Raw genomic sequence first — 67,769 nt, forward strand, 5'->3', positions numbered from 1 at the left:
AAGACGTATACGATGAATCATATTATAACGGTGCATTTGTTCAAGGTAGCCGCATAAGACCAACGCCTTATTTACGCACAGGCACGATTTTGGTTTCGACATCAGAGCACTCAACCAATGGCTGATGCCGTTTTTTTGAATAGGTGCTTCTTTTCTTTCTTTGATTTGATATTGTTCTATCTCTATGCTGTATTCTTTACTCAGGAAATAGCCTCATTCCGCTACTTTTAATAGCATAATGACGTTTTTAGAAGCTAGTGATGTCATTTGAAAATTCTATCCCCTGTTGAACATATTTTGACCATATGTAGAAATAAATTGAAAATATATTTTATGGAAAACCGATACTTTTTTCTCTGATTTTGAAATAAGAAGGATGTACACAATAACATTATTATGGATTGGATAGTGTATTTTACTGAAAACTAAAGTTAGTTATAAGGTTTCATAATTTAGAATTTCAAAATTGGGAAAGAAATTTCCCAAAGCAAAAAAGTGAAGGGAACAAAATTTAGTTTATTTTTGTGGTATAATGAGTTTCCGTCTACTTTTCAACTTTCGAAACTGTGATCTAGCAAAAAAATAATTTTTGCTATTTTGTGAGATCCAACCACCAAAAGAAACTCATAAATCACAAAAATTGTCAACTACTTAACTTATTTATAATGGGAGCATCTAAAATTAACTCGTCTCCATTATTTTTCAGTCAAAACACTATCTGTTACTAAGGAAACACTCATTACACACATTTTGAACGTAATATTTTTGTGAGACAATTTTGCGCAAAAATAAACTTTCGATATGTGAGCATTCATTGATACCATTAAAACGGCTCTGGTTGAATCATGCTGTAAATCGCTAATATTAATGGTATTTTTGTCTCGATACTCCGTCCAATACATTTACTCTTAGGTTCCAAATAAACGCCCCCCCCCCCCCCGCTTGTTAATTTTTCGAAAATTTTCCAACCCCCCTGGACCTTATTAGGACCCCCCCCGTTTATTAATCTCTAAGAATATTTTCACCTGTCAAAGAGAAGGCTCCTTATTTTGCTCTAAATAGCCTGGTTTTAGCCTAATTTTACCTTATTTTTGTGTTTCAGAAGTACAATTTCCAACCCCCCCGGCAATTAGGTCCCCCCCGTTTATTAAAATGTAGAAAATTTTCCAATCCCCCCCCCCCCCTTTATTTGAACCCCCCGTTTATTTGGAACCTAAGAGTACGTTGAATTATAGTCAATGGCCGAACAACTACATACATACATATCCATCGCATACATACATATCTAAAATTTCAAAAGTATAAAAATGAGGATTTGAGGAGAATTATGAAACACATACCAAAGATTAAAAGTTCTAATCGAAGTCGCTATAGTCTAAAAATTATTTTGCAGTAACAGGGTGCACTGGTGGTTTTAAGGACCTGATTCTGACATTAAAAATCACGCTAGTTAATCCATGGAAATTAGCAATTCGAAAAAAGACAGACAAACAACAGACACAAAAGCAATCATCAATTTTTATGCAACATCTCTTAAATCATCAATTTAAAAAACTGGAAATCTATTTTTATTGATGAAAATAATTTTTTGCATCAAGTGAAATAGTTTAGTGAACGATAATTATGAATAGCAGGGTTATGGCGCCATCATGGAATTTCCAATCAACGGAAACTTCAGCTTGATGCCAGCAGTGTGATGTGACGCCTGCACCAATAAAATATTGATGAAATATCACAGGAAATGATATGCTCTGCATTGAATTCATTGAAGCCACATGTTGACGTGACTAAAAACAAAATGGTTAGACCAGCTGTGATATTCATTGAAAATAGTAAAGTGATTGAACTATTTGAGGATGATTTTCATCGCAAATAAATGCAACTGACTATGGACCTCTTTTTAGGCAGATTGTAGTTTTCACAAGCTTTGGTTGAGCTCGAATTACCAAACAGGTGAAATATCCCCTTTGTCCCCAAAAGTCTCAACCCAGTCCCAAAAGTTCCAACCTAAAAGCAATTTTGGTTGGTAAATTGTCAAAAAAAAAACACAATATATATTTCTTCAAATTTTTAGTCTAAATTCTACTATCAGGGGATCAATAAATCAATTCCATTTTTGGTCATCAGTGTTTTACGCACATGCATGTGTGTAAGGTCGTTAGTACATTTCAATCTTTCCGTAACATAACATATATTTCCTTAGGACCCTGTTAAATAAATTGTCAAAATTTATAGTGTCCGTGTAACATCGTTAAGACATCATTAATTAAATAATTTGCTAATACCTTTTATCCTTGCTTTAATTAATGGGTCGTAAAACTAAGATAACATCGTTCCTTTTTGCATAAAATGACCTGGATTTGCTTGATCCTGGAAAATCTGAGTAACTTTAATAATCATTTTATTATGTCGTATTAATTTAGAATTTGTCGTTAATTTTCTTAATGAATCCATTAAATGGTTATTAATGGTTGATACACTACATACATTTCCCTGGAATTAATTCGCCAATTTCCCCCAATAATTTTGTGCTGATTCAGCAGGTTTTGAATCACTATTTGTTTCATGAATCTTTACGAATCAAATATCTGTCGATAGTTTATATACCAATAAGTTATTGTCTGCATTAAATCAACGTTATTTCTAATCAGTAAATAAGATTCTAGATTATTCTGAAAACAAAGAACTCAACAGCCCCTAGGAATCACAATTAATTTTCAAAATAATTCGAATTAGATTTCGTGAACAAAGGAAAAAATTACAATGACGTCAGCATCATTTCAACCTCTGCATTTCTGGAAGTTGATCAATATTTTCAAAATAATAATATGAAAGAACAATAGCTCTATTATTTTCTCCTCTTTTTTTGCCATTGGATCAATATTTTTATGCTGATGGAATGACACCTGACACATTTTATAGAAGCACTGTCATTTTTTAGTTCTTCCAATGATAAGGTCATTAGCTTTCAATATCAACAACGCAGCCATTTGCAGGAAACTTTAATTTAGATTGACCTGATTGCTCAGGTCTATTGTCAAAGAAACGGAGGATATTTAGGGGATTTTCCCATTGGGATTCTACCTTCGAGTAACATTTAAACTCATTGAATCAATGAGACAGGGGTCTTTTATTTTCTGATTTTCAGCTGCAGTAGCCATCTGTAATAACCATCTTATGGGCAAAGAAGGAACTTGGGAGTACATGAAACATATTACAACCCCTTCTCACAGACCCACTGGAATCCTTTCCCACTGGAGAAATTGGCCAAAATATCGTCCCCGGTGGAAAGTTGTAATACAATTTTTGTCCCCACTTGAAAATAAACAAATAAATCAATCCTTACTGCAAAATATCATGCTCTTTTTCCCATCCCCACTGGATTGAAAGAATTGAAATCCCCAGCCATAAGAAATATGGGAATATCAATCCCAATTGAATTTCAGTCCTGTTCAGTCCGTTATTTTTATCCCCACCGGCTGAAAAAATTCCACCGGGTCTGTGAGAAGGGCATGTCATATTGGATGATAATTAAATTAATGCATGATCTTCCATATCTAATTCAAATCCAACATCACGTATTTGCAACGGATAATTGCCAGACCGGAACATGCTGAATGTAGGATGAGGAAAGATTTTACATGCTCAAAACTATTAAGTAGGATTACTCTACATTAATCCAAATAAATTGTTGTTTTGTTTTCTGGATTTTAGCATGCGATGATATTAATGAATAGAATATGAAAGATGATCATGCATACACACGTGGCGGTATTTAAAAAAACTTAGATGTACTTCTAAAATATATTAATCCAAATCATTATTAAATTCTGTGAACTTCAGCTATCTGACTACTTTTTGGTTTTTAATCTGGTTAAATCCAGGGGAAGGGGGTTTACCAACTGACGGTATGTGCGGCGAAAAAATTTGCTTTTAGAATCACACCCTTACGATACAGAAAAAAATCGGTGAAATTCATATCCTTACAGTGCATTTTTTCAACCCGTTGGTCAATTTGCCTGACTGCCCCCCCCCTCGGGGTTAAATGACTTAAATTACAATTGGGTTCAAAAACTATCGTAAATGACTTTAAAAATACCTTCTACTACATAATTGACGATGGGATTTAAATAAGTTGCTTAGATTTAAAAAGGAGGGAGGTTTGGAATAAAAATTTCCTAGCTAGAAGATCTTGAAAAGGGAAAAACACCCAAGAATGAGGAACTTAAGGGCAGGACACTTTTTTAATATGAAGAGGACCCAGATACCAATAGTGATTGAAGAAGTAAAAGGAATATTGATTTACTGACATAGGTATTCAATTAAGTCGAGGGTCTACGACAATCAATTCATTGGATAAATCCAGGTTTGATAATATAGGATATGATTCACCATACTCTAGGTTTACAAAATAAGGATTTTTTTCTAAACCCACACATAATTGATAACAGTTTCCTTGTTGCTTACAGACACTCCTTTAAGTGATGTTCTAAAATTGATTACTGGTCATAATTTGATATAGCGTTTGTGAAAGTTCTGGATTTGATTTAATTTCTTTTGCATAACGGTTCTGAGTTTTTAATTAACCAACCAAACCGCTCAATACAATAACAAAGATGACTTTTGGCAACAAACTCATAAACATATACCGTTAGACAATGTTCTATTTTCGTATAAGCAGATAGGGTGGATTTATGATAAGTTTCGATTTTTAATTTCCTTTAAAACTTGGAGACCTTTGATTCCCTTGGCCTCTGTTTATGTTTTTGTCCGAACTTCAAAGACAAGGTGGGGTCTTTGAATGTAAAACTCTTATGAAATTAGTTGCTTGTTTATGCCAATGGGAGCACTATTGGAAACTTAATTTAAAAAATGTGATTTCGAGCTGGCTTGTTTTTTATTGTTGCAAAGTGAACTACCGTTGACGCCATCTGATGGATTTCATTAATGGATGTTATCTCATGAATTAAATACCCAATTATTGTTGCAACTGTTTTATGTTTAAGATTCAATCCATCATAAGGGGAGGGGGAGGTCAGCTTTAATTACCAAATGATACAACAATTTTGTAGATATGACTTACTTGTTACTCTAGATAAATTTCTCTTTAAGTACAATTCCAAAGTCAAACCTCTGAGAGAATTTTGATATAAGTTCCACATTGGGTCTTAACAAATCAAAAAATTTGGCTTGAATGGGCGATAAACTTTACCTTTTCCAAGTTTTATGAGCAACATTTTTTGGAAACCCACGAATTCAGCTGAAAGTTTTTTAAGGTTTTTGTTATTTAGGTTGCGTAAATTCCAAATAATTTCCGACTATTTATTTATTATTGGTGAACATTGAGTCCGTTTAAGACAGGCAATAAAATTGAAAAAAAAAATCACGTTTTAAAGTGCAGAAAATAGTTTTGCTGAAACTCACTGCAGCAGTTAGTCATCTTACCCATTCTGAACTTTCTCTTACTCGTTATATTCGTGCATTTTTATCAAATTTCTTTTCAAGATTCCCACAAAAATTTGATTACGGTAGGAGTTATTTCAATTCTGGATAAAGGAAGGAAATAGCACTATCGAAATGTTCCAGTGATTAAAATCTGATCATTTGACAAATTTAATGATGTCTAAACATGAAAAATGATGAATGATCAGCACATTAGCTTTCCAGGGTCCTTTGTAATATTTTCAAATTCTCCATTATTCTTATTGTGCTTAATTGACTTCTTTCTGGCACCTCATTTTTATCACTCTGTCATAGGCTACTCTGCTATTAGGCTACGAAAATGAACTTGATTCAGACAGTGGATGTTAAGAAATTGAGATAGATCACTGGAGCTGTTAGATGGGACTTAGATTGGGTTTTAGATCGTTAATAGAAAAACCAAGAACCAGTATGGAAACGTTTTTTTAATGCTCTACTCTTAACTCTAGTCTAAAAAGAAAAAATGTCAAACCAGTTCCAAGAATATGCCATGGAGCAACGGAGCAACTTTAGATTTTGAGGCCCAGCTAAAATCCTTTGCACAATATATATGTGCTAGTTGAGTTTTTTTTGTTTTGTGCTTGAAATGTGTTGAATTTCCCACGGATCCATGACTTAATTTGTTTATCTTTTTCTACCATCCATATTATCTTATCCTTCCATCGATTTTTACTTCCGAAGGTGGGTTGATTTTAAGTTGTTTTAGGGTTACCTCTGGTGATGTCATTAAATTAAAATTAGCTAATCAAACCAGTTGAAGAATCATGTCGTTCGAAATCGTTTATACTTAAAATCTTTTAGGATTTTTAGTAGGTAAATTAATTAGATTTCGATAGAAATTTTTATCCCACTGTGTAAAAAAGTTACACCGAGGCTTTGAGACAGGGGTGTTTTTGAGTGTGTCCGGTCCTTATTCGCGATCACTACTTCTTAACCAGATAGAAGGCCAAATAAACCAGTCGCTGAAATTTCACATAGACACTGCGATTCTGTAAGAGAGGGCCGTCTTTTCTGACTTTTTATCTTTTCCAACCAGAAATTGACTTTATCTTTCTTTCTCACTGATCAAATGGGTGGGTTGGTTTGTCAGTTGGGTTGTCCTAGGTGATGTCATTTCGATTTTCTTGATAGCAAGTAAACTTAGCACGGATCATTAATACCGTCATCGTTTTATAACGTTTGAAAATTCTCACGTTTTTTCGTTCCCATGGAGATTAAGTACCACTTGCAAGCTTTCTTTCCTTTGGATAAGCTGGGAGATATCTTTGATTCTATTTTCTGTCGTTCTATCAATTTTAAGTCACTTTTACAAATTTTCCCAGCCCTCGGCTCAATCCTTTATCGGGGAGCTTGAATGAATCACAGCTATTCTCTGTGTTGACATTTGCCTTGTTTATCTCTAACTTTACTGAATCGATTCTAATGGTTAATTTGGCTGATTTAAAGTCGAAGCATTTGATACTTTCGTTATCTTCAGGTCAATTCACTTTGATTCAAACCTTTATAATCAGGGGTGTAATTCTAGAATAGAACATTTTCTCCCTTCAGATGGAATGTCGAATAAAATATTCTCCATAATTCGAGTCTTTCTTCAATTTCAAAAAAACTTACTTTGAAGATCGAATTATAGAGATTCAATTGAAATTCGAAATTTGATGCATACAGACAGGAAGACAATTTGTCGGGAATCTAGCAGTTGTAGGATACTTTTAGCCAAAAAACCAAAAATCTAGAAAAGTTCTTGATACTTCATTCTAGTGCTATATTACTGTGTTCCGTTTTGAAAAGCGCGGGCGAATTAATATTTTCATTATTCATTATGAAAAAACACGAATGGAAAATAAGATTGCTCAATTTTGAATTAGCTTCGGAAAGGTAATTAATATTTTTGACAATTATTGGTCAAATAATAAATCTTGTATCTTTTAAACGGAAACGAATTGATTTTTTTTTTTACCAAATATGTCTTTTTAGAAGGCTTCAAAAATATTTTGATAACACATTCCAGTCACACTGGCTCGCTTAGTTTATCTTGCGTAAGTTTATAACCTAATCATTGCTCGAACAGAGATCAACCTCCGTGGTACTATATTTGCAAAGTTACGGGTATGTCTGAGCCGAAATAAAAAAATGACTCTTAGAGACAGAAGAAAAGGACGTTTTGGGGACAAACAGAATTTATCCCAAATTTTGGGGGATTTTCAAGGTGTGAAATAGGCACCCTTAACGCCCTTAACTTCGCCACATTCCCGATGACCTTTGCCATGCAAGTGAGAATCTCGTCGTAGCGGATGTAGCATTATTTACTGAACGACCATTTCGAGCTGTCATACGTATGAAACCATATGATATTCTAAAATACACTTTCTGACTACGAATTCTTTTTCTTTTGAGCTTTTGAATATTCAAAAAAATTAACATCGGACTTCCTAATGGTCCGGTATATCCTGGATATGAAATTGAAAAATGAAAAGACTAATTTGCATTTCTTTGCATTTTCACGTATGTATCCATGACAAAGGAAGAATGTTTAAGAATACGTGTGGGTGTTTTGGGGGAGTTGAAAAGAAGGATTGAAAATTTGGCGATATTTTTTAGAACACTCAGTCAAAATTTGTCAAAAAAGGACACCATTTATAGCCCTCCAGTATTTATACCCAGACTAGTTTTTGTCACTCTTTTGGTCCAAGAAAGGTTAAAGGGATAATCAAATGGTTTGTAATTCATCAATTAAAAATTACATTAATTTTCAGTAAAAGAGTTGACATCATTATATTTTAATCTCTCGAAGCTCAAACCAACCTCTTCCTGGTCTGCTTCAATGTGCTTCAAATCATGGTCATTAAATTTTCATTAAAATAACAATAGTATCAGCAGCTCTTAAACAGTAGGCGAACAAACTGGTGGTTTTTTTACAGCTGGCCATGCTACTCTATTTCCTTGTTGATGAGAAAGTGCAACTAACTTACAATTAGCAAGTTTCGTGTCCAGGATTGTTTTCTGCAACTGATTATATTGGAAGAAGTGATACAGGGGTGATCCACTATCAGAACAAAAACAAATTACGGGGTTCCTTCAAAGTATGATATCACCATTGTGGTCAGATCTTTTCATAAATTATGTCTCTAGCAATACGCTCACCTTGTTTTTAGAATAATGCTTTAACCATAGCAATTGACTCCCGTAGGAGTGAATAAGAAGTTTACTCTATTTAAAAAGGTAACACTTGAGGACTCGATGGATTTAATCATATTTATAATACTTTTAAAATTTTAAAACCAGGCAGTTGTTGCCCTCTTAATTTATGAAAATGCATATTGTCACTAAAGTAAGGGTGAATTTTAAAACCACTGTAATTTGAAATTTTGGATAATAGTGGAAAAATTTTGACTGTGAAATTTTGGCCGGGATAGTGGCACATTTGAGTCCCAGTAATATTCTTTAGGTGTTGACTCTCGGTCCTTAATTTTCTTAGCAAAAAAATAAAAGGTAGACATTAAACAGATACATACAGATCTTTTTGTATCTCTCCTTTCATGTGACCTTACCTTAAGTCGATCGCATTATAACTGTGATTGTTGAAGGTCTTGAAATTTTACTGGACAAAATACATCACGCAATTATTTTGTATAGTAAATGCAAGATCATCAATTTTCGCGAAAAACAATTTTGAAAAACTTGAATATTTAAGCAAAAAATTTAAAGGATGCGTTTAGAATTTAATGGGAAAGGAAGCGGCTTGCAAACACTCAAAACTATAAGCAAATATTGATCTCAGGAATATCTTTTGTCACGTTTTTCAACAATAAGATGACCTTACATCTGTTAAATTTTGTTATTTTTCCACTTGGCGATTGGTTCCGTCCTATTTATCATCGATCCTCGGTAGTAAAATGTTCCGCCTCTTTTGTAAAAAAGAAGGTTTTCCCAGAACTTACCCTACTACAATACAATACAATAAATTACAGTAATAGTGGCATGCCATAAACAAACTTCGAGAGCTACTCCAAGGACTTATTAGGGATCGAACTTTGGCAAAATATATGCTGAGAGTGTGCAAGTGATAAAGGCCTCTTTTATTAACTCCTGAAGTCTCTCAAACAAAAAGCTACAAATAAACACACAATTAGAATTTCTAAACTAAATTCCCTTAGCTACGAAATTCTGAAATTTCCAGTTTTTGGCTCTGATACCCGTTACTGATTGAAAGCCTAATACCCTTGGTGGATAGGAAAAAGGAAGCAGCTTCAATGGTAGACTAGAGCCTACTTCTGACCGAGCAAGTAATCAGTGCCATCGAGTCTATCAAAAAGCTATAAGAGTAACCCCCGGGCTACATCGGTGGAGGCCATTGAGTTTCAAACCCGAAGGGCTAGAGGGCGAGACTCCTGGATGGGGAGATGAAGCCACTTATTTCCCATCCAGAACGCCCATTCATAGTTTTTACACCAATGGCTCATTGAAACTAAAATCTATCGCTAGATTTCAAAAAATGTTGTCCTCCAAAACAAAGGAACTGCTAGATACAATCCGCCGTCTTGATTGCGGCGCGTTTTGGATGTGAAATAAATGGCTTCAATTTCTCTTGCCTGAGAAGGGTTAAAGTTTCGCCTCTACCCCTACGGGCTTGAAACTCAATGGTGAAGGCTAGTATTTTCCCTTTATCTTGACATTCTTTCTAACTACTAAATGAGCTGCTGATGTCATCTATTGTGTTGTTTCAAAATACTCATTACATTTTCCTGAATTGCTATTGTCTTTTATTTTTATTTCCAATTTCGCTTATTTTAGAGCACAAGCAATATTCATTTCCGAGATCCATTAATAGTTTTGAAAATTACAAATAACAAATTTCTTTTCAAATAACAAAAGCTTGAGTGGTCATTAAAAAATTTAGCGAATATGTAATAAAAAAATTGAAATTGATTCGCTAGGTAATTACCATGCTTATGATGCAAGAGCAATTGAGCTTAGGCACGAAAAATATTTTTAGTTGATCCCTTACAAATCAAAGATTGGAAAAATTATTGATTTCATGTAATTTTAAAATTTAGTGAGACAGGTCTTGAAGGTTTGAAGCTCATCAAAATTATGAGAAAATTTTTTGCATGTAAAATACAAATTGTATTTTGAAATATTTTCTAAATTGGAATTAATTGAACGTTAGGATAATGGAATAATTACCTTAACCCTTTAAGTACCAATGACGAGTATACTAGACATGGGCTATTGCCCGGTTTGAGTTAGAAATCGTCATCTTTGCCACAGTGATCTTTCATTGGAGCTTTTGTAAAATCGGGATTATTTTGGCTAATATCCCTTGTATTTCCTTAAGTAGTGCTCATAAGGAGATGAAATTTGGTATATAAAGTTTCCTTATACCAATGTAAAAGTTTTTTGATACCTCAAACTTTTCCCCAGTTATTGGGCACTTTCGTTTTCGAGAGATCCCTCAATCCCGTCCTCATCCCGGTTGAGATCCCTCTAAATCGGAATCAAGATAATTCCGGATAGGAAAGTGCTAGTGACTTGAAATTTTCACATAGGGTATATTTGTCTTGAAAATTTGGCTAAAACAAGGACATTTTAATCCGATTAATCCAATCAAAGATCGCCGTGTGCTCTAACTCATAGGAATTGGATTCGGTTCCATGGTCAAACAAAAAAAAATCAAAAGTGAGTCTTTCCCGTGAGATTTTAAGTCAAAAAGTCAAAAAAATACAAAAATTGGACAAAAATCCACTTTTTAAAGATTTTGACCGTTTTTTGACCATTTTTGGTCAACGAGTGATTCAAGCACTTCCAAAATTGGCCCTGCTTTACTTGATTCTGTCCTCTAGCAAATTGATTTGAAGTTTTACTACTTTGGCACCTTTCTTTCATTCAGGCAGGTCCGCGAAGCAACTTAGAGACTCTAAGCTATCCAACGAGCTATGAACAAGCTTCTAACTCCTTCTAGATCCGGAGATATAAGCCTTTAAAGTTTTAACTAGCGATTTTCTTTAAAAAATTAGAAAACAAATTACCGTGGTACTTAAAGGGTTAAGAAAAAGATTGATTCTAAACCATCGTCTAAACCATCATGAATCATGATGTGCAAGTTTTCGTCGCTTTGCAACTTCCACTGCCATTTTCTAGCGGAAAGAGACCAGGACTATTAGTTTAAAATTGAACTTTGGAAATTTAGTCAGTTTTCTTACTTAACAAAAGCTATCTCCCGTACCTTTAGCAAAATCTTTATATTCAGCCGGCTACCATTTAACCATAACCATAGAGTGAGGGAAACCTAAGTCCTGGAATTGGAATCTTAGCCGACGCAGTAACATACTGAGCGCTTGTTCATTGTGCAGTATACAGTCATCTAATTACTCTAATGAGTTTCAATTCGGACAAAAGTCTTGACAATCAGAGAATTGACCTCAATCTTAAGTGGTTTTAATGAAGATGTTTTACCAGATGATAATTTTCTATTGCAACATTTAATATCATCATCATCAACTATTATTAGATTGCCAAAGTGCAAGGTTGATATTAGTAGGAATATTGGTCTTCAGAGATAATTAACATCCACTTGCCTTGATTTCCAATACGTTGTAACCATATTTCAACTCCAGAGTAAAAACAAAATGATCTCTCGTTTGAGGAACGTCCATTTTTTCGATAATCTTATATATATCCTTGTAATTGTTATTACTACATCGTTGCTCAGTAATTTCCAACAAGCTTTTACCTTTGATAAGTTTTTCTTCCAAGAAAGATATTGCACATCCTTCATTATGTTTGTGGTTTTGTAAACAAAAGGACAAACATGTTCTTTGTTGAAATGTTGCCAGAATTAAAAGAAAGTTGCCAGCAAATCATGTTTGCTCATCTTCAAAAAACGTGCATTTTGTAGAGAAGGGGAGTATAGATTTCTTAAAAGTCATTTTTTCCTTGTAGATATTGTTGGATAAATAAATGATTTTGAGAAAAGGAAAACTTTGATGGGTTTGATGCATCACGAAACCATTAATCACATATAATTATAAGATATAAAAAGGATTCAATCTTGATCAATTCTATATTAACTTACTAGAAACACACCTGCATGATGTCTAAGGACCTTCAACTCCTTCAACCTTTAACCTCCTGATTGTTAAAAAAAAATCTAAAAGAACCAAAAAGCCACTTCTGACGTGAGGAAAGAAGATGAAAATATCTATCAAAATACAAATCTATCGTTTCCCAGCTCAAAAACGTCATTGGAGATTTGGGATGCAAATTTTGGCATTCAATTTCCAATGAGGATAAAATCATAGAGCACTTTCTCATTGGGATTAAAATTTCAAGGTATTTTACAGTTGGTGGGGGCTCCACCGGGCTTGTGGCATTACTTTTAATTTTTTCATCATCGTGGCATTAATTGACACATTAATCTATTTAGACCTTTGCACTTTAGCTACTGTGAGTTCCCTTATTCTTCCTGTAAAATTTCTTCCAGCTTGCTATTAAAGGCGATAAAAATTGCAATTAATATCTATTAGCGCCATAAAATAGCGTAATTTTCTACTTTTAATTTGCTCGTTGCCAACCTCAAATTATATTTTTATATTTCTTTAACGACCCTAGGTTTGCTTAAAAATAAGGATTCGTTTATTAAGCAAGTAGATTTCATTGTCATGAGGAGTCAGGACTGTACTAAATACTGAGAAGGATTCTTTTGGTCAAATAATTTTTGGTCAGTTGAAATCACTAGTTGATTTTATTTATGAATGGACTAAATAAAAAATGACTTGTTCGTTGGGTATCGTATACCCATATACCTACGGATATTCGGATACAGCTTATTCAAGCATATATAATGTTAAGCCTCAGTGTGATTTGCTGTTTGAAATGCTGACAGAAACTTATTCACTACCTATCGGAGGCTAGGATAGGAAGGAGATTCAAACCCACACTGTTTTTTCTTCAATTTTTGCGTTTTGGATGAAAAATCTTTTTTGATGATGAACTTTCGCTTGCTTTCTGTGTGTTCTTGGTGTTTTACTTCTTTTTGGTTCATTAGGTCAAAATAATTTTTGCTCACGGATGTATTGTTGTTGACTCTAACAAAGTCCAACAAATATTCTTCCAGCTTCCAGATTGGCTGGGATTTTTTTTCATTTTTTTATCTACAAGAAAAATCTATAATTGTGATATTGAATAATATATGGTCACATAGTGAAATCGAAGAAAAAATGAAGAAAAAGTTACATGTATATCTGCTGCTCTAACTATTTCTCAATTGTTTTAAACAACTGTTTCGAATTTATCACTCCGCCTTGAAGATCCTCCCATTTTCACGATTTATCCACAAGGCAGATTTGAAATGTCGACTTATTTTTTCAACAAAACAATCAAAAGTTTCAAAACATCTGATTGTCTCTATGTTGAAACAATAACACACAATCCAATCTATTCAATCGAAAATTTACAAAATGTATTTAATTATACACTATAATGACGTAGATGACATAATGAAATAATTAATGACTCTAACCAATCACAATACACTCTATTGTTTTAAATGAAAGAGTACAGTTTAAAAGGAACTTAGCTTGATGATCATTAATCAATTCAGTTCAAGATCGAAAGCACTAACAGTCATTAGTAGAATAAACGATATCACAAATCGATTTTCTAGGAACGACAAAGTAGCATTTTTATTACCTTAGTTTAAATTCATAAAAATTATGGTTTGGTCAGCTCCAGATATGGATTTACCAAGAGGATTGACAGCATCTCCAGAAATGAACGGATCAAGCTATCACACCATGAGCAGTAAGACAGCACCTTCGTTAATCTCGCACTACGAAGCAGCTTTCTCCACACCATATCGTCCACAAGGATTAAATAACAACAATACACCACCACCCCTTTCATCACCATCTTACCTTCGAAATGATGCTAACAGATACGGTGGCACGGGAACCCCAACAACAGACTCTCTCGAACAATCTGCATTCAGTCACATCTCATCGCCAGATACGACAGCTAATTCACCACCAATGACAGAACCAACTTACAGCACAACAGCAGGAAGCACGTTCGACACCTCCGTGCAATCCTACCTTGCCAACACGTCTTTAGCTAACCCACCATCAACCTCAGCAATGTCATTTTACAACACTCCCACCTCTCTACTATCCAACCAACACTTATCCACAGATTACTCACAATTTGGATATGCTTCTCCTTCAAACTATTTCTACAGCTCTGGTTACCCATCCATCGGATCTGGGTACAATACTTATCCAGGAATGACCAACACTGGGCCTTTACCAGGTAAGCCTCACTAGTTAGCTTCATTGTACCACATTTTATCAAACTTTCACAAGTCTTGCATAAAAACTCTCTCCTGTAATCATAATCCGAAAAACCACAACCAAGGCTTTTTAGACTCTAAAAATAATTTTTATCCAGTTCTATCCCTACTTCAGTATTTTTGTTTTTAGTTTCGAAATCTTAATGATGTGAATTTTTCTTCTATTTTTCAGCTGGTCCATGGATATGCCGAGATATCGATACCAAACGAAAACGAATGACTTATTCACGAAAACAACTTTTAGAATTGGAAAAAGAATTTCATTTCAGTCAATTCTTAAAGAAAGAACGAAGATCAGACTTGGCAAAACAACTCAGTTTAACCGAACGACAAATCAAAATCTGGTTCCAAAATCGCCGTATGAAACATAAGAAAGAATGTAACAAAAAGAAAACAGGTGCCGTTCAACAACAACAACATCAACAACAACCTCAACATCAACAACAACAAAAAGACATTATTCCAACTGCTAATATTAAAGAAGAAATTAAAGAAGAACATCAACATCATCTTTTACCACACCATAATCCCCACCATAATAAAATCCAACAAATTAATTTGAACAATCTTCCAGTGTTACCTAACATGGCACATGTATGAAAATAGGATTTCATTGGTTAAGATGAATAAGACAGAGAATGTGTTTTGGAGATACAAGGTGGATTGATGAACTCGGAAAGTTATGAGGACCGACACGAAATACAATGTAAGAACCTTAGAGAGGACATACTACAAAGACGCAAAATGATTATTCGCGATATTCTTTATGACTTCCAAATGAGGATGAGTTTTAGAAGTTTCTGGGAGTAGTTAATCTCTTACTTTAACGGAGGGTTCGTTTCTGCTAATGAAATTCTTTTTTATTTGATTTTTTACACACATATCCTTGAACTTGTCAAAGGTAATGAGTGAAAAGATCACGTCCTAACTCGCTTCATTTGGCGAATAGAAGGGCGGAAATTTTTATCATGCCAATATCAGTAGAAACGGACCCTCGTGAACACAAAAGAATTTTTTTCCTATTTAAGGCTGGACCTACAATATCACATCCAAATTCTTTTTTTTGTTTTATTCAGTTCAGATTAAAAAAATGTTACTGTATTTTTTTGATATTTTGAATCTTTTTTTTATTTTGAAAGAATATTTTTAGTTTTAGTTTTGCAATATGTAAATACTTTTTAGCGCGCATGCGTAGAATCATACAAACCATACAGAAAAAGAATATTTTTTTAAATCTTTTTGAAAAGATTTCCCAATAAACCTAACTGGTTTTCGGGTGACTTGGGAATCTTTTTTTTGTACATAGGGAAAATAGAGATATATCAAATATTGGATGAAAATATTATTATTACCTTTTTTTAAATGAAGAAAAAAAATACAGGAAAGTTAAAAATCAATTATTAATTTGATGACTATGTATTGTGAAATTTTATAAACTTTAACCCTAGACTTTTTTATCCTCTAAATGCTACAGTCTTAAATTTTCACATCCACGCCTATATAGCAACCCCGTAGCAACCCCAGCTAAAAATGTAACTTCTCTTTTTTCAACAGGATTACCTCTGCCAAAAATCTTCAAAGAACATATTAAGGCAAAAATAAAAAGAAAAGGAACGTATAGTTTCGTGGAAAAAGAGACCCATAGTGAGGGGTTCCTCGGGTCCCTCCCTCTATTAAAAGAATTTTTCGTATTTTTGAACCTAAATGTAACTTGCAATGTTGAAAGTAGTAAGACACCAGAGTGGTATATAATTTCCTCTCACGCTCACCATAAGGAATGTGCTCTCTCTCTCTCTGCTGCCTAATGAATGCCTCCGCCTCTGCCTGTTTTTGACTATATTTACCTTTGGTAGGTATTTAAAAGCATGATTTCTAATCCCCCGGAAATTATCCCCTCCCCGTTTATTTCAACCCCTGGTTTATTATGCACCTGGGACCGAGACTTGCGAAACACCAGATTGGTTAAAACAAAGTGAAAAGTGAAAAGTGGAAAGTGGATGTTTTTACTTACTATTACTATCCCGGTACTTATTTCAATTTCAGAATTTACCATCGCCCAGTAAAGAGCAGGAATTGGTCATATTATTTCAAAGATACGTTCTTCTAAGAAACGGAATAAAGAGATTCTATTTCGCCCAAGTTCGTGTCCCTTGATGATAAAAAAAGAAAATGAAAAGCACCCTTTTTGCTGAAATTGATAGGCCTATAAAAATAGAATAGTTGCAAAAAAGAATTTGAGAGTTCAAGAGGCATGCTATCCACATAATTCTTAAAGGCGCATTGGGTCGTTCTGACCACTTTCGATAGTTTGTCATCAATTAATAGATTCAGCACTTTCTGATACTAAATTTCTCCACACTGCACACAAATTGAAAATCTATTGTTTTGAGAGGTGATTTCGGAAACCGCTAATGGTAGATTGACGTAGAAAGTTCTCTGATTAGAAAAGATTTAAGCTTTCGACTATATAATGTTTTTAGTGAAGGACTGATTTTTTCGGTTTCTTAGTTATCAGGGAAGATCAACATGGCTGTTTTCTTACTTTTTGACCACACCCTTATCACCTCTATATCATTTCCATTTTCATCAGTGGTGGTAAGGTTTAAAATAGAATGCATACTTATGGATAAAAAAGTCAATGTCCGCTACCAGATTCTGGCGATAGTTTGACTCTCTATCATTGTTACATGTAAAACCTATTTGTTTTTGGGCGTTACCACAAAGAAAGTTAACGTAGACATGGGCTATGTAGGAGGGCGAAGCCCTCCTGTATTGCCCAGTTTGAGTTAGAAATCGTCATTTTTGGTCTAACTCGTAGGAATTGGATTGGGCTTCATGGTCGAGCAAAAAAAAAATCAAAAGTGAGTCTTTTCAGTGAGATTTTAAGCTAAAAAGTCAAAAAAATCAACTTTTTTAAGATTTTGATCGTTTTTTTACCACTTTTGGTCAACGAGTGAGCCAAGAACCTCCAAATTTGGCCCTGATTTACTTGATTCTGTCCTCCAGCGAATTAATTTGAAGTTTTACCACTGGGCAACCATCTCATCATCCAGGCAGGTCCGCAAAAATGGACCGTGGCACGCCGTGGCACTTAAAGGGTTAATTGGGCTTTGAAAAGTTGATTTAGCTTCCGTGAGAAAGAAATGTGCTCCAGAAAAGCAGGGTAGGATTTCAACCAAATAATTTTTTTCACCATAGCTTAATTTTTGTATATCCAATATCTAAATCCCAAATCCTCTCGCGCTAACTTTCTTTCTTAAATCGACCATTACACCCCTGTCTCTTTCCATATTAGCTTATTAATTCTTGAGTCTCAAGAAAGTACACTGGGATGAATAAGTGTCTACTTTTAAGAAAACCCGCTTTTTCCCACCAAAAAAGTTTAACTCGTTTTTTTTCGGATCTTTGCATCGAACAATAGGAAGCAATGATTTTCTGTAAAAATGCAAGTATCAATTTTATCTTTTTCAGCAGTAAAATGTTATATTTCCTAATCGACAAATCAAATTTTCTAAGAATGGTCTTAATGAATAAATTGATTGTCTGGTGATACCAGCTGATTGGTAATAATTGATTTGGTTAAAAATAGTAAATTATAACTAGACCTTTGGAGTCTGTCTGCCTTGACTGCTGTTATGTCGCCATTGTGTTTAGAGATTTTTGTAAACAAAAAGTGCCTTCATGTTGAGAATTTAAGTATCACCGACTCTTTTGGAAAAAGACCAAGTCCATTAGTGAACGACGCCAGATAGAGAGAGAAAATAGAGATTAAGCAATTATAAGGACGACGTTGTCAACCGTTTCACTTCAACTCCGTAGAAAAACGGAAATTCAAGCCTTCAGAAAAAGTAGTTGTTTTCCTGAGAATTTTTTTCATTGATTAGCAATGTTCAGTTTGACCAATTATCAATAGAGGGGAAATAGAAGAAATAGTGGCACCATTTTCGACACAACGTCTCTCTTTTGTTGGCTAATCCGTTATTAATCTATCAGGATTAATCATTTTTTGAAACCCTGTTTCCTTTGTCGTTGAAACATTTCAACATATAGCATTAAATACACAATTATCGGCACTCGCTCCAAAAGAGTTTCAGAATTTAGATCGAATTTTACTATACCGTGAAAATCATATCCCGACCTGTGACGACCAATCGCGGTTCTATTCAGCGCGCAATCAACGCAGAAAAAAGTAACCATGATGACAATCCAAGATCTTGGATTAAGTTCAAAGTTAATAATTTTTTTCGTGTCCCTGAAAACACAACTAAAAAATGTCATCAACGCTTTTTAAAAAGAATCAGCAATAGAGAATCATAACAAAAAAATCTGTCTATTATTTCGATTACATTTAAGTAACCATAATTGATATTTTAGTGATTACTATTGTACATTTGGGAATCATGTAGAAGATTTCTCTTGAAAGAAGCTCATTTCAATCACACTTGGAGTTTTCTGAGGAATTCGTCAATAGTAAACATCCTACCAATACAGTCTACTGGACATTAATATGGTAATATTTACTCTTCATCTTTGCGATTCTTTCTATAGTGATTAGATTGACACATGCGCGATCAAATTCCTACACTTGGTCTTCAGAGGTTGATATTGTCTTTGAAAACTCAGCCTCTGATACTCAGGGCAATTTTACTACGGTCGGGTGAAGTCAAAAGTCTGAAAATAGCAAGTTTATATGTGTGTTTGCGACGGAGACGGTAAGGTTCTAATTTCTCTACATCCTGATTAAATGAGGACCTCATTTTTGCAGGTCAGAAGTGTGGGTTTTCTAAAAATCGTTTCAGGTGCTCCACCGTCCCTAAAAGTGCAAATACATAAACTCGCTAATGTTTATTTGGCGCCATGTTTACCCTGGCTAATCTGTACCCAGTTCTCTTTTCCCTTAACTTGGTGGTTGTATTGAAAGCATGAATGTTTCTGTTTTTAACATCACGATTGGCACTAACAGAGGTCCAAAATATATTTATTTTTCATTGATTAGAAATATTCAGTTAGACCAATTATCAATAGAGGGGAAATAGAAGAAATAGTGGCACCATTTTCGACACTACCTCTCTCTTTTGTTGGCTAATACGCTATTCATTTATCGGGATTAATACCTTGTTTCCTTTGTCGTTTCGAAACATTTCAACATCTCTCCACTATTTATAGGTCTTTATAGTTAAATTAAAAGCTTTGAAACTGATGCTTTTCTAGCTATACCAGATGCCTGATCAAATTTCTTTTGGAGTCCTTATGACCATTAGATCATTTTAGTGATGTTTTAAAGCTTTGCGTTGTGTTTGTGGTAATTAATGAACTAAACAGTTCAGAGTCCAGAGTGCTATTTGTTCTTCCCTTGGAAAAGAGTGAAAAATCAAGCGTGAGTGAGTAAGTGTAACACCAACACCTTCTGTAGGTAAAATTCAAGAAGATATAATGATTCTTTGCACTTGCAAAGATCAAAAGCAACATTTAGCTCTATACGTATTTTCGATATTCAATTTTATGGTGTCATTTTCCGGATTTGGTAAAAACGTCTGCCAAAATCAAAAAAAGCACCAAAAAGTAAGCGAATGTGGTGGCAAGGTGTATTAAACATTGGTCACCATTCTCATTAAAAAATTAATTTAGTCCCAATTATAATCAATTTGATAGTATGTCAATATCTCTTTTTGTTTTCATCATTCACCTGTTAATTAATTTTGTGTCGATGCTGACCATATTTATAAATCTATTTACGTAAATTGGGATGCATAAATATGTTTTTTTGTTGATCGAAATTTAATTACAGTTTTTCATTATCTGTCATCAATAAGTTAAGAACATTCGAAGGCTTTGTGGTCGAAAATACTCACAAAATGGTCAAAATAAGAACATGCTAAGAACATTTTTAGGCTTGAACCTCAAAAAGTTAAGAACATTCGACGGCTTCAAAAATTTTGGATGTTCTAATAAAAAATACGTGCAGTATGTAACTTATTTTGCACATAATTCAATAACCAGAAGGCAAATCTGTTTTAAAATAACGGTATTTTTCGGTAAGAAATCCAGCGCAAAAAATTATAACTGTGACAAAAAATGTTTATTTTTGTTTTAATGTTTTTTTTTCTTCCGATAAACCAAATTTTTGCATAACATAACAATTTTTTCTATGTACTGTACAGTTACAAAACTTAGCCATACGGAACACCGCGGGACACAGCGTCCATCTGACGTAGAAAAGATAAAATGTTTTGTTAGTCGAAATTAAAAACGGCTCCAAAATACTCGTTTTTGCATCTTTGTTATTTCCTAAAAAACTTATTTAGAACTAAATCCAAGCCACAATGAGAATATTTTAGCAAACTAAGACGACTAATTCAGACATAGAAGAAATAAAAGCAAAAAGTGTAATAGAGGGAACAATTTTAGTTGAACTAAATCCTGTAACAATAATAGTATTACCATACTAGCAAGTAGCATGTTGCTATGAATGCCCTGCCAACCAATTCATAATCGAGAATGAACGTTTGAAGGCCGCATTCCACCAGATCATTTTATTGGAACGCTATCCAAGAAGCGCACAGCTAGAGATTTCTATTCGCTGAGCGCTTGTCTCGCTCCTTTGGAACCATTGCGAGCAGCACAATATCGAAAATATTTTTACACAAAAAAAAACAACACAAAAATGAAATGTTTTTCTTCTCTCTGATTGGCTGATAAAAGAGTAGCCCGGGGTCCACTTAAAACTTTTTGATAGACTGGATGGCGCGATTAAGTGGCCCGGTAGTATATGGTAATATGCTTTTGCTTAGGCGAAACAGTCCGCCAGATTTTTGTTGTTTTTGGAAGGTAAAAACAGTACGAAGCAATGTTTTATTTGAGAATAAGGGATTGCAAATATGTTATTGATGTTTGTTTTTCATTTTTAATTACATCTTTCAACTCTAAGTAGTTTTTTTGTTATTTGGATTTTAAACATTCTTTTTCAACTGTCCATGTTTTACTTTGTAAGAACAAAGAACAAAATCAATACAAGTTGCAACAAAATATAGATAAAAATATAAAAAAGAAGCAACTAATGTGCTATATTTTGCGTCCTTTTTCGATCGGAAGAAAAACATGAACTTTTTTCTGGCGAGCAACTTACTGCCTGGTCAAGATTAGTTCCTTTAGTTCTCTGAAAAATTGGGTTTTTTGTTACCACGCCAAAAAACGTGTAATTTTCATTTTACTGTTTTACAGTTTCAGAGGAGATCTTTACCTGCATTTTTACTTTAAATTGAGAATTTCTTAATGTTATTGGTTGCTAGGTAACAGTCTTTTTTGCACCAAATTTCTTTCGAAATGTATTTTTAGGGCTGATCGTCTTATCTTAAAATTCTTTCTAGATCTCTAATGTCTCATTAACAAACTGTTAAAAGGTTCTTTATATGAAGGCGTTCAGCCAATTTTAATTTGAAATTATTATGTATTGCTTTTCATGAAAAGGGAAAAGTATTTGTCCAAGAGTCCAAGAAGTCGAAAAACAAGCATCAATTTTTACAAAAACAAAAAAGGAGCGGGTGCGATTATAAGTGAGTCATTTCCAGATTGACCCATTTCTATAGTATTGACGGCGCTAGGGGGGCCAAAAAATTGCAAAATTGAAAAAATAAATAGCCAGAATATGAGTACGTACGCAAAACAGTTCCAGCTCAATATTTACTTTTTGTGTGGAGACAATTAAGCGTAATTACAAAATTAAAGAATTTTAACTTTTAAAGCCACAGACAGTAGCAATATCATGGCGACTTTACTCAAAGGGGACAGAGTGAAAAAAACACACACGTAATAATGCTTAAAAACTTTGGTGTCACCACCACAACTTTCTTGCTGCGGTAAATTGTTGACACTGTGGTGTCTAGTCTAATATCCAATATTCACTTCTTCTGTGTTTGACCAGAGTTTTGTGTATTTTATAAAAACTGGATAAAAGTCTTGCATATGTGATGTATTAATTCAAAAAAGACAAAATTTGACATGCTTGAATCCGGGGAAGGGGGGCACTTGAAAGATTTTTGTCTACTATAAGTAATATTGATAGAAGAAGCCACATTGGATTTGTAATTATTAGGCACATTAAGAATAAATGTTCAGAAACGCCTACAAAAACCACTGTATAAAAATGTTGCAGTTTGATCACCTTGAAGCCAGGTCAATATATTTAAACGTGGTTGAAAAGTCTTTCTTGTGCATTTCAGTCCGTGTCTATATATCATGTCTATGTCTATTTAAGCTTCAGCTGTAATATTTCATTGCGAGCCATTTCATATTTTTTCTCAAAAGCTACAATGAATGAAGCTCAAAATATATTGATAATTTTAGGTATCTGAACATTTGTTGAAATTTAAAGTTCGAGCGAGAATTGTGATTTCAGCACCTCAACTTTTTTTTCATTGAGTATATCGATTTCGGATTTTCCTCTTATACCTTTTGGCTTTAGCAAAATTTCACCCTCGTAATCTCCGTAGACTGGATTCGTTTATGATGCGTGTAATACAGTAGTATGACGTTATTGCCCCACAGGCGGCTTTTGTTGCTTCACGTAGCGGGCTTGTTCGTCAGAAAAATATCAGAAACTCAAATAACTTTTCTCCTTAATTCAATCAACCTTTATGATCCTTTTCGCTTTAATCCACCCGAGATACTTCGTTCCTCAATCCACCATAAGTTGACGTTTCTGGCACGTGTTCGAGCTAGAGAGATTCCTCTCAGGTAAGTTATGTCTCAAAAACATGAAAATTACCATAATTTTTGGAGACAGAAAAAGGAGCAAACCAATGATTTAATAAGAAGAGCACCATGATGAAGTTTCCCTGTAGGGGTGTTACCTAATTGTTTACGCCCTCATTTTCGCGAAAAACCGTAAAAACCAAAAATTGCTGACGTCAGCAAAACTTGTTTTTTAAATAACTCCAGTTTGGCTAATGGTAGAAATATGAAATTTGGACCAAAGCTGTATATCATTAAAAGGATGTCATTTTGCAAAGAGAAGTTTCTGAAATTTTGCTGTCGTCAGCAGAAATAAGCAAAATACGAAATTTTGAATCGCAGACCTCTATAAATGTACTTCTTATAAGAAACTGTTTTCGCTAGAGGATGAGCCGAAGCCTACTTTATGATAATGATGTGCAACTTTAGTTGACATGTCTATTTAGAAAAATAGGTCGGTATTCGGACCTTAGGTCGATATCAGCGTAAATGACGGTTTTTTAAGACTCATTTTAGTTCGTCCATTTCCAAGGATTCTTTTGCGTATTTTGTATTCAGTTTCCAAGGGGTATCGACACATTTCTAAGAACCTTTTTTTTGGCTTGAAAAGGTTTGTCCGCCCCCCCCCCCTGTATGGAAATAATGGAACAGCCCAATACTAGTGATATTTGAACGTTGGATAGAGAAACTCTTCAAAAACACATGTGTGAGAGGTGTGAGGCGAGAAGAGCTCTTGACAAGTAGGTTATTTGATAATTTCTTGCAAATAGCAGGTTCTTCAAAGTGTTGATGGGGCCCATGATGTGCGCGTACACGTTTTTTATAAGGAATCTTAGCTTGGCTCCGAGCCTGGAGTTCCTTATTTTTCCAGAGAGTTTCAGCGTCAAAGTTCCTGATCTAGTTCCTGTCTTAGCTGTTAAGTTTGGATTTGCTATGTGTGTAACTTCTGTATAAGCATTTTTTGTCTTTTTGACATATTGGATAGCATTTCAGCAATATTTTTGCATCTTTTTATATTTAGCTTAGGCTGTTGTAAATGTGTGCAAGTTCAAATCGAACTCTTGCTGTTCCTTAACTTGATTTTTTATTCTCAGCTTGAACAGTTCCTTAACAATTTCTTATTTTTCAGACCATTTTTAGGCTCAAGTTCCTTATAAACGTATTCCTTATAAAAAAACGTGTAGTTTTACATCAAGTGATGGAGACATCATATCCATTATAATATAAATTGTCGGGCTTTACTATACAAATTTGGCAAGTCAGGCAAAGATTTCATTACCAAACGGCTCAGTTTCAACTTCAGAATTGCCATCTCAGGAAAAGGAAAGAATATAGTATCAAAATTTTCAAAGATGAAATCAGGTATTTATATTTGTTAGTATCATTTCTCCTTTTAAAGTATATTCGTACACATTATTTACAGGCAACCGAGTTTCTGAGACTCAAGCCCTGGAAATTGATCAAAAACTAGTTAAAGTTTTCCGCTGCCAAGTAACTCTGGGCCCTATGCTTTGCAGCTCTTAGCCAAAAAATTAGGTTGCTTATAAAAGATGTGTACTTTTTTACGAACTATTCTCCTTATAAGAGCCCCCCCCCCGTCGACCCTCAATTCACGTATTCACGCACAAAATTTTGTCAATTCACGTATTCACGCTCGAACAAAACCATTTTCACATTCATGCGCCAATTTTGCTTTTATATCTTTGGTTAAAACGATTGTGACCTCATTGGGTTAAATATATGACCTTTTATGGTTTCTTTAAGCAGTTTGACCTATTCTCATGCCAAACATTTTCACCAATATGAAGTTTTCTGCAGTTTTTTGACCTAATTCTCGATAGCGTCGACCTTTTAAGGCATCTTTTACAGCCTTTTGAGCTTTAATAAAGTAATTTTTAGGTCTGTCGCGCCAAAGTTACAAAGAACTACCCCTCTTGCGTAGGGTGGGCTTTTGGTGTGGGATTTGATTCCTCGCAGACCCGTAAGAAGTCTCTTTTTATTTCGAATCGAGGTTGTACCACGACTTTCATTCCTTTTATGACTGAAAAACGGCCTTAATACGCTATTGTTAGTCAAGTATGCCTTGTTTGGTCGTACACAATTTTTTGAAAATCTTTGATTTTATTTAACACTGACTATTTGTTGTCAAAAATCTGGTACGGTGAGCGACGTACCTGTCGTACCCGGTGCGGTGTTCCAAGAATTTCGCCAAAGAGAAAACCTTTAAGATTTAGAATGCCTAGATTGCTTTAAAACGCATCATGTGTATCATTATCTATGAGAATTATTTTTTAATTGTTCGATGCTGCATGCATACAAGATGTTTTAGAACTACCCTGAACTACCTACTTTGCAAATTATTAAAGGAGCAAAAATCCTCGAAAACTTCACAGTTTTAGGTATCGAGGTCTGAGATATATTTTTAGAGTTTCCTTGTGTTTTAGTCAATGATTTGCTTTTCACGTTCACGCTAAAAATCTCGATTCACGAATTCACAATGGAAAAATCTTATTTTCACGTTCGCGCACGTTCATGTATTCGCGTGCTAAAAAAGTCCAATTCACGTATTCACGTCAGAAAAAAGGCTCATTCATGTGTCACGCCAGCCTCTGGGCGAGCCCCGTAAAGCAAAGTGAAGGACCTGATGCTACATTTGAAAAATTATTGATGATATCTTTTATTTTTTAATGGTGCACGGAATCAAGCTATCATTTTCTAGGAATGCTCCTGTTTTGAATGCGTCCAGCTGTCTTCGAGCAAAAATCATTAACATAGAGTCTTGGACTAATATCCGAATGGTTGAAAGGAATACCGTCCTTTGAAGAAGATCTACGACTCAAGGTATCGTGTCAAACAAGTTATTCATATCACTAAAAATCACGGATTGGTCAGTAACACGATTAATAAAAACATTCAAAAGTGAATCCCCTAAGTATGATGACTTTGTCCATTGAACATTTTCACGTCACTACACACGTGAAACAACTTATGGGTTATGGGTCAACTTCAGTACACCGGCTATGTCACAGCCCCACTGGAAAAAGTGGCAAAAAATTTGTCAAATGTTTGAAAATTGCACTCCAAAACCATCCACAATGGATTTTTTGACCTTTGAACAATAGAATTTCTATCCCCATTGGGATTTCAATAGGAATTTTTATCCCCAAAAGAGTTGTTAAAGAGAACATTCCCATGGTCAGCGTTTTATTTCACTAGCAGAAAAAGAAGCTGGTATCCTCCCGCAGAAAGTTTATCTTGTAACTTTAATTATATCAAAACTTTGCTGCCAGAAAAAAAAACGTAAAAAATAAAGAAGACGAAGATACTTTACGTATTTGGGTAAGTAGTTACACCCGGGCTGCCCGTCAAAGAGCTGTACGCGAAGACACTACCATGGCAAAAACTGGTACTTTGCCTCACTTTTGTGGTTCTGCAGATTTAATCGAGACAGCACGATAAATTCGACACAATCTGGGGAATTTGATTCATCAAGTGATGAGCAAGCTGGGGATACTAGAGAGAACAATTAAATTTTTGCTGGTGCTACCCAGCTAGAAAAAGCTCCTTATTTTTAGTTGGAAGATCCATCAAAATGAACAACAAACTTTTATTGTGAATATTTTTGTAAATCTCTGATTTTTAACAATGTGTACAGAGGAGTCACCCACACAATACGTACGCACAAAAATTCTCAAATTTTGATACCTCCCCCCTCCTTATACGCAGAAAACAATAGAAATGCGTAATTTCTCTAATTTAATACGACCAAAAAAATAATTATTTTGGAGGTGTCGCACTAATAATAGGAGGATATAAATTGCTCTGAATCTGGAATCTTTTTATCGTACTAATAATTAGAGGAAAAACTTTGTAAAGGCGCGCTAAATTGGAGGAAAAATAAAAAAGACAATTTTCACTCTCAAGGATAATCAACAAGTGAAGCTTTCAAAGCCATTTTGCGAAAATGTTGGGTTGAACACGTATCTAAAGTCATCGAGAAAATGCCTGAACCCTCATCAAAACCCGACTTCAAGCTTCCACCACCAAGCAAACAAGATATTGTAGACTGGGTTGAGAAAGCACACAAAGTTCTGTCAAACGACAAAGAGATGGTAGCCAGATCATTTGAAGTATGTGGCATCACAACAACTGATCCAAGCAAAGTGAGAAGTGGAGAATTCTACGAACAATGCATGGGTAATGCTAAAACTATCTTAGATTTAGAGGACGATGCCACTGAAAAAGACGATGACGATGACGACCCTTTTGAATTGTAAATAATATTTTTGAAAATTTGAAAAATTTGAAAGAACAAAACTAATCCTGAAAAAATCAGTTCGTACTATAATTAGAGGAAAATTTGAACTTTACCGTATTAAATTAGAGGAAAATCAAAAGTAGGTAAATGGGTGCTCGCACTAATAATTAGCGGATTTAAATTAGTTCAAAATGACGAAAATAATTTCCTCGCATTAATTAGAGGACGTATTAAATTAGAGAAATTACGGTAAACAATAGAACCCCCTTCCCCTTCGTATCATATGGGTAGCCTTATTAGTATTTCACAACGTGAAATATTTTGCAACGGTTGTTTTGATATTTCGTTTAAATGGTGGTAAAAATAATTGGAATTGAAAAAAAGGTCGGTATTAGTCGGTATCGGTATTTTTTTTAACGGTCGGTATTTGGTACTCCTATACCCCCGTACGCCCTCCCCACTTATAGATATCTGTTCGGGCTATAGTTACTCTACTGTATAAAAAATTGATCTCGATGTAGCCCTTGTAGTCTTTATAGGTATCTGTTCAACTTCCTCCATTGAAAAAGCTTCTTCTAAAAAAGTTTATGCCTACAAATCTCTTTTGCTTCTTAAAATATTGCTAAAAGTGCGAAATCCGATCAAAGTGAAAAAACCGTATTTTTGCGTCTGAAAAGTTTTAATGTCTTAAATATTTTAGAGTTTCAAGTTTTACATTTGAGATATCGGACAAAAGCTCAAATTAAAAAAAAATGCGTCAAGTGATTAGTACGGATCACAAAGAGTTCATTCAACTTGGTGTAATAAAACAATCAAAAGCTGAAAAAATATTTTATTTCAAGGCCCACTCCTAAACTATTATGTCGGTACTTTAACGGTGATTAGAATTATAAATGGCAATAAAAATGGTTCTAAGAATTTTCCCGATTTTACACATCGAATGGTACTTTTTATCTTTGAACCTTTGTAACTTTAATCATAAAAGGTTTTGATAAAATAGAAAAATAAAACCGTGTTAAAATGTTCAAAAAAAGCCTAAATTAATGAATAATTGATGGCCAAAGATACCTAAAGACCTTTTTACTGATACTTGTCGGCTCAGTTGTAATAAAGGACTAACAGGGATAAGAAAAAAAACGGACCAAACACAGAGTCACATATCCTTTGTTACTTTCTATACCAAAATGTCAGTAACCATCCAAGTCGTAAGCGCTATTGTGCATGGTATTGTTATCATTCTACAAATCTTCATACATAATGTGATTCGAAAAGCACGCATTCATAATAATCAATATTATCTTATACGGATTCTGTCAGTAATGGATAAAGGCTTTTCTGTAAACGCTTTCTTGTATGTTGTCCTTCTACTGTTCCAAGTTGAAAGAAGTCAAATAAGCAGTATCTTTGGTTTTGGTGGATACCTTTTCCATGCACTTTGGATGAAAACTGTTCTTCTACTCGCACTTGATCGATACATTGCCGTCAAATATTGTTTATACTACCAGTTTTATGTTACTAAACGAAGAATTAACATGGTGGTAGGTTCTTTGGTTGTCTTAACAATACTTGTACTCTCTGGCTGCTATTTTTTAGACCAATCAAGTGGCATTACGTCATTTTCGTGGCATTCGACGTACGGAATTGTGGTTTACCTGACAACAGTGCGTTTCCTTGTATGCACGGTAATCTTATTAATCGGACACCGTACGCTTCAAATTCGAAACGAAAAAGAGCGATCAATCAAATCATCTCACGTGATCATACACGGGGAAAATGCAGAAAACTTATCATTATTGAAAGTACTTAAAAGAAGCATTAAGGATATCATTATGCTAAATTATTGGACTTGCTTCTTCATATTGCCCATGGCTGTAAGCTCCACTTTATTGCTATTCGGTATTGGTTTGAACAGCAAATACATAGCTTTGGCTATCTATTTTGTACACAGCTTCCATTCTCTGACAAACCCAATTTTATACATATTCTGCTTCTCGAAGATCAAAACTTATTTGTTTCCGAAAAATGTAGATATCATGAAAGAAACTGTCGGACTGTAACAATGATATGATCCAATGGAATTCTAAATCTAGATCTAGAACTTGACACGTATAATTATTCTGGAGAATTTTCTCAATCCAGTGTACATACATTGATTAAACTTCGGTAGGGTACTTGCACTCAGTCGGGGGATTATTTTTCGGAACCCTGTTATCAACATCTGTAAAATTTACTTTGTTCCAGAGTGTGTCTCGTGTATAACGTAGCGTAGTGCTACGGCAATGAATTTATTTCTGTATGTATATAGGTTTTGTTTACGGAAGTCAGTAGCGTGGACAGGAGGGACGCAAAATTGTGTAGCGAGAGCAGATTTTTATGACACAGTAATTATCTTTTTATATTATGAATATATAATCACAGTGTCATAAAGATCTGCTATCCTACACAAATTTTGCGTCCCTCCTGGTCCACGCTACTGGAAGTTAAATTAGAATTTAAAGTTTTTCTGGTTCTGTATCAGTAAGTAAGAATATCTTGGAATATATTGATTTTAAAACGGATAAATTTGCTCTCAGTTCAATCGATGTCTGATATAATTAGTTCTCTTATCGTGTTTCCTATTACCCCCTTTTCTCCACACCCAATTTTCCCTCTTTCATTTGATGAACAACGTTTTCCAAAAATATCTTAAGCTGATTGCATCCACTAAGGTTTCGTGCTCTTTATAGATGAATGCGGTTTGTAGTAGAGGTTTGTGTTTAAGACGCCAAATATATGCAGGAAGGACTTAATAAAAATGGTTCCTGATAGAATATTTTGCAAATGAGGGATTCTTTTAGATACGAATAGTTTATTGCCCTGAGTATCAGAGGTTAAGTTTTCAAAGAATACCAATAATAGAAATTTTATCGCACATGTGTCAATCTAATCACTGTAAAAAAAATTTAGACAACTGGCATTTGTAATTTGGCATTTGCTCATGAGGGATTCGATTTTAATAGCTTTTTCATAGTATTTTCTGTCATGACATTTAAGGAATCGTCTTTTTAGAGTCCTTACTGAAAAGGTGATTCCCTCAAGTTCAACTTTGACAGATCAAACAAGGAAAAGCATGGAATTTCTCAAAAACTGCAGTCATTAAGACTGAAACTTTTTTGCCGTAGGGCTAAGCTATGGCAAATCTTACAAATTTTACAATCTATAGAAAGAACTGAATAAAAAACGAATAAAAACTGAACTGAATAAAAAACGTGCAAATACTTTAAAAAATCAAAAATGTCATTTTTTCTCTTTGTTTTGGTTCCTTTGTTTGATTTGAAATGCCAGAAAAGGGGATTCCTTTGCTCATCATAATGGCATTTCAAATGCCAACGAAATGCCAACACGCTGGCATCATTAGGCATTTGACAGACCGAACAATTGCGCGGAACAATAGAATTCAAAAGAATACTGCAAGCAATTGCAAATGTCAGGCTGATGTCAGCATTTTATCGCGAAAATTCGAATTCTTGCAATTTCTGCTGACGTCATTAATTTTGGGAAAAACTTTCAAAAATTTTTGAAACATCTCAATGTACTTTATCACTGGTTCAAATTTCATATTGATTCATATTTCTTGAGATATCCAACTGTTTTTATTTATGACGTCATCAATCGTCATATCTTAAGATATCTCTAATTATACTGAGATAAAATTTAAGTTACACCGAATACGGTATTCTAGATCCAAATACGCTTTCAAAATTGTATAGTTTGTTATGGTTTAGGTACTGGAACTGGGGCGGAAAAATTAATGCAATTCTGGGACATGCATTAAGTTACGCGAGGATCTTGATGGATGCGTTGACGGGGGATATGGGATACATTAAAACAACGATGGTAGTGGTTCCAGACGTCGCCAAAGAAGACTTTTCACATATTTTCTTAGTTTCATTGAAGACAACACTTATCGTAGAATTTACATGATGACTGATTATAACGTGTGCTTGCAGTTAAGCTATTTTTTTCTATTTTGTAAGTAATTTTGTGACGTGTTAGTTAATGAATTTTAACAGGAGGATTTGACTATTCGTATTTTGAATGAAAGATGAAGAAAACTGTTGCTTGTTAATGAAATAATACCCCCTAATAAAAGTGCCGTGAGAGTTAGAATTGCCAGCGAAAACAAAAACGCTTCAGACGAGTACGGCTATTATTATGATATCCCAACTGCCTGCAGCCCTGGCATATGAGGTAGAGTTCGGAATAAACAAATATATATAATCAACGAATTGAATGACTTTATTACCCTAATCGCATACCGTGAAAAGCACAGGCCAAAATCATATATCGAGATTCCATTCAGCGCGCAATCAACACAGAGAAAAGTAACCATGACGACTATCCAAGATCTTGGATGGAGTTCAAAGTTGATATTTTTATTCCCGTCGTTGAAAACACAGCTTAGAAATATCACCAATGCTTTTCAAAAAGAGTCAGTGATAGAGAATCATGTCATAAAGATCTGCCTATTATTTCCATTCCATTAAAGTAACATTACCAAAACTAATAGTTTAGTAATGACTGTTATACATTTTGGGAATCATGTAAAAGATTTCTTCCGAAAGAAACTCATTTCAATTACAATTAGAGGTTTCTGGGGGGGATTTGTAAATAGTAAACTGCATACTGATACAGTCTGCTAGACATTAATATGGTAATATTTGCCCTTCATCTTTGATTCTTTCTACAGTGATTAGATTGACACATGCGCGATAAAATTTCTATTATTGGCCATCAGAGGTTAATTATATTCTTATATTCTTTGAAAACTCAACCTCTGATACTCAGGGTACTAATCGCATCCTAACACGTAACAGGGTGAACACCGCGGGGATCAAGCATCTTCCCCATTAACAATTTTTCGCTTCAAGTACTATTGTGGAGTATAGTACTGTGAAGAAGTTTATTTTACTACCGGGAACATGCGGGAGCCCATGCCATTTTTCAGAAGAAAAGAATATCCCAGAAAAATTGAAATGTTGCGAAAAATCTACAAAACAAATCGTAGGTAGTATATAAGAATATAGTATCTCAACAAGGTGCATGAATCCGTTAAGATGCCAGCAGGGACTCTCTTTGTTTTTGCCCCTTTTGGGCAAAGGGCCCGGCAAAGGTGAGGTTCGCCCTTTTGGCAAGGTGAGGTTGTTGAAGAAGAGAGGGTGCTTACGCCCGCGGAGGGGTACCGCTAGGTACCGCAGCCGCCTTTAGCCGCCATTGAAGTACACCATTATAGAAAAAATTTTGTTGAGAAAACACTCAATATCGTGTCAAAAATAAACCGGCCAACAAAACAGAGATTTGGTGTGGCAAAAAAAAAAAAAAAAGAAGCAGGAGGCCTCCTCTAACCTGATAACAGCTGTTCATAATTTTCTTACGTGCACGGTAAACCAAACCTCTGAAGGCACTTTTATCTGATATTCCGATGGCGTATTGGCGGCCGCCCACGCTAAAGCTCTAAAGGAGCGGGCCAATATACCATCGGAGAGAAATAGTAGTCATCCATTGATGTGCCGACATAAGTTTAGCCCTCATTTTCGGGGCCGTGCTGAACGCTCAAAAATTGTTTTTTTGAGATCTGGCGCCTCAAAAAGACCGTCAAATCACTGTCGTTAGTTACCACGTCATGAGTATGTCGGCAAAAATTACAAACAACATGGCTGATGTAATTTTCAAAACATGTGTGCTGTTATGGTTGTTTTTGGTTTCTTTTGATGGATTTTTTGTAGTTTAACTGTACTTATCACTCCCTGAATATTAGTTTTAGTATCCAGTGTAATTTCTGTATGTGCACCAACCCAAAAAATGTGTTTCTACCACAGAAAAGTTGATAATCATAACTTTTGTTTTTGTTTGTTTTGATAGCTTATTTTTTCTGCACTTTCTCAAATTTTATACCATTCAAAGACCAAAGACACTAAATAGGTATGTTCCTATATGGGCTTAGGCTTTTATCAGTAACTTTTATGTTGTTATCTATCTTAGACGGTCCTCCAAATATAACTGTTGTCCACCGGCCGACAACCGTCAGACTTCAGTGTTCCAGAACTGAAGTTTTTTGGATAAAATCTTTATTAAACTTCACAAAAGTGTTCATTGAGGGTTAGTATTCATTTACTATAGCTTTAGTTTTTCTTTTAGTGTTATTATAGATGCTGATTATGAGGCTGATCGCCCGTGTAAGAAGCACAACTGACGTCACGTACATTAGGCCACGTGATCATGGATCTCGCATCTCGGATCTCGGATCTTGCGGATCTCGGATCTCGAATCTCGAGGATCTCGGATCTCGCGGATCTCGGATCTCGGATCTCGGATCTCGGATCTTGGATCTCGGATCTCGGATCTCGGATCTTGAATCTTGGATCTTGGATCTCGGATCTTGCGGATCTTGCAGATCTTGGATCTTGGATCTTGGATCTCGGATCTTCGATCTCGGATCTTCGATCTCGGATCTTGGATCTCGGATCTTGGATCTCGGTTCTTGGATCTCGGATCTTGGATCTAAGATCGTTGGATCAATGGATCGTTGGATCGTTGGATCATTGGATCACATTGGATCGTTGGATCACATTGGATCATTGGATAACATTGGATCGTTGGATCGTCGGATCGTTGGATCGCTGGATCAATGGATCAATGGATCGTTGGATCGTTGGATCGTTGGATCAATGGATCGTTGGATCGTTGGATCATTGGATCACATTGGATTGTTGGATCGTCGGATCGTTGGATCGCTGGATCAATGGATCAATGGATCGTTGGATCGTTGGATCGTTGGATCAATGGATCGTTGGATCGTTGGATCATTGGATCACATTGGATCGTTGGATCGTTGGATCATTGGATCATTGGATCGTTGGATCATTGGATCGTTGGATCGTTGGATCATTGGATCATTGGATCATTGGATCGTTAGATCGTTGGATCATTGGATCATTGGATCGTTGGATCGTTGGATCGTTGGATCATTGGATCGTTGGATCATTGGATCATTGGATCATTGGATCGTTGGATCATTGGATCATTGGATCATTGGATCATTGGATCGTTGGATCGTTGGATCAATGGATCGTTGGATCGTTGGATCATTGGATCACATTGGATCGTTGGATCACATTGGATCGTTGGATTGTTGGATCATTGGATCATTGGATCATTGGTTGGATCATTGGATCGTTGGATCAATGGATTTTTGGATCGTTGGATCATTGGATCATTGGTTGGATCGTTGGATCGTTGGATCATTGGATCGTTGGATCATATTGGATTGTTGGATCATATTGGATCATTGGATCATTGGATCATTAGATCGTTGGATCATTGGATCGTTGGATCGTTGGATCATTAGATCGTTGGATCATTGGATCATTGGATCTCTGGATCGTTGGATCGTTGGATCATTGGATCATTGGATCTCTGGATCATTGGATCTTTGGATCGTTGGATCATTGAATCGTTGGATCGCTGAATCATTTGATCATTGGATTTTTTGATCGCTGGATCATTGGATCACATTGGATCATTGGAGTCTGCTAAATTGCGTGGGTTGCGTGGGTGCGTGGATGCGTTGGTCAATATTTTTTGCGTGGGTCAATTTTTTTGCGTGGGTCATATTTTTTGCGTTGGTTATTATTTTTTGCATGGGTCATATTTTTTGCGTGGGTTATTATTTTTTGCGTGGGTCATATTTTTTGTGTGGGTCATTATTTTTTGCGTGGGTCAAAGTTTTTTCACGGGTCATATCGCGGTGTACTTGCAAGGCCGGTGCATCATGAAGATTTAGCCATCGGTAAACACTGATTTTGGAGAAAAGTGAACAATGTTTGAAAAGCCCTTGTGACCAGTAGAATTGTTTTGGATGCTAATTTTTGGTATATGGCTTCATGAGTAAGTATATATTGATAAAATAGTAAAGAAAGATGTAATAATTAACTTTCCCCCACTTTTTTTTGCATAGAAAGTGAAAAATGCCAAAAAAGTGACATTGTCGAAAAATGAGGAAAAAAGCATTGGTGTATGTAAAGCTACCATTTAAGTTAGAATACTTTAATTGAACTTGTACCCAACCTAAAAGCTGCAAAACTTAATTAGCTTTTCATTCAGGCATAGGCACTTTAGGCCGATTTTCGAACTTTTAACTACCCCTGTCAAACTTGGTTCATTGGAAAGCTCTATCTTTTCTCGTTTCAACGAGGGGTCACTGACCTCTGTAACATTTATAGTAAAAGAGTTATTGGATTTTTTGTGAAGCTAATTGGAGCAAAAATTAGCCGATTTTTACTACAAGGAGCCTTCCAAAAAGTGGGCAAAAAACAGGCATTTTTTTAGTCAAAAAAACTTAAGGTTGAGCAAGTTTTGGCTCTAACCCAAGTTTAGGTAAACACTTTTTCGATTTTTTTCTTTCAGGTGATCTTTGATCATCATACTACAGGTTGAAAAAAAAAATTTGATGAAATTTTACTTTTTCGCAGAATTAATACCACTTTTATACAGGGAGGTAACGTAAAAACGAGAAAATCCGGGGGTAAAAAGTAACTAAAATCGCAATTAAAATTCAGGATTTCGATATTGAATGTCCATTTTGATTCATTTCGGTGCTAAAAATGGTGTCTCGTGATACTGAATGTAAGTTTTTTGCAATAACTCTTGGTATACTTTGATTGCAAAGCTAAAATTTTGCACACTGAAAGGTATTGTGGTAAACTAGAGTTTGAAAAAGATTTTTTTGAAAAGATCGATGACGTCAGCATTTTATTGGAAAAATTCGATTTTTGCTTATTCCTGCTGACGTCAGCAGAGAAAATGAAAATTTTTGATTTAAAAATTTTCTTTACCTGAATATCTTTCAGTGTGCCAAATTTCATTGTAAGCCAAAAAATTGAAATCAAAGATATAGTATACTACCGGGTGCACCAAAAAAAAGTATACAGGTTTGTCGAGATATTGTGAGCTTCAGGATTTAAATTTTTTGTTCATTTTTTTTTATCGTATAGAAGATGCTCTAACTTAAATTTTGAGCTATCATACATTAGGTTTGAAAAAGTAGTTCGAAAGTTATTTAAAAAAAACTGACTTTTTTTTAATGTCAAAATTTCAAAAAATCATCAAAAACAGCGAGCAAACTTTTCTCTTGACACTTATCTTCTTTACACATAAAAATACCAAAAAATGTTCATCAAAACTCATTACAGAATTTAAAAATATGGTAAAGCAAGCTATTCCCATGTGGGATAATATTTTTGGAAAAGCTGAAAAAAAGTTTTGGAAATCTCCAAGAGAGGTTTTGATGTTATATGTGTGCTATGTGAGAAAACTTTTAAAAAAATATATCACCATTCCTCGACTAGTTGCTCAAAGAACTTGGGTCTGCATTGAGTTTGCTCGTGTTGGAAATGTTCAGGACGGGCAAATAAGATGGAGAAACTGTTGGCAAAATATAAATAAGAAAAAAAAACACAACAAAAAAACAATAAAATTGTGTTTTTGCCATTTTGTCTTATTTATACAGATTTATAGCGTGATTGCTGTTTTTAATGATTTTTTGAAATTTCGACATGGAAAAAAAGTCAGTTTTTTTAAAATAACTTTCGAACTACTTTTTCAAATTTAATGTATGATAGCTCAAAATTCAAGTTAGAGCATCCTCTTTCCGATAAAAAAAGAATGAACAAAAAATTTAAATCCTGAAGCTCACAATATCTCGACAAACCTGTATACTTTTTTTTGGTGCACCCGGTATATCTTTCCATGTGCCAAATTTTATTGTCTGAATTCGTCCCAGGCAACAGATATTATCGTGCATCGTGAATCGTTGGATCACGCATCGTAAATTACACAAACCGCAATTTAAATTAGACATGTTCACAGATGATATAAGTCTAAAAACTTGTTAAGAAATTGCATGCAAATGATAATCATTTTAACACAAAAATAAATGTATTTTAACTAATATTGGTTTTTAGCTTCATACTAAGAAAATAAAATCTTAGATATTTACAAGTTGATATCATTCTAAGACTCATCAGAGTAAGAAAGTGCCAAAATATCTGTCTACTAAGGAACCAATGGAAATATGGCAATGAATTTTGGAGATATCGAAATGCTGTACACCTTAGTTTCATATGAAAAAATTCCTTGTCATCAATATTTTATACCACCATAATATGCCAGTCACAAATAAAAAGTTACTTAAATGGATCTCCTTCTTTACAGATTTGGATTTTCAGTGCATAACATGTTACTTTAGTATTCATGATAATATACCAAATTGTCAACCTTGAAATTGTCATATTTAGTTATTCCTATTATATTTACAACACTTTCCAGCAATCTTTTTTGTGAAATTTGTGTCTTGATAAACCAAACTCCATGACATTTGTATTATTGATATTAAATCACACCTTGGAACAATAGAGTTCCTTGGTCCAATTGTTGCAAGAATGTTTGTCTTTGTTTGTATTTTCATTATATGTGCAACATTATCATTACATCATTGTCAGCAAGTTACATTGTATTGTCAGCTTTAGAGGTTGTCTTTGTTGAATTTGTAATCCTGGCACCTGAATGTGAAAGGAAAGAAAAATTCAAAATTTCATAATGGGAAATAATCTCTTTTAAAGGAATCAATGCCAAATGTGTGGTCATTCGCTGAAATCTCCCGAGAAAAAAAGACTCTAAGGTGTGAGACTCTGCTTGATGGTTAGGGCTATGTTTGCCATGCATATATACTGAGCCATTAAAGAAGTTTACAGGAGAGTACAAAAAGGACAGCAGGGAACATACAAAAAGAGTCACGAGAGCCTACAAGAAAGACCACATGGAGAGCCTACAAGAAGGACCATGGGGAACGTACAAAGGTACACGGGGAACGTACAATAATGTACACGGGGAACATACAATAAGGTACACGGGGAACGTACAATAAGGTACACGAGGAACATGCAATAAGCAGTCAGGGAAATCCCTCAATTGTGGTAGTAATTTTTTACTGCAATTGCGGTATAAACGTCACTTTTACATTTTTTATATACCACAATTGCAGTATTCAAGAAACAGAATTCAAGATTCAAGGAGAAAACAGGCAATTTTTGTACATAATTGATCATATCTTTTTAACGCGCAGACAAAATATTTTTTCCGTAGATCAGATTCTTTTACTAAAGAAAAGCTTTCTTCGCGTACAATTTTTACAGTCGATGTTTGTTTATCTTTGTCGACCAGCACTATATGCAGCAGTTATAAGCTAGCCACGAATGAAAACTACTGCAATTGCAGTATATCGCAATTGAGGGATTTCCCTGACTGATAAGGTACACAGGGAACCTGCAATAAGGTACACGGGGAACTTGCAATAAGGTACACGGGGAACTTGCAATAAGGTACACGGGGAACTTGCAATAAGGTACACTAGGAACGTACAATAAGGTACACGGGGAACGTACAGTAAGGTACACGGGGGACATACAATAAGGTACACGAGGAACATACAATAAGGTACACGAGGAAATATTTGGAAATGTTTGGAAATATTTCGCGGATGAGGCCCTTCCAAATTTCCATTGGGACTTAATTTCGCGGATTTTCGCAGATGACACCCAAATCCGCGAAATCCGCGAAATTTAATCCCCGCAAAAGTTTATCCCATTAAAGTACATACAGAACAAGTATTTTGAAATGTCTTTATGGACAAATTTAATCGTTTAATCGCAATCCAACGATTCAATGACCCAATGATCCAGAGATCCAACAATCCAATATGATACAACGATCTAATGATCCAACGATCCAATGATCCAATGATTCAACAATCCAACGATCCAATGTGATCCAATATGATCCAACGATCTAATGATCCAACGATCCAATGATCAAACGATCAAATGATCCAACCAATGATCAAACCAATGATCCAACGATCCAACGATCCAACGATCCAATGATCCAACGATCCAACGATCCAATGATCCCCAATGATCCATTGATCTAACGATCCAATGATCCAACGATCCAACGATCCCCAATGATCCAACGATCCAATGATCCAACGATCCCCAATGATCCAACGATCCAATATGATCCAATGATCCAATGTGATCCAACGATCCAATGATCCCCAATGATCCATTGATCCAACGATCCAATGATCCAACGATCCAACGATCCAATGATCCAACGATCCCCAATGATCCAACGATCCAATATGATCCAATGATCCATTGATCCAATGATCCAATGTGATCCAATGATCCAATGTGATCCAAGGATCCAACGATCCAATGATCCCCAATGATCCATTGATCCAATGATCCAATGACCCAACGATCCAACGATCCAATGACCCAACGATCCAACAATCCAACGACCCAACGATCCCCAATGATCCATTGATCCAACGATCCAATGATCCAACGATCCAATGATCCAACGATCCAATGATCCCCAATGATCCAATATGATCCAATGATCCATTGATCCAATGATCCAACGATCAAATGATCCCCAATGATCCAATGTGATCCAATGATCCAATGTGATCCCCAATGATCCAATGATCCAACGATCCAATGATCCAACGATCCAACGATCCAACGATCCAACGATCCAACGATCCAATGATCCCCAATGATCCAACGATCCAACGATCCAACGATCCAATGATCCAACGATCCAATGATCCAACGATCCAAAGATCCAACGATCTAATGATCCCCAATGATCCAACGATCCAATGATCCAATGATCCAATGTGATCTAATGATCTAACCATCTTAGATCCAATGATCTAACCATCTTAGATCCAATGATCTAACCATCTTAGATCCAATGATCCGATATCAAATATCCGAGATCCAAGATCCAAGATCCAATGATCCAACGATTCAATGATCCAATGTGATCCAATGATCCAACGATCCATTGATCCAATGATCCAATGTGATCCAATGATCCAACGATCCAACGATCCAATGATCCAACGATCCAATGATCCTCAATGATCTAATGATCTAATGATCCTCAATGATCTAATGATCTAACGATCTAACGATCTTAGATCCAATGGTCCGATATCAAAGATCCAACATTCGAGATCCAAGATTCGAGATCCATGATTCGAGATCCAAGATCCGAGATCCAAGAACCGAGATCCAAGATCCGAGATCCGAGATCCAAGATCCGCAAGATCCGCAAGATCCGAGATCCAAGATCCAAGATCCAAGATCCAAGATCCAAGATCCGAGATCCAAGATCCGAGATCCGAGATCCGAGATCCAAGATCCGCGAGATCCGAGAGCCGAGATGCGAGATCTATGATCACGTGGCCTACTGTACGTGACGTCAGTTGTGCTTCTTACACGGGCGATCAGTCGATTATGACTTTTCTCTTCTTTCAGGCTTTTTTGTGTACAATGTTATTTCTATTTTGTTTTTGCTTCTGTGATCAGTTTAAATAAGGAAAAATACTTATTTGAGTATTTCTACATTCCCTCCTTGTGAAAAGAATGATAATATTTTGCATGATTCCTTCTCCAAAAAGTTTTGTATTTGAATTTATTTCGTCAAACATTTTGAAGTTTTTTCTGAACCAAATTTTGTCGGCCATGACACTTCCCTGTCCAAATTGCACTCGGGCCCATTTTTCTAAAAAATTACGCGGTCAGGCGAAATTCCGTAATGTATTTCTTCCAGATGTTGAAAATTTCGTAGATACTAAACCCCGAAACGGGTGGGAAACTAGTGGAAACGAATGCAAACGGGTGGAAACGAGTGGTGAAACGAGTGGAAACGAGTGGCGAAACGGGTGGAAACGAATGAAAAACAACTGGAAACACATGAAAACGAGTGGAAACGAGTGCTAGGGGTTCATATCAAACTAATAATTTTTTTTCAAATGTCTCTTAAAACATTGTTAAAAACAGAACGCTGCTTTGATAACAGAATGGAAGCGATTTTCTTTTTGGTAGTCAGTAAGCAGCTTATTTTCATTTGAAACCAAATCCAGTATTTCAGATACTTTTGTGTTTTGATGTTATATGTTTTTATGGTTGGATTTTTTATGACAAAGAAACATGGTTGTTGCTGCAAAGCATATATTCTTGATATTTCCTTAGGATGTGAATGATCACTGCAAAGTCTTTTTAATGTAAGGGAAGATTTTTTCCTAATAAGACCTGTCTGTACTGTGTTGCTTGCTTCCAATTTTTAAAACCTTCCTTTTATTTTTATCAAAGGGTGTACAAAAACCTTCCTTTTCTGGGCGTCCTTTTGTGTATCTGGACCATTACATTGTAAAGCCCTCGGAAAAGCCCTCCAATCGATCTGGTATAATCTTCGCACCACAATGAAAATTAACACCAGGAGAGTTTGTAAAAGGAAGATTTGCATTCCAAACTATAACACTAACTACAGTGTTTGTTTACTTCCAGCGAGAGCGACCAATCTTGGCTTGTTTACGGTGTTTGTCAGGAAAGATGAAGTCTTGTAAGCGGTAAGTTTTTTAATATATTTTAGATCACATTTTTTATCCCAATCGAAATAAAGCTTTTCTCTAATTGGAATTCGTTTGGGAAAAAACACACAACAATTTGTGTGCCATAATATAGCATTTACTTCTCTGAAATAATAAAAAACTACCAGAGTTTGTTTGGCAATGGTTTGTTTCAATTTGAGTTAACTATTGAGGCAAGGTGAAGCGTGACGCTGCAGATCAAATCTGTGTTTTGACTGGACTCGCCAACCTTTATGATTATAAAGGTACAGTCTGTTTAATGCAACAATACTCTTTTTAATAAATTCAAAATCCCATGAGTGTGCTGTTATATTGCTTTTCATTTTATATAAAATTGTATCTTTAAACTCTTTGATGTTCATTATTTGTTCGCGTAATTTAATTTCGTGAAAGAGCAATGCAAAACGATTTTGCAAAAAGGCCGAAAATTCGCGAAAACGTGTCAAGTATATTTTGTTCAAATTTCGACCTTTTCGTGTACAAAAAAGGTGGTAAAAAAGGATGGCATTTTCAATTTTGTTTTAAGGGGACTGAATAAAATTAGTTTTAACGATTTTTAGTGGGAAATATTGTTTTCGGTGAGCAAAAAGTAACGAAAATTTGTTTATCCAAACATCATTTTTATACTTCTTAATACAATATATTTTCGCCAAACCGTAAAGGTCCATCAAGTATATGGCACCAATCACCATTAGAACCTGAATAGAACGCGAATGCCAAATTATCTTTACCCCCTAGCACTCGTTTCCACTCGTTTTCATGTGTTTCCAGTTGTTTTTCATTGGTTTCCACCCGTTTCACCACTCGTTTCCACTCGTTTCACCATTCGTTTCCACCCGTTTGCATTCGTTTCCACTAGTTTCCCACCCGTTTCGGGGTTTAGTATCTACGTGAAAATTTTCCCGACCTTCAGAGCTTTAGCGTGTCGGAAGAAAATTTCTACATCGGGTGCCAGATAAAAGGCACTTGAAAATTATATTTTCACCCATCCCTTTAGAGCTTCAGCGTGGTGGGCAGAAAACAACCACAATCTGATCTCAGGTTAGCCTCCTCCAGATCCAGCCCAACTTGAAAATAAAGACTCAGGAACCTTCCATTCTGGAAAAACTGGAACTACAAGTAACTGCAAACACAAAAAGACTGAAAATAGAGAGAAGCAGAAGCCAGGTTGCCTTTTTTTTGCTTTTCAGTTTTTTAACAGCTACTTTTTCTTTTTGTTATTTTTATTTGACTTTGACTCCAGCCAGTTGCCAGTCGCCGCCAGTAAAGTAAAACAGGATAAATTATCTTGTAACTGTAAGGTAATATTGGATAACAATCCTTGAAAGTAGAGTAGTAAGTAAGTAAAGAAGTATCTATTGACATAGACCTTTTTTTAAAGAGGCAGCCATGTTGAATGGGCCATTCCAGAATTTGTCTGTAACAGGGGGCGGACGACACAGGATTTCCGACGGCAAAAGTTTTCACCAAAATTTGAAATTTCCAAGGCGAGAGAAGAAAATGTATGAATTTCCAAGGCAATTGAATTAAAAAAGGCAAAAAAGAGTGGAATTTCCGATGCATTTTGCAAAAGTACATGGATTTTTATCGGAATTTCCAACCACCACTGGAAAAGAAAAATTATTTCCGAGGCTAGAGAAAATTAAAAAATGAACGTCGTCTGACGGGGGGTAACAAAAATTTTCTGGAATGGCCCAATAATTATGTACTCCAGCATAAAAACAATGATACAGCCATGCATAATTTTTAAAATATCCATGATACAGTAATTATGCATGGCTGTATCATTGTTTTTATGCTGGAGTACATAATTATTCAACATGGCTGCCTCTTTAAAAAAAGGTCTATTGACAATCAAATTAAATATATTACATTATATTTTCTTAACAAACAAAAAAATACAAAAAATCTATTTTGTATTTGGCCTGTGTCACAAATAACTTGTGTTTGCTTCATTTCCAGCCCCAAAATGTGAGTCGGTCGGTCGGTCGGTCGGCATATAAAATCATCAGAAAAATGCACTCTGAACAGGGTAGGTGGTTGGTGCATGCTGAATTCATCTGAAAAATGCGCTCTGAGCATAGGTTTGTTCAGGCGGCAATTTAAGTATCATTCGAGTGTGCAAGCTGTAATAAGATTATTTTTACATACAGTATCGTGACTGTGCAAAAAGCAGTTGCATCAAAAAATCTTTGAAAAATTGTGGATAGTTTAAGTCTTAAAACACTCAATGATCAAAACGCGGGATACGCGGCTCTGAATCTACAAAATTCTTTGAATAACCATCGCTAAAAAATCTGACAGATCTTCCGACTCTCCGACTCTAAAAGAGTCGGATTTTTAACATAGAACATAGAAAGTGAGTCGGTCAGGTGATGCAAACACAACTTATTTGTGAACTTGGCCTTTGTGAAAAATAAAAATAAAGAATTGAAAGAATAGTTGTTTTGGAGAACGCGACGGCCTAGGTATTGAATAAATATGCTCCACAACAGTTACCTAGAGACAAGATAATTTATCACGTTTTTATTGGTGACTGTGGGAAAGTAATGTATGTAGAGTAATTTGTTTATCAATAGGCTGTCCCGTTCTCCAAAACAACTATAATATACTTGCAGTACTAAAAACGCCCGGTCTTTTAGTCTCGTCTAATTTCTGCTCTCGAAACTTGCAAAACGCCCGTCCGCCCAATACTTACTACCCAATCATCTTAAATCTACTTTAATTGTTCTTTGAAAGTTCAAAAAATAGCATTTAAAACTACCGTAAGTTGGTCTAATCAACATCTCTTTTCTAATCCCGACACCCTTCTTTAGAGTTAGGAATTAATATGAAGGTTAGGCTAGCTCTAAAGCTCTAGAACAGCATCAAGGAGTTTCTTTTCCAACAACTTCCATCAAAATGATCTGTCACAGCTAAGTATACCATTTGAGCGCAGTCTGAGAAATGAGTCGAAACGCTCGCAGAACGCTCGCAGAACACCCACAAGCTCCCGTGCTGGTGAAAAAACTTTAATCTGTCAATCATTTTCACAAGCGAAGAGTATGCTTAGCGATTTTAGCTTTACGATAGTGCCGTGGATCATTAGTGGATAGTATTCAATTATCATTATCATTATCTCTTTATTTTCATTCCTAGAACTTTTGCAAAAGAAAGGAAAAAGTTGTATTTTAATGCTCTATTCACATAGTGAATTTGAAAAATCTTCTATATGTGGCATTTTTTTCCAAACTTAAAAAAACTGATTTGTGTCCCGCTTTTCCGGGACTTTAGGTTAAGTGCTTGCATGCAGCATTGGGTACAAAGTTCAAATATGCGTTTCCTGTGATTTTTGTATGAAGAATTAGGTCAATACTGAAGGTCTGAATAGCTGATGGAAACTTTTTTTCTTTGCTCAAGCGATCATATAGGAAAAAATATTTTGTCTATCAGTGATTCCCACCTTCTTATTATTCTCATCTCTAATAAAGGGTGCAAAATTAAAGGAGGAATGTCGACATTAGACCAACTTACGGTATGAATCTATTAGACTTACAAAAAACAAAAAGTTTGATGCTTGATTAGTAAAATATTTCAATAAAAATAATAACCATGTGGAGGGCCTTGCAAGAAATTGACCTCTCAAATCAGCTAAATTTTTGTTTTTGTTTTGTTGTGATTTCAGACCATGGTTTCTCCAGACAATCTAAAAACTTTAAGGCTCAAATTTTCATTAAGTATCATTATATTTGTTCCATATTCTATCACGCAAAGAAAAATCATGGTTTTGATCAAAATATTTGAAAATGAAGCAATTCTGAGGATAACACTTCCTGACATTACCCAATTTTGTCTATTTTTTCACAGAAAATAGATCTTAATTTGTAAAATATTTTAATTAATTCCTAGTTTCAATTTTCAGTGCACGTTTTTCTAGCGCTTTGTTTTACGGGCAATTTTTGTGTCACATAAACTTTCTCTGCTGTTTTTATTAATAATACATTGTCAAATTTGAATCTCCACAGGATCTATGATGACGTCCCCTCTAAGAATGAAAAAGAAAGGATTTTGTCAGTTTTATGCATATTTATTAATTTGCATAATATTCTAATCATGGCGCAAGCACATTTTTCCTAGACTAGTCAAAATACCTCTTTTTACTCGCAGGATTTTGTTGGTAATTTTCATCTCGTTGTTTCAAAATGAAGCACAACCAAAAAAAGTTATGATCTGATATGTTGTCTTATCATTATATTATGATGAATTTTTTTTGGTCAGCCAAAGTATATATATTGGGGGTTCTTAGTCTACGCAGGCTTTCGGCATTCTGGTAAGTGAGACAGAAGATGCTAATCACTAAAGTAAACCCCTGTTTTGTGACATTTTTTATGTCATCCACTATTTTCCTCTATAATGAGGGCATTATGTGGCTTATATGTCAAAATACATCCACGGTTAAGCTGAATAATTTATCTGCCTGTTGCAAAAAGAGCAAAATTTTGTGGCTTTCTCAACTTAAATATATCAAAGCTTGAAGTGTGAGTAAAATGTGTGACTGATAGGCAGACCACAAAAAATATGTATATGTACTTTTAACACTTTTTGGAAAATTCAGCCTTTTTTCTTTCAAGTCCACGAGGTCCCATTCAGAGAACACTTTCAATATCATGTGGTTTACACTTACAAAAAAACAAAAATATTTGAACTTCAGCCTGCTTCAGCCACAATCTTGACTCAAAAACAAATTTTTTTTTTCAATCATATCTCCTCTATTGCCCTATGAAATTTCTATGGCTGACTCAAAAAATATGAAGAGTTATTCCAAAAAGTTGTTTTCAGCATTTTTTACAATGTCACACTATTTTTGATTAGCATCAAAAGTGAAAAAAGCTGGTGTTTTGAAGTGCTTTCATGCACTCGAAATATCAAAGATGATCGTTACATCAATGTTTGGGCCAAAAGAATATTTTGCTATTTTGGACATATATAACATGACGAGGAAATGTTGGGGTGTGTTCAGGCCATGCTGGGAATTGTATGTTTTCACTGCTAATTTATTATGAGGTCAAAATGGTATCGCGTCCGCAAAAGGTCTATACTCAGTATTACTGTAAGTTTTTTTTTTAATTTCAATAAATGAGATTGCTAATATGATGAAGTTAACGACTGGTCTTATTTTATTTTTCATTTTTCTTCAGTCTTATAACTATTACCTTTTTTAAAGATGATATGTTTGGGGTAAAAGGAAGCAGCAGAAAGGGTGGCACCTTCCTGACTATTCAGATAGATAAAAGCCACTTATTTACGCAATGATACCCTCCAAGTAAAATGAAAGATCAAGTTGTTTTGAGATGTGACTTCACATTCTATTGCTTTTGCAAACGAAAAAATAGCAAAGTTGATTTCGAACAGATTTACAATCTAATGTTTTAATCTAGATATAGAAAACGTTCTATAAAATAAAACAAGAGATGTTGTTGACCCATAGATGTTTCTGGAATATTTTGATAACAAACATTATTTTCTTTTCTAATTTTTATTGTTTTCTTTTATTTGTGTCTGGGAAAATACTACCGATTTCCCAAGAATGTTTTCACCATAAAATCCGTGAAAATTCAACTTGTGAGGTGCTTTGCTTAACTTTGTAAATGGATGAATTTCCAACTGGCTTTTTTTGAGAATCGATGATTGAATTTATGATTTTAAAATCTGTAGCGACTAGGGGGGGGGGAGGAAATCGTAGCTACAGAGGCTTTGGAGTTGTAGATGTTTTCACGACTCAAGTTCAGCCCTAATATTTTGGTTTTCATTATAAGGAAGTCTGGAGAATTTGTCAGGAATATTTCATAGGCTTCCTCTGAATCCCAGAAACAAGTCAAAACAAATTAGATTCATTTGCAATCAGCTATTCATTTACCTTCAAACTAATATAAATTACAAAACAAAATTTCTTTCCATGCAAAATTAATCTTTTTCAGAGGTAAAATTCTGCCTTGAGTTTGAAGCTTTGACTAATGTAACTTAATGTATGTCTAAATTTTCTAAAATTTTTTGGAGAGAGTTCAACCCCAATAAATTATACATCCAAAGAAGCCTTATTGAAATATAAAAAACGGAAATTGGTGTTACTTAAATCTAGTTTATGCCTTGTTAATCCTATCCTGGGATATCTCAGCACAAAATATAATGAATTTTCTTATGGATATGGGACTACAACTAAAAATTACTAAAAATTTGGACGTGAATTATGACTTATTAGCTGATTTTGATAAAATGGAAGATGAAATCTTTTAGCTTTGCCATCACCTTAAAGATAATGTTGTCAATATTGTCTTGGAGATTTTTTTCAAATGACTCTTAAACTAACGGTTATTTCATGACTGGATATAGCTATTTTACATTATTTTCTCATAATTTTTTCATGAACATTTCTGATTGATCTTTACTAACTTCAATCAAGATCTGGTCTAATAAACTTCATAGTGGGAACCCCCCCATTCTTTTTTTTTTGGGGGGGGGGGGTGGAGGTTTTCAGAAATTTTTAAGCTGATGGGGTTGGGATGCCACCAAGTTTTAGATGCGGGTAAAACTATACAGCTGGGGGTGACTTTTTCAGGTGGGGTTTGGAGGGGTGTTGCCCACTATGAACTTTTTTTCTTGTGCATTTTTTTGAAAGGTTTATTGACAGGTAAAAGTCTCAAGTAACAATTCCATTTTTACCTCATTAAAATACACCAAGAAATCAAAAGTGGTGCTTATGTAACCTCTTCTAGTTTCAAAAACGTAAAAGGCTCTTATTTCTCATTTTGTTGTTTCCCTTTCCTTAATAAACCAGACATTTATGTGCGTGATCAAATGACTCTTTGTTTGTACTCGGGATTACTTTCTTTGAGTTTATATTTTTGTTTTGGTCATTTGAATGAACACTGTATGTTTGTATGAAAAACACTTTTGACGTCTATCTCAAAAGTTTTCGTCAGTTTGCATATTATACGAATCCAATTGAATGTGGAATCTTAAAGATTGTGTGCGAGATGGTTATTTCACTTTTCATTTTATTTCGAAAGTATAGTTACTCGACAGATTCACCATTCTTTTACCGTTTCTTGATTTCTTTAGAGTATCAGATTATATAGTCGGTTACTCCTATCTTTATTATGCTTACATTTACAGTGCTATCAAAATGAAATAGAAAATACAACTTGAGAGTGAAAATTAATACAGACCAATCAACATGAGTGGTGTGTTTCAAAGTCACGTTCTTCCCAATGCCAAAGCTGATTTGTCACAATCAGAGCTTTTCACCAACGAAGATACTTTAGACAACAAAGATAAGGACTTCATCAATAATATTTCCAGTAAATCCAGTAAGGATTTGACACCCAAAGAACAGGAACGTCTCAAACACATCGTCCGAAAGAACACTCCAGTCTCGACTCGAATCAAAATCTGGTTATTATTATCTGGTGGTGCAGAAATCACATACCAAGCTCTTTATAAAGAAACTTGCGAAGAACTCTTCACCCAAGGTTTGTTGGTGGGAATGATAAACATCTTCTTGATATTTCCAAAGATTAATGGCACAACTTGATTGTTTTACACCATCTGAGATAATATAATTTTATCTTTGAAAAAAAAGGAATTTTTCAATATGAACATGAAGGATCACATCTCACTTTGATTGGTTTGTGCTCAAAGAATAATAGCTGTGTCACGTGTTTTTATAAAGTGCATTCATTGGTTGATTCGCCTTTTTACTCAATTGGTCTTTCTGTTGCTTAAAACTAAATGAAATATATTTTCTTCATCCTTATTTTTGCAGGTGATTTCATCCCAGACGGTGAAGAAGCTAATAACAAGCAATTCTTAACATACTACCTAACAACTGAAGGTGGTAACAAACTTCGTCGTGTACTTTGTGTTATCAAACACCTGAACCCTGACATCACTTACTGTCCTCTCCTGGAACCCATCATCTCCATCTTACTGCATTACTTTGATGAAGAAGAGACATTCTCTGTCGTTTCTGGCTTGTTGAGTGGATCTTTTTCAGCACCTTTTATGGACCAAACGAAAATTGAAAACGTGACAACTGATGCTACTTTACAAGATTTATTCCTCAAAGTTAATGTAAGGTTACTTCACTTGGATCAATTGTCGTCGTAAAGATCTTGACTCGAAAAATGTGTACAGAAACAGTAGCAGACACTCGTTAATTCGAACTTCTATTATTCGAATCTTTCTATAATTCAAACCCAATTCTCTGTTCTCGTCAAAGGGAAATCGTCATAAAATACTTTCTATTATTCGAGTACTCTCTGTAGTTCGAACAGATTAGACTTCCCGTTCTAGTTCGAAATAGGGAGCGTTAACTGAAATCGCAAGTAATTTCACATCCTTTAAGTTTAACAGGAGTGCCGATAAATATTTTTATTTCCACCTTTACACTAACATTGAGTCAGGACTATTAATAATGAGACTTTTTTCCATCACTTACATCATTTACGGATTAAAACTAAAATATGTCGCCAGATTTCGAAAAATTTTAAAACAACTCCGGGGGGGGGCACTCAAGGTAAATGACCTACCATACGTGCGGCCCTTAAGTGTCTATTTTCCGAGCTTCCCAAAGTGCACTGTAAGGGTCGAAATCAGCAAAAATGAGAAAAATGCACTCTAAGAGTGTAAATTTTGACCATATTTTGCCTGAAAATGGTAAAAAGAATTCAAGGAAATGCACCATAAGGGTCGGTTTTTCGCCCAAATTTTCTCAAATTTTCTCTTCACTTTAATCCGATTTCAAAAGCACGTATGATGGTTATTAAATCGAGTGCCTCCAAATAAATAATTTTGATCCTTTGGAATTAACTTTTTAACCCACTGTCTTTTAGAAAAAAGGGTTCAACCGATTGAACAGTTTTTTCAAACCGGAAGAATCGACAAAGAATAAAGTCGTCCTGTTCCCAGCATGGAGGATGTGCATCTTCGAGAATCTCGATTTCGTCTCTTTGGTAAGTTTGTTTCCATGGGAATCCCCACATATATCATATTCTTTTATACACTAGATAAGCTAACTGCTTACAAATTTCTCGTGGAAGTGTGTCCAGTTTTAAAGTCGACTAGTCCGTAATGTTGTTGTTTATTTTATCTAAGATTTTCGAACGTTCGAATTTCAAAACATTGGAATCGCACTGTTGATAACCAGAATTGAAAACAAGATGGCGGACTAGTCAGCTCTAAACCTGGACACGCTTCTACATACGGGTAGCCCGATCCAGTCAAATAGTTAGAAATCAGTTGAATCCCCTTATACAGTGGAGTCTCCATAACTCGAACCCGCATGCTGAACATGAATCTGTTAGAGCTAAGGAAATTTCGAATTATGGGATAAGGCATTGTTTACTGAAGGGACGAGAAAACTTGTTTGAGTTACTTAACTTGAGAGACTTAACTTTAATGGGTTGATTCATTGATATATTTTCTCCAACAAAGATATACACTCTTTGAGTCTGAAAAAATAACGTCTGCATTACATTAAAGAGGGCCGAAAGGGTGTCCACCTGTTTACGTAGTGAACAAAGCTTTTACCAGGCAATTTCAAAGCAACAACTTATTCTTTAATTTATTAAAATTCAATGGAGACGTTGCAATAATATTCAAGAGTCTTCTCCCTTTTTCGCGTTTTCACATTTTGTTTGTATAGACCAAATTTTCAAATGAACTTTACTTTTATTTAGACTCGACTATTGGATTGTCTGTTTGCTGAAGGCGTCAAAATGCTGTTCAGAGTTGGATTGTACATATTGCAAACATTTTATGATTATTCACTCACTTTCCAGCAATTGCGTACGAACCTTTCCACTTTCTGAACAAGCGGGTCTGTCTGGTTGAAGGGAATTTGTTACACTTATGTAAGAAAAGATGAGATTCAAACATCAAATTTGACCAAAAAAATGAGTGCGGAGACTTTCCTTATATATCTTGAGGGATTTTTGAATTACTCAAATAATTTTAAACACTTTTAATTACAATTTTATTTTTCGCTTTAGATTGTTCAACACCTCATGATCTCGTGGCAACTATTGGGCAGTACGCAGAATCCGTCACTTTTTCTGCTGAGGATCTTTTGAAGGTACATTAAAATATTATAGTTTGGCCGAATTAGAGTTTGTTTGTTATTTCAATGTTATCAAGTCTGAGAATGATCCAAGAAGCTACAGACTAGTGGAATTCAAAAACAATATAAAAATTACACATTAACTTTCTTGGTACCGTTAAAAGCGAAGTTTTACAAGATACGACATACTCAGAGCCCCGCGATGAGGCCCATGGGGAAATTCATTGGTGAAAGGGACGTCCCAAGACGCATTGCAAAGAGCTATCTTGGCAATGGTAGGTGCCTATTAAAACATTCCTTGGATACCCATGTCTCAATAACTGACTGTAAAAGAGGGGAGTTCCCTAACAAACATTTCTTAGAACCACAATCATTAAAATAGTGTCATTCTTAAAGACTGGAAAAGACTTGAAAGCTGTCTTTGAAAGACTTTGCATTGCTTTGATAGGTACGCCATGCTGCTCATAACAAGTATAGTGTCCGGGAGCTTACCTCCTCGGACCTTAAGGTTTGATTTTACAAAAGCTTTTCCCCACGGGCTTCATCTTGTGTCTCTGACCATATCGATCTACATAAATTCCGCTTCTTCTAACGGTACCTAGAAAGCTTCCGCGGAATTCTTTTCAAAGCTCACCTCTGTTTCGACATATTTCTGCCAGACTATTATTGCAATTTTTTCTATTATTACATACTTAGACAAGTTGATATTGGCGCTGCCACTCCTTACTCATCACTAAGGGTTTTGACTCGGTTTTAACAGAGTAGATTGGGAGGGGGTGATTTTAGTGTCTGTGAGTACAATAGTAATAGCTTTGATGAAGACTTTAAATTTCAACTCTGGTAAGCTTGAACCCAACGATCTCCCATGTTTATGGTGCAAATGATTTTCCTTTTTACTTCCTTTTTATACAGAACGCAACAAAGATCAATATCACAACCAAACAAGTGGTCAAAATGAAACAAGAAAACAATAAACTATACAAAACGCAAAAGTTGGAATGGTCTGAAAGGACCATCATTAAACAAGTCGTCGCTGTTGATTTACGACAAGTCTCGGACATCATCAAACCTAACCAGGTACTGGTCTGTATATAGCACCCCTGTCCTCTCCTCATACTTTCCTTTTGATTTTAACCTTTGAGATTATTCCCAATAGATACCCGTTAATTGGATATCATTTTACAGGGGTCGTCATAAGTTTGTGTTTATTGGGCTCTTATATTATATAATATTACATAACTGAATCAAAAGCAATACTCGGAAGTCCTTGTGGTTCCAGTTTTCTATTTATCCCTCTAAGTATTTGAGTATTTAACTATTAAAAACTCAACTGTTGGGAAAGACCGCAATTTTCACAGAAAGAGGACTTTTGAAACTGAAATTTACCAATAATTAGTGAAGAAAGAATATTTTTACCTATCATTTTTCCCGCAAATTGAGTTTTCATCTTACCGATGAGAAAAATAAAACCCTTGGGAACCGTATATTTTTAAAAACATTACTATCTGTGTTGTTGTTTGGCGCTAGTTATAGTGACAACTTCTTCAAAAAATGTTTATCATTTCCTCACATGGGATGTATAAAACGTTGACTTACTAACTGTGCCGTCGTTTGGCGCTAGTTAGTGACAACTTCTTTAAAAAATGTCTATCATTCGCACACATGGTGATGTAATCTAAGAATTGAGACCAATCTCGTAAAAGTTGCATAAGTTGTGCGGCTCGTGTGATTTTCATACAAGCGCTTTATTGGAAGTAACAGAAAAGGGGGGTTCACACTATGCTTTTTTTCCTTGAAAATGTGCAAAGAAAGCACTTTTGCTTACCTGGCAAAAGTTGAAATTCCTCTCTAGTCTTTAGCTAATAGCGCTTCGTGTCGCATACGTCATAATTCTTTTAGCTAAAATTTGTACAAGTTTCAATCCCACAATTCATTTCCAAATGATTGTAAAACCGTGAAACTTGTTACCTTTCTTTTGATATCAAAGGAGAAGGGGATTGGAAGTCGTACAAATAAATAAATTTGTGCAAATTTGTTACTATTTTTAGATTCACCGCAGTGTGCTTTACAGTAAAGTCTCTTTAACTCGAACCTCTATAAATCGAATGACTCCTTAAATCAAACAACTGTTCTCGTCCTTTCAGTTAACAATACCTAATAAATATTACTCATAACTCGAAATTTCTTTAACTCGAACAGATTTGTGTTCCTCGTGCGTGTTCGAGTTATAAAGACTCCACAGTATCTCATCGATAAAAAAAGTGAAAGTAAGAACATGTTAAGAACATTTTTCGGCTTAAAACTAAAAAAGTTAAGAACATCCGAAGGCTTCAAAAATTTTGGATGTTTTTATTAAAAAGTTGCGTAATCATGATGGGAATTTTCTTTTCTTTTCTTCCAGTGGCAAGAATTGAACGAATGGTTACCGGCACGTGTGCAAATCATGCAACCTTTCATGTTGTTCACTACAAATAAAGATGGATATAAGTAAGATCTATACTCTATATGGCTTATTTCTCGATAAAGGACTTTTGTCACTTATCGTTTCAACTTGACGAAACTTCGGCTGGTACAGAAAATTGATTGTTTTTCTTCCGATATCCCGACATCTGCGGGATATTTTCAAAATTCATTGCCGTAGAAACGATAAACGTGAGATACACTCACTGGTACAGAGTAATTCTACTTACTTCTTAAAACCGATTTTTGGACCTACCCCGGTGGAGGTCCTATAAATTAACCTCTGTTCGTTCGTTCGTTCGTTCGTCCGTTCGTTACTAGCTTTTCTCGGGATTGGCTCATTAGTTTTTCCTAATTTTTGGCCCAAAGATGCAAAATGGTAATGCCCAAAATGTGACGGAGCCCGATTTTCGAAAAAAATTCATTTCCGGCCGAAAATGCCGGAAATATGCCGGAAAAACTGTTTTTTTGGCATTTTCTCGAGATTTTATCATTAGCTTTTTCTGATTTTTTGCTCAAAGATGCGTATTAACAATGCCCAAAACATGGCGGAGTCCGATTTTTAAGAAAAAAATTTTTCCGGCGGAAAATGCATGAAATATGCCGGAAATCGCCGTTTTCCTAGATTTTCATTGGACTTTTTCCTTATAATTGGTTGTTTTTTCATTCAAAAACATTATTAATAGCAATTCCCACCATCAAGCATGTTTCAATTTTCAATTAAATTGATTTTTGAAGCCGGAACTATTTTAAAAGTCGCCGGAACAACCTATTTTCGCCGGAAAGACAGTATTTCTTGAATTTCTCGAGCTGTACTTTATATTTTTTTATGAAATTTTGCACACTGACGCAATATGATAATACCTAAAATGTGACGGAGCCCGATTTTCGAAAAAAATTTTGCACACTGACGCAATATGATAATACCTAAAATGTGACGGAGCCCGATTTTCGAAAAACATTTTTTTCCGGCCGAAAATGCCGGAAATATGCCGGAAAAACCGGTTTTTTGACATTTTCTCGAATTTTTATTTTTATTTTTTTCTGATTTTTTGCAGAAAGATGCGTATTCGCAATGCTCAAAACATGGCCGAGTTCGATTTTTGAGACAAAATTTTTTCCGTTTGAAAATTCCGGAAATCGCCGTTTTTGCATATTTTCATTGAATTTTTTCCTTATATTTCTATGTTTTTCACACAAAAACATTATTGATAACAATGCTCACCATCAAGCATGATTCAATTGTCAATAAAACTGATTTTTGCGACCAGAACTTTCTATCTATTTTTTCCCTACAACCCTTCCCTCTCCCCCTACCATCAATCAATGATGAATTTCTTGCGTTATGCATTTTCGCTAAACGCTATGTTTTCTGACTGATTTTTTTCATTTTTCTTTTCGCATTGCTATCTAACTTTCAGGTAGGTCCAATCAGCATCTAGCTTGTTATCTTATTGTTAATACTTTAAAACTTCATGGTTGAGTCTAACAACGGTCAAAATGCTTGCAACGTTACACATGTTTTCTAGAAACTTTCTTTGATCTGAGATGAAGCGCGACAATCAGTACAGTTGGACAATAAGTAGCAATTGTCTGGCCTTATGCCTCGTCCTTTGTGTGAAAAGGCTGTTTTATCTTATGCTTTTGCATAGATATTGAAGCTCAGATTTAAATCCAAATTAAAAATGAAAAGTACATCGTAAATTTTGTAAAAGAACTGAAAATTATTTTTAAATGAACGAAAATTTAAAAGTAACGAAAAATTAAAAGAAATTACTATTTACAATAAAATGAGTTTTAATGAGTAAACTTTGCGTGAAAGTTTACAATATAAAGGGTCGGCTTGCTGTTAGTGCCGTTATCGCCCTTATTTTGTAATATTTTCCATTCATCTAATTATGGCGACGTTTGCTAATATTTTTGTAATCTTCGAAGGAAATCTTTCGTTTGATGCTATTGTAGCCGAGTGGTTGAGCTGAGAAACCAACACTTTGCCCATCAACAGCTTCGTCTTGTTGGTTTTCATTTGAGCTAGACAGTGACATTCCTTCAAAGAGGTTTGCGAAATCATTCACTTGATTTGATTGAAGTCTTCCTCGTTGTCTTGGCATCAAACCAGATTTTGGTTTTGAAGCTTTTGAATTCAATCCACGTTTCTCCATTGCCAACATTCTCTTAGCTTCTGTTTTACTGCAACCATACTTTCGGCTAAATCGCTCCAGACTGTTTTCTTTCTCCAAGTTAACACCATTTCTCAAGTGAAAATCTGCTTGACTTTGTCGACAGCCGTAAAACGTCACGTGACCTCCTTCTTGACCAATCATCTTCCAAGGATCGACAACAGAGTAGAATCGCATGGATCGAACGTTCATCGATTTTGAATCGCATTCATTTCGATCCCAATCGATAATCTGTTTGAAACCATACGAAGGAATAGCAAAACCTTTGCATCTTTTCTTGCTGCCAAAAACTTGTTTATAGTCTTCGGAAGTCTTTCGTTCGCAGTCTTCATAATTACCATTCCGAGAACGGGATGATGTAAACATCACATTCCCGAAAGAATTTCTCTTGATTTTTTGACATCCTGAACCGTTATCGACCCAATAAATTAGGTTCAGTTCGCTCAAAGGTTGCTCTTTAAGATTACCCTCTTTTGAGAATGCCATTTTCAAATATATTACTTTATAATACAATCTAATTATCAATAATTTTGCTCAGCACAAAAAAGATATCAACTTCTTACGCTGAAACCTTTGCAAAATTGAATATGCTACTAAAAAGTTGTGGTGGTATAGTGGTCATTGACCTTGGTTACTGCACAGGCGACTGAGGTTCGATTCCCACTCGCAGCGGTTCACTTGGCAAGTGAATGAACCTTCGCCCGGGTCAACCCATGCCATGTGAGGGGAATTGGGTAGTCAGTCCAAGGTGCTGACGGGGCGCTCATTGAAAGCGTCTATAGTTGCGAAAATAGGCCTCAAAGCCTCCTGCAACTCAACCAAATAGAAAAAGTTACAAATGATATTTGACGTCAAATCTTCTTTCTTTCTTACGTCAATTTTTCTACACAGACAATTTACGTCGTAATTTCCTTAAACATTTTTTAAGAGGATGCAGGTCGCTCCGTTGTTCTATCTCGTCATTAAACCCTGTACTACTACGTTAAAGAGAACAGAGTTGAAATCAGCAAAAATTGATGGACATTTTTCATCTTATACATCCTTATAGAGCTCCCTCGACTTTGACATACAAGAAAAGTCGTACAAACTTCTAAATGATGATTCTAATTTTTCTAATAATCCTTTTTTTAGTTTAAAGACTCTATATCAATTATGCGAAGATGAAGAGCAAACACTTGTTATTATCCAAACATCAAATAATGAGGTATAAAAAATTTCATTTCATTTTTTATCTACAATGTCTTCTATTTTGAAATTTCACTCTTGTAATCTTTCTTTCCATTCAAGCTGAAATGATAGCCCGTCAGTCTTTCATATCGTACCGTACAAATACAAGACTGCGTTCAAAAAAGGGGTCTGGTAAGTGAGAGATCATCAAGTATAACGAAATTCTGAACTCAAAAAATATATCCCATATTGTACTCTGTACCGTGCGATAATTATTACATATAAGTAAAGACCATCTAGAATAATTCGAATACGAATTCTCGGTCTATGCTCTTAAAGAACGAATTAGTTCGGCCAACTATTATATGAGATGTCTTCTTGTAAAGTTTTTCTTAATTTTTTCAGATTTTCGGTGCATATTTATCGGCGTCTCTTCAACAACGTCATGACGGCCGTACCAACATGAGTTACTTTGGGACAGGAGAGACGTTCTTGTTCAAGTTGGCTCCTGCACCGAAAGCTTACCATTGGGACGAATCACTTCATCAGGATGATCAGAAAGCTAATATAGCTCCCAGGATGCGAAAGAAATCTCATTACGTTTTCGTTGATACAATTCCTCTCATCAAGGACATCGACGATAGGGATACGTCAAAGAAAAAAACAACGGACGCTAAACTAAAGAAACGTAAAACGTCTATGAAGCGACGAATCTCAAAGAAACTTAATTTTACCTCCTCTTCGTCTTCATCGACCTCCTCAAAACCAGGTTTTGATCGATCTGTCTCAAGAAGTGCGTACTCCAATCGCGATAAAGAAGCTTCCATTTCCATTCACCCACTCAGTGCTATTAACATCAAACGTAGCACTTATTCCGTACCTAAGCATTTATTCTTAGGCAACAAATCGTCTAACTACCAGAAATTGAACAATATACCTGAAAACAAATCAGCACCTGACAGCCTGAAAGATTACTCTGACAGTGGTAGTATCAATAAGAGAGGGAAATTGATGTCAGCACAAACAATCGATCTTGGTGAAGTCAAGAAACTTCACAAATCTTCCAACGTTGTGATTGAAGATGATGAAGAGGACCTTGATGGAGGTCTTCAAATGCATAAGACTCGCTCACAGACAACATCAACAACAACAACGGGTGGCGCCCGACCGAAATTGTTAACAAAGACAAGTATCATCGAAGAGGAAGATGAAGAAGGAGAATCGAATCCTTCTACGGGAGAATATGTGAAAGTGAAAACTGTTTCTTTATTCATCTCTTGTGATGATATAAGAATCATCGTCGGTGGAGGGTAGGTTATTTATATATTAGTTTTTTTTATTGTCTCCAAAGAATTCGTCCATCTTTACTCGAGATTGGAATTTTCGGACAGGCTGAAGTTAAAGCAATTTTGTTATTTTTTCTAAAGAACGCCCATCGCCTTTACTACTTCAAATGACGAATTAGTGAAGTATATTATAAATCTCCAGGTTCATCTCGAAATTTTCTGCTCGATTTTTGACGCCAGCAATATTGTTGTTAAATTTGTCTAATGATTGCCTTAACACAGTAGCGTAGTAGTTAATTTTGGTCGGTGAATAAAGTATTCCTTTATACTTTCTTTTACTTTTTAATTTTTGACTCGATAACTGCTTTGAATAGATAAAACATGCAAAGGACAAGGCTAACCATTACGTGTGAGACTATTTCTTATTTTAATAGGTTTTTCAACTGAATTCAATTTCTCTTTTTACAGAAATGGCGAAGGGTTATGGATGGACGGTGAACTTGCTAAAGGACGCTCTACCAAATGCGACACTTTCAAAAACGAACCTTTAACGACCAATGAAAGTGGAGATTTCTCCATTACGCGAGTTGATGTGTTTGGCTTTCAGTAAAAATTGTTTCTTATTGGTAAAAAGCTTTCGATTTTGCTATCAAAAAGTATAATAGGGTTTTTTTAGTAGGAATTTTTAAATTGGGGGTTCTGTTTTGTTCTAGGTTAACACCTGTTCCTTAGCGAAGACGCAAAAGGTGTCCTAATTGCTTTAAGTGAATCCAAAGCAATTGTTGAAAGGTGTATCAAACTCCGGGGATGGGGGTACTAGGGTTGCGAGCTGACTTTCGACCGTTGGACCCTTACCAGGACTAAAAAGAAGAAAACAAAGGGAAATTTTGTTAATTTCACTACCCTTATCGGGACAAATTCGATCTTTCCCATTTCTCCGACCCTTAGTGGGACTGAAATTAGATTTTCTGATTTTTCCGACCCTTAGCGGGACTTTGAAAATCCAAAAAAGGTACCCTTAAGGGCGGCACATACCGTACCCTCCATTTGCCTAGCCCCCCCCGGGTATCAAACAATGCCAATTTTATTTGCGACATACAATAGTATAAAAAGAAGCAAACTCCATCCAACGATGTAAAAATAATAGATAACCAACTTGCCTTGATTCTCAAAAAACATCCGTGTTATAGTTGTAAAAATATTAATGACATTTTGCATCGTAAAAAGTGCAATTAAATAAAAACTTGCTTCATTTGCAACCTTCTATTGGACAGAATCGATCACGTGATGTATATTTTTCCAAAATTTGGGTTAGAAAAAGTGTATTTTCCTATAGGCAGCCTCACAGAAGGAATTTTTTAAGTAGATATAGTTGTTCTATAAACATTCATCTGTTTATTTTGTGTCAGGCAACCTTCATGCACTTTTCATTCGTGAGATATCGCAGTTCAAATCACACATATATTTTTCAGATAACAGCACTTTATGAGCGTTTATTTATCCAGATGAAGATTAAGTGGTATCAGGCCGATCCGTAGTCAATTTGTCTAAAGATTCGTACCTTTATCTTTTGAAAAAAATTCCGAAATTTGCAGTAAATAACAATTCAGTGGATGTCAAAAAGTGTGTCAAAATCTAGCTAAAAGCATAACACGCACTGCACACAGAGCTTTTTAATAGAGTGCTCATTTCAATAGGAAAACAATGGTTGTTCTCTTGGGAAAAGTGCCTTCTAGAGGTAGTTGGTTATCTATTATTTTTACATCGTTGCTCCATCTCGTTTTGAATAGTAGGGGTTAGAACGAGACGAATTCTGTTCCGCTCCTTTACACGTTGATAAATCTTGACTTTTTACTTTTCTACTGCTGTTTTTTAAAAGCGTGATTCTTAGTCTAAATATTAATGCCGAGACAAATTCAACCAACTTTATCATGAAACTAATTGATTTTTACGATAACTTAATAAATAACATGACGCATTTATGAGTTATAATACCTATGCATAAAAAAGACAACTATACTTTTTACCACAGAATTTGTACATACATGGAGGTATAAAGAAACAGGAGAAGTATGCTATTGTAACCAAGCTCGCCCTACGATTAAAAAAGTTACGATGTATGCATGCTCATAATCTCATATATCGTGCATTTTTAATGAGCTCTTTTATCCATAGGTGAAATCCTATTGGCTCATTTAAGCTTTAGAAATTAGATGAGACGAGATTCATTGTTTCTGACATCAGTGTAAGAAAATATTTGGACTAAAAAAAGGCCTGTAAACTTGGCAATCCTGCATCAAATGATAAGATTTTTCGATCAATGTTTTCCTTAAGGTGAACTCTATTGCTTGATACTTTCCTCCAAAATTCTCCAGCGACTTTATGTCTACAGATTGAGTCTGAAATCGTGTGTGCTTATAAAGAACTTTTCATTTTCTGGCTTGAGAAAATATCTTTTCAAAACAAAATTGAACGGATAGCGAAATGGAACATAAACTTGCTTCGTGGACGAATTTTTATCTAATTTTCGTATATTAAAAGGCGAGAATCTTCAATACTGATTATTAGAATGTTCATAGCAAACTTGAGTTCTACTAAAAAGTCTTATTTCATCGGGCGAGCTTAGAATTTCTTTTGATACATTTTATAAAAGAAATCAAAAGACTTTAACGACCAATTACCGACACATTCAACTCCTGTTTTTCTTTATACCTCTATGGTACATACCGACTTTAACTTTTTACTGTAACGCTGGTTTCCTATTGTATTGAATTTAAAAGTATTTTTGAAAAACTATTTAAAATTTCCTCTTCTTTTAAAATCTTCAATTTTGGTTAAGTCACTCGAATTAATGTTGAACTTAAAGATAAAATGACTTCAAATTTTTAAATTTCTATTGTCTCTCAAATTTTTTATAGTATTTTTAAACAAATTTTTCGCTTTATATAGAATTTATTATGAAATTAATCTGGATTTTTTTATACACATGAATTTTTTTTTTAACTATATTAGAAAGAAAGCTGACCAACTACGGTACTTTGGAATGAAATCTCATCTTTTCTCCCATACCCAGCCAGCAAACAACGTTGTTTCAACATTCATCTAACGTTATATGGACGTTGTGAACATTAGATAAACATCAAAACAACGTTGTGTGCTAGCTGGGAAGGTGCATCTTCGTTGTATATTTTTCTGAAAGAAGTGAGTTGGTTCGTTGTGATCGGTGGGATCGAATGGGATCGAATCTTTTTCGTCAATTTTACCCCTTTTTTAGCAAGGGTGTAACAAAATAAAGCCTTTGTAAAACGAGTCTCAAAGATCTGTCCTTGATCTGATCTTGTTCTAAAAAAATCTTAAAGTTCAATAATTTCAGGCACAAGGATGTCCTTATTGTTGACTTTTTATTGAGAATGATAGTCCATTTTTTGAAAATTTTCCAATGTTTTGTCACTGTCGTTGTTATGGGTCCGCAATCTAGTTCTCATAAGATATCTGACAGGGTCAATTTGTCACGTCCCTGTCGTATCCCTGGGACCCCCTCTTTTATTTAGTGTTTTCACGATCCTACGTGGGATTGATGTGGATATGAAAGAAAGATACGCTGACCAGCGGCACGGCCCCGTACCCCCTCCTTTCCCCCAGTTACAACTCTTCCCCCTTCCCCAAATTTATTACACACTTATATGCATATTTTCTTTTTCAATTTGGAAGTGCTTTGAAATTTAGTGAGTCTCTGCGTAAGATAAGGCAATGCTTAAGTTTTTACAAGATTGGATATGCTTATAAAAAAACGTCTCGTACCTTAAACATCCTTCTTTCTTTTCCAAGAAAATTGCGCTGACGCTCGCTGTGCAGAAACGTTCAAAGCGTGTTGATTCGGACATGGAACTTTTATTTCGCACTCCTGAATCATTTAGAGTGCGTAAGAATGGCTAGATTGTGTGTAAACAAAGAATAATCTAAAATCTTTGAATCACGGATATCTTCATGAACTTTTGTGATGCCAGGATTCATACGTTTTAGACTCTTTAGCGCGCTGGAGGAGAAGCGAGCGTAGGATTCTGACAAAAACATGACCAAAAGCAGGTCCAGCCATACAGCCATACACTTGTGGACAAAATCTGATTGTAATGTGAATTCAATTGAAACTTAATTTTATCAAATTTTAAAGAATGTTTATCACAAATGTTCTGCCAGGGAAGCGATGCTTAATTGTGGATGAACGCACATCGTCTGCAACCAGAAAAAAGAAGGTTGAGAAGCAAACCGTTTTTCAACATGGAATTATCCGCAGATCAAATCATTCTCCATCTAAACAGCAGCGAAAAGATTTAGAGGTATTTTTTGTCTGATTTTTTTCTTCAAAAGGTGTCTAAAATACCTACCGTCAACTGCTCTAACTTGGGACTACCTGACAAAACATGGCATGGGACGGCAATTCGGCGCCACCATTTCACCGAACGTCCTAAGTCATTTGATTTGAGTTAAGGAACGGCTTAAAAATACACGATTTCTCTTTCGATTTTACAGTAAGTGAAAATACAGACCAGATATGCAACAGTCCCATGTTTGGACCAATCGTCCCACCAAGTTAGAGCAGTTAACGGTACTGCTTGTTAGCTCTTATTTATTGTTTTGAACCTGAAGCTCTGAAAGGGATGTGAGAAAAGAATTCAACTATTTTTGACATAGACAAAACAAAAAGGTAAAATCAGAGAAAACACGTACCGTAAACGGCCATAACTTGCAACGAAAAACAGCGTTTTTTGACTAAACGATGCTATATCTTTTAACCTAGAAAAGTTATAGCAATGAAACTTTCACAAAATAAGCTTCTACCTTATTCCTTTTTATATTACCATACATTGATCCAAACAGAAACTTCAATCGAAAACGTCGTTAATCCAAAGATGACCAAAAAATTTTCTTCAAAGTCCACAACTTGCAACGGTGCTAATTTCATAACAACAACATACTGAACAAGCGCCAACTCTATCACATGAAAAAAATTTGATTTCAACAAATTTTAATAGCATAATTAAAAAATGGCACAACGATGGAGTGCGTTGTTGTAGACAAAGACGGATCAATTTGTGAATTACGATTACTTCTCACACATGCAAATTCATAATTGGTTTGGCTTTTTTTATGACGATAATGGAACATTTGCAAAAAATTGATAGAAAGACGGGGGCATTACTAGCGGAGAAGCTCAGTGTAACGAAGATCTGGATTTCGTACCTTCGACGAGTTGAATGATTCTTCTACACCCCCATCTCAATTAACAAAATAAAGTCTACTTTTAATTGGATACTTTTCGCGAATTTATATTTTCGCTTTTTTGCAAATGTTTGCCTTTCATTCACGAAAATAAAATCTTGCTAAATTGCGAGAGTAAACTGAGTTGCGAAATTCAATACTCGCAAAACTTTTGTTTTGCGATCGCCGATTAGTGAATATAAATTCAAAAAAACAAACCTTTTGCCTCGCAAAATTACAGCTTACGAAAATTAATCCAATTAAAGTATGCTGAGATGAAAACGAAATAAAATATTGAATTAAAAGTTGGGATTACGACGGCAGGTTACGGTAACAAATCAAGGATCATCAGCCGTACCGTATTGTGATTTACCATCTTAGGGAGCGGTCATAAAGTATCTACTAGAGGGGGGTGGAGGATATTTTGAAAAATCCAAAAAAAATTTCGCACCCCTTCCCCTAATTGTTTGTATGACAGTTTTTATGTCAAAATAAGGTAAGGGAGATAGTTTAGCCCTGTTAAGTTAAAGTATAACAGGGTTAAGACAAGAATCATCAAGTGGTTTTCTCTGAGCTTCTGTGTAAGATTTGGAAAAAAAACACGGCTTATTTTCCCCAGTAGCGACCTGGCTTAATTTTCTGGGGGTGCAAACTATGAAATTGGCGCCCCTGGTATTTTTTGTCCTTATTTGCGCCTTCCATTATTAAGTGAAAATATTAAACTGTAAGAGCAGTATGGTTGAAAGTAACGCCCGGAATTTTGAGTCAAGAAACTTGAAATTTGTTTTCTGTAACTTGAAATGTTAAGGTGTTTTGAACAAATAAGGCGTAACCATAGTTTGCGCCGACGGGCGAAAATTTCAATATTTTTCACCACCATTATAGCTAAAAAACACTTTGTTTTGACAAATTTCTTTTAATAAGCACTTTTTCAAACCACTCTGATGAGCTGTGAGAGCCACTAATCTACTTCCCTCATCTAGCTCAATGTTACAAACCAAAAGGGCAAGGCGATGAGGCCGAAATAATGCCAATATGAAATGTACATATATCGAATAAGATCAATTATGAGTTGTCGGCCGGAAGGCCTAAAAATTTTTGATATTAGACTTACTACATTTTCTCTTGAGTTTCCCAAAAAAAATTGGAACCCCCCCCCTAAACCCTCAAAAAAATTTTGGAACCCCCCCTAAACCCTTGAAAAAAATTTCGAACCCCCCCCCCCTAGAATCCTCCACCCTCCCCTAGTAGATACTTTATGACCGGCTCCCTTATGGGACTCAAAATTTGGAAATAGCGTATAGATGGATTTCCATGAAAATTTTTGAGTGAAAAATGTTGCCGAATTCGCCAAATTTGTAAGGCAAGAAGTCTTCCCTTAACAAAATGAAAGTTTTATCGAAATATAGTACTAGATGTTTTTGACTGGAGAGATTCAATCATATATAATATATACTTTCATAGGGATAGAACACTAAAATTTTTCTCGGGAAGAATCTTTAGCGAATATTATTGGGTATCACTATTTGCGTGTTTCCTCAAAAAAAAAACCACCTTGCTCTTTCAAATTTTAAGTTTGACACATTTTTTTGGTGGTGTTACGGTTTAATATATTATTTGTTTTAAGTCTTTCGTCTTCTACCGTTGGAATCCCCGATTCTCGTCATAGTATGCCAAATTCATTCATCGTTTTGCTATTGAACTTTACTTCCGGGGTGAGAGAGGAGAGAGAGAGAGAGAGAGTGTTTTCGATCCCCATTCGAAATCCATCCAATGTAAAAAATTGCACTCCATCTTCACACCATCTTCATTGTGTATTTTAAAGCTTGGAACAATAGAATTCCTATCCCCATAGAGTATTTTGATAGAAATTATTGACCCCGTTGTGGGAAAAAATTCCATTGAGACAGGTGTTTCGGCGTGACATGATTTACCGTATTTATATATAGGAGATTTGTAAAAATTTGAGAAGAAAACAGATATTTACTTTTTACCATGTATCCCGTCACTGTCTGCCCGGAGTTCTGCGTTCGCAAAGAGTGACACCTCTTAGACTGAGAAATAATTGTCTAATACGCTACTCCTTCTCTGGTTCCCATTGACGAGATACCGGAATATTCATCAGAATATTCATCTCATCTTCATCAGAATACTCATAACGCTCATTTGACGTTGACTTTGCACACACCCCTGTCTCACAATCTATATCGATCGACGAAACGTCCATATACAGTGTTACATATACTTTCTTTTACACCCCTGTATCTTAACTAAGTTCGGAACAGGTTTGAAGGAAAAATAATCACTTTTGATTAAAAAAGTTCTTAAGAAAAATTCAAAATTAGCGTGTACAGGGTGTGTTTTTCCTTTCCGAAGCTTGTATCCTTCATATTCATTTCTTATACTCTTACAAAATTGGCTCTGATATTTACTCCTCATTCCTGAAGGGTTGCTTTTTTTATCCGTCCTGTCTTTTGGTCATTTTTTTCCCCGTAAATCCAACGAATTGTAGAACTTATTTCAATTAAATTTTTCTTATAAAAGAAACGCACTTGAACAATCCTTGACCCCCTGATCGTAAAATTCATGATTACAGTTTAACGACGAATGATTTTATTGATTTCTTTTGAGGCACTTTTATGAAACCAGTCTTGTTATTAACATGATTAGTTTTCGTATGGGACTTAGGAAGCAGAACTTCAGCTGAGATCCTCAGTTAAATGGTGATTGATTTAACATGAAAGCATGGGTAATTATCCAATTTATGCATCGAAACGTCTCTTCGTTGTGAAATGTAATCTAGCAACTTCAATCGAAGAATACGGAAGAACGAAAAACTGTACGAGCTGTGGATTTCGACCCAGCAAGGCCTCGTCTTTCTTCTTTCGAACTTTCTAGAATCGCATCGTAAGAGAACGTCAATCGCCAAGCGAGGGGTTTATTGGAGAGACCTAATTATTTTCA

At 35.2% G+C, this 67,769-nt stretch overlaps 2 protein-coding genes across 2 annotated transcripts; both read left to right on the forward strand.

Annotated features, from left to right (window-relative positions):
* Positions 1 to 14,069: 14,069 nt before the first annotated feature.
* On the forward strand, positions 14,070 to 16,234 carry LOC136820403 (homeobox protein mab-5-like). The gene is made up of 2 exons (XM_067076586.1): positions 14,070 to 14,784; positions 14,997 to 16,234. The coding sequence occupies exons 1-2, from the start codon at positions 14,193 to 14,195 to the stop codon at positions 15,422 to 15,424; spliced, it is 1,020 nt and encodes a 339-aa protein (XP_066932687.1). The 5' UTR covers positions 14,070 to 14,192; the 3' UTR covers positions 15,425 to 16,234.
* Positions 16,235 to 49,507: 33,273 nt separating this feature from the next.
* LOC136820393 (uncharacterized) lies at positions 49,508 to 60,407 on the forward strand. The gene is made up of 10 exons (XM_067076577.1): positions 49,508 to 49,865; positions 50,159 to 50,466; positions 51,228 to 51,347; positions 52,074 to 52,182; positions 52,386 to 52,468; positions 53,366 to 53,530; positions 54,855 to 54,940; positions 58,225 to 58,297; positions 58,666 to 59,570; positions 60,015 to 60,407. Exons 1-10 carry the CDS (start codon positions 49,571 to 49,573, stop codon positions 60,154 to 60,156), a joined length of 2,286 nt encoding a protein of 761 aa, XP_066932678.1. The 5' UTR covers positions 49,508 to 49,570; the 3' UTR covers positions 60,157 to 60,407.
* The last annotated feature ends 7,362 nt before the right edge of the window (positions 60,408 to 67,769 follow it).

This window comes from Clytia hemisphaerica, unplaced genomic scaffold, assembly GCF_902728285.1.
Source record: "Clytia hemisphaerica strain Z4C2 unplaced genomic scaffold, Clytia hemisphaerica genome assembly, whole genome shotgun sequence".
Classification (NCBI taxonomy): Eukaryota; Metazoa; Cnidaria; class Hydrozoa; order Leptothecata; family Clytiidae; genus Clytia; species Clytia hemisphaerica.

Bases quoted from the DNA above. Each gene is read 5' to 3' on its own strand.
- LOC136820393 (XM_067076577.1), top strand. From the start codon at position 49,571: ATGAGTGGTGTGTTTCAAAGTCACGTTCTTCCCAATGCCAAAGCTGAT. The intron at 51,348-52,073 runs GTAAGTTTGTTT...ACTTTTATTTAG, and splicing joins ATCTCGATTTCGTCTCTTTG to ACTCGACTATTGGATTGTCT. The intron at 54,941-58,224 runs GTAAGATCTATA...TCCTTTTTTTAG, and splicing joins ACAAATAAAGATGGATATAA to TTTAAAGACTCTATATCAAT.
- LOC136820403 (XM_067076586.1), top strand. From the start codon at position 14,193: ATGGTTTGGTCAGCTCCAGATATGGATTTACCAAGAGGATTGACAGCA. The intron at 14,785-14,996 runs GTAAGCCTCACT...TCTATTTTTCAG, and splicing joins CAACACTGGGCCTTTACCAG to CTGGTCCATGGATATGCCGA.